The 72,089-nt window shown below is 38.4% G+C and overlaps 1 non-coding gene and 4 pseudogenes across 1 annotated transcript; 4 read left to right on the forward strand and 1 right to left on the reverse strand.

Annotated features, from left to right (window-relative positions):
• The first annotated feature begins 7,977 nt into the window (after positions 1-7,977).
• Positions 7,978-8,566, forward strand: LOC110259057 (brain acid soluble protein 1-like; annotated as a pseudogene).
• Positions 8,567-35,750: 27,184 nt separating this feature from the next.
• LOC110259056 (Y-box-binding protein 1 pseudogene) lies at positions 35,751-37,000 on the reverse strand (annotated as a pseudogene).
• Positions 37,001-44,484: 7,484 nt separating this feature from the next.
• LOC146398924 (olfactory receptor 10AG1-like) lies at positions 44,485-45,432 on the forward strand (annotated as a pseudogene).
• A 4,525-nt stretch (positions 45,433-49,957) lies between these two features.
• On the forward strand, positions 49,958-50,064 carry LOC146398925 (U6 spliceosomal RNA). Its single transcript, XR_014818465.1, has one exon. It is a non-coding gene; the product is annotated as a U6 spliceosomal RNA (small nuclear RNA).
• A 15,425-nt stretch (positions 50,065-65,489) lies between these two features.
• LOC146398926 (olfactory receptor 4A47-like) lies at positions 65,490-66,210 on the forward strand (annotated as a pseudogene).
• The last annotated feature ends 5,879 nt before the right edge of the window (positions 66,211-72,089 follow it).

Below are 72,089 nucleotides of genomic sequence, written 5' to 3' on the forward strand. Positions count from 1 at the left end.
CCTCATGGAAAGGCCCCACCTGGATTCAAATCTGCCTTTGGCTGTGGGGAAGCTGCAGATACCAGGGCTTGCCAGGGGAGGACCAGTGCCTGGGGATAAAATTACATTTTTTTCAAGGTTGCACTAGTGCTTGCAAAGAGTTTCTTCCAGGCCAACTTCAAGATCTCCCTTGTGGTGCAGGTGGCCATCCCCACACCCTGTCCCCAGTGGGTCCTGGGCTGCCTCTTGTGAACCCTCAGCAACATCAGGCCTTCCTATGTGTTGCCCCTGCCACCCTGAACCCAGGACACCATGACACCCTTTGTGTCAGTCCTTTACATTTATTAATCACCTACTATGTGCTCAGTGCCATGCTGGGTGCCTAACAATCTCTAAATGAACCAGCCCTTCCAAACCCACTCATAGTAGAAACAGAGATTTTATTCTAAAAGAGCCTGTTCCTCTTAAAGTCCTTCAGGGTCTTTGGGCAGAGGGCAGGCCCTTCTTGTTTTAGCATAGCCCACCTGGCAGACAGGAAGGCCACCACACCAGAAGGCTGACCAAGGTGCGGGCATGGCTCTCAGTGCCTATACCCCCGTGAAGAGTACTGAGAGTCAGGGATGTGTGCCCCCCTGGGCTCTGCTGAAATCAGGCACCTGAGCAGCACTTCCACTGGCCAGGGCTTGTCTTTTCCCTCACTTCATTTTACAAGTGCTCTCCCCAATATGTGAGTGTGCAGATATGCAGAGATGCAGTCTCTCAGGTGATTTTATTTTAAAATATATTTATTTATTTAGTGGTATATAAGAGTTCCTTGGCCCGAGATTGAATTCAAGCCACAGCTGCCAAAACTCAGAATCATTTAACCCACTGTGCCAGGCAGGAAGAACTTGCACCTCCCTTGGGACAAGTCACTGCAGTAGATTCTTAGCCCACTGCACCCTACAGAAACTCCTTTCATGTGTCTTTTTGTTTTGGTTTTGCTTTCATTTATTTATGGCCATACCTGTGGCATATGGAAGTTACCAGGCTGAGCCACATCTGTTACCAGACTGAGCCACATCTGTGACCTATACCAGAGTTCACAGCAAGGCTGGATCCTTAACCCACTGAGCAAGGCCAGAGATCAAACCCGCATCATCATGGATACTAATTGGGTTCTGAACCCCCTGAGCCACAATGGGAACTCCCTTCTTTTATGTGGTTTTAAAGCCACAGCCGCTTCTTTTCCCTTTGCAGGCTCTACACAGTGCCTTCTCTCACCTCCTTATGCAGCAGCACCTGGGCCAAAAAGCATGTTACCTTTCCCAAGAGACCTCTGAGCCTGGGTGGGTCCATGAAATTCCACACTACTCTGTCTGTGGGCACACCATCAGGCAATAGCCACAATGCAAAGTCTTGAGCCTCTCCTCCAACTGTTCCATCACCACCCCCTTGACTGGGCAGCTCCCTGCTGCTTCCCCATGCCTGGAGCTTGGGGTCAGACTCATGCAGTGCCAGGTACCAGGAGTGTGCTAGTGGGTGCCAGCTGCCTGATCCATGTGGCCATCTGTATGGCCCCATTCCTGCCACTACAGGAAAGCTGTGCCAGCTGCACTATGCATCCTCTCAGATAGATGCTGCTTTCTGTGGGGTGACCTGACTCCCAGGAGAGGATGTTCTAGGTCAGACTCTGTATCATTTTAATTTTATGAGATGCTGGCAGACTGCTTTCCAACCATCCATCCTGACATCTCTTGAAACCTCAGGATACATACTTTTGCCTCTGATGGATTCTACTTTTCCTATCAAATCTATGACCTACTTTCCTAACCCCAGGTGAGTAAGATTTTCTCCTATATTTTATTATTATTATTTATTTTCTTTGTAAGGCTGCACATAGAGCATGTGGACGTTCCCAGGCTAGGGGTTGAATAAGTGCTGCAGCTGCCTTCCTAAACCACAAACACAGCAACACCAGGTCTGAGCTGTGTCTCATGGCAACACCAGATCCTTAACCCACTGAGGGAGGTGAGGGATCATACTGGGTCCTCATGGATATTAGTTAGACTCATTACTGCTGAGCCACAATGGGAAATCCCTCTCCTGTGTCTTAATCTATACATTTTATATTTTGTGTTTAGACCTATGAACAAATTTGAGTTAATCTCTGCATAAGTTATGAGGTTTAGATCAAGATTTCCCCCCCTTTTTGTTTGCATATGAACATGCTGTTGCTCCCACACTATTTGTTGAAAAGACTGCTTTCTCTGAACTGATTTTGTACATTGTCCACATGCATGAGAGTCTATTTTGGGCTCTTACCTGTTCTATCTGTGTGTCTGTCCTTCACCAAAGCCACACTGTCTTCATTACTGCAACTTCAGAGTAATTTTTAAGTTGGGTAATGTGACTCTTACACTTTATTCTCCTTTCAAAATGTTTAAGCTTGCCCATCTTTACATGTAAATTTGAGAATCAGCTTGTATACATCTACAAAAGTCTTGCTGGGATTTTGATTAGAACTGCAATCAATCTATAGATCAACTTAAGGAGAATGATATCTTTACTATACTGAGTCTTTCTATCTATGAATATCATATGTCTCTACATTTGTCTCTCTTAAAATTTTCTCCATTCAGAATTTTGGAGTTTTCAACTCCATGTGAGTGTTTTCTGTAGATCTATACATAGTATTTGATTTTTAAGAGCTATTATAAATATTATTTTTAAAATTTATCATTTCTAATTTTAATCTTTATACTGCAATCTTGCATGCTGAGGCCTAACCAAACTTGTGTAATAGTTCTACAATTTTTCTTAGAGATTCTTTGGAATTGTCCATACAGATAATCATGTCATCTTTGAATAAAGAGAGTTATATTTTACCTTTTCATGTGTATGCATTTTTATTTCTTCTTCACTGGGGTGGCTAGGACTTCCAGTATCATGTTGAATAAGGTTTGTAAGAGTAGATTTATTTGTTTTGTTACTCATTTGGGGTGGGGGGCTGTATCTAGTTTTTGCTGTTTTCTGTGATGTAAGTTGTAGTTTTTGGTAGATGACCCTTATTATTGCCAAAACTCAGCCTCTGTCAACCAGTGCTCAATAGAAATGCAGAGACATGGTTTTGGCTGAAGAAGAAAACAATAGCTTTTATTGCTTTGCCAGGCAAAGGAGGCAACAGCTGGTTAATGCCCTAAAGACTGCACCCACTTTGGGAGAATTGTGGGGAGTTTTATAGTAAAAAGCAAAAACAAGACAAAACAGACTATCAGATAGAAATCATGATTGGAAAAACATGCATTCTTCTTTATTAGGGGAATATTTGTCATCAAAGCTGGTGTTAGGAGATCTCAGCATGATCCGGATGGTTGTCTTCTGGGTTATTGCCTAGAATAACAGTACTTGAGAAGTGGGTGTATTGATCACAGATTAGAAAAAAAAACTAGGATATATCCTGAAAAAAACCTCATGTGCTAATCATATTTAACCCATAGGCAGTTGTGATCAGGGAGCCTAATCTTTAGCTTATGGGCAATTGTGTTTAGGGTGCAATGAAGCCTGTAAGAAGGACAGTGAAAGACTCTATGCTGTTCAGTTTTAAGTATTCCTTTGTAAAATAACCATAAGGAATATCACTTTTCTCTTAGGTTTATAAGATACCTATGTCATTCTGTGTATCCCTTGAGAGGGAACAAGGATCCTGCCCCAAGGCCTTACTGTTTTTTCACTGATCCTCCTTTGTTTTTGCATCTCCTTCCTTCCCTAATCAGAAACTGTTTGAATCTGCCTCTGGGAACTCAGGGAAGGCCATGGAGGCTGAATGAGGCCCATTTCCTAAACACAAGAAATGTGGGGAGTTATGGTGGCGCAGTGGTTAACGAATCCGACTAGGAACCATGAGGTTGCGGGTTCAGTCCCTGCCCTTGCTCAGTGGGTTAACGATCTGGCGTTGCTGTGGTGTAGGTTGCAGAAGCGGCTCGGATCTGGCGTTGCTGTGGCTCTGGTGTAGGCCGGTGGCTACAGCTCCGATTAGACCCCTAGCCTGGGAACCTCCATATGCCGCGGGAGCGGCCCAAGAAATAGCAACAACAACAACAACAACAAAAATACAAAAAAAAAAAAAAAGAAATGTGGGACACAGAAAATCTTTTGTGCCAGGAGCCCCAAAAGGCCTTGCGCAGTTACAATGATTGGCAGTGACTGTTTCAGTTGTTGGGATAACTAGAATTCCCTTATATTCTCTGGAATGTTTCCCCTCATCAGCTGTTCTTCTCTCTCTGATATTTTACTTTTTGTGTTTTCATGGTCAGAAAAACCTGCAAGCACCAGTATGCAGCTGGGAGAGGCAGATAGAGAATCATGCAAACAGGCATGGTGCAGAGTGAGGTTAGTGCTCTGTGGTTTCAAACTCCCACTCTGGCTGGCTGTTTAGAAAAGGGTGAGAGTCAGGAAAAGCTTGAGAATCTCCACACATTAACAGCAGCTGGGCATCAGTTCCTGCATTGGCCTCTAGGTGGCAGTAGACCAAGCCCTTGATTTCAAACAAAACCAAATCCAGATTCTGCAAGGGCCCTACTGTCCCTAAAAGAGACTCCCCACGTGGAATAAAGTTAGTGCAGGAGCACTCATGGAGCCACAGCACCTAAGTGGAACATGGCAATTCCTCTCCCCATCTTCCCCATGTCTAGACACCTAGTACAGATAAGCATGCTTTCCATCTTGAAACTCTGTTCCCCAGTGACTTCCATGAGGCCATCTCGGTTTTCATGCTGAAGAAGCATCTACTCTTGATGCTTGTTTTCTTCATAAGAAATAAGTAACATGTGGAGTTCCCATCGTGGTTCAGTGGTTAAAAAATCTGACCAGGAACCATGGGGTTGTGGGTTTGATCCCTGGCCTTGCTCAGTGGGTTAAGGATCTAGTGTTGCCATGAGCTGTGGTATAGGTCACAGATGTGGCTTGGATCACATGTTGCTGTGGCTTTGGTGTAAGATGGCAGCTACAGCTCTGATTAGACCCCTAGCCTGAGAACCTCCATATGCCATGGGTGTGGCCTTAGAAAAGACAAAAAAATAAAAGAAAAAAGAAAGAAGTAACATTCCTAAATGAGAACCCATGTCCATGTTAACACAGAGTCTACTATTCTTCCAGAATACCACAATGTTGAGGCTCTAGTCAAATCATAGTCACTGTAGCCTCTGAGTTAGGTCTCATGCAACAAAGAATTAGAACACAAGAAGGAAAGGGTGAACAGGAAGCATATATGCAGGAGGAGAAGACAAGGAAGCACCCTGCACCAATGCTTTGTCCCATGTTACAGACTGTAATGGACCAGGTGGTCTTCAAAAGATTGATTTTAATGACATTAGATCCTCCAAACAGGTCTACAAGTGTCTTCATTTTTCAGATGAGGATATGGAGTAGGAAGTGTTAGGTCACCTAACCAAGAGGTAAGGTTGACAGACTTGGGGACTGATAAAGAAGAATGATGTGGCCATGAGATGGCAGGTGTCCAACTGAGCTTGACTAGGGTACACTCTGCCAGGTTGTTGATAAGGGATGTCCCTCCCAATATGAGACTTCCAGAAGCTACAGCAGAGGTAGCACCATCCAAGGTGATAAGAGCAGGAGAGTTGCTGGGTTAAAGGGAAATGGCAGGGGGCTTGTGGTCCCAGGTAACATCACTCAGCAGCATGGCAGGAGCCTCTGCATCAGAGATCACCAATGGGAGCTGTGGCTTGAGGTCTTTGACAGCCAGGTGCTTGTCTTATCTGTGGCTAGCAGGTGCTGTGTGCAGTGGAGTAGGATAAACAGATAGGTTCTAAACAGTTGGAAAATCTGCTGATGGGCTTGGAGCTAATGGGTCCTGGTCTGCTCTGCAGAGGTAAAAATATGGGGCTAGTATACAGAAGGCTTCCTTGACTCACTGATGTAACCAAGCTCATCCAACCAGTGAAAGAGAGGCTGGAGCTTAAGCCCCCATGCTCAATGGCCAGGTGGCATGGACTCTCCCTGACCAAATGGGCATTGGGTTCTTTTGGCCCTGGCATATGTGTGTTCCCCCTCCTCACACAGCAACCTCCTGATTTCTGATTGGTATTCCAGATCCCAAGCAGGAATGAGGCTGTAAAGGCTATGCTCAGGAAGACTATGCCTGGAAGTAACCTTCCCAAGACTTAGTCTTAATCAGCCTTTTTTCTTCTATCTCAAGTTTGCCATGGTTGCTCCAACAACAGTTTAGGGAATGGTACAGAGCACACTAGAAGTGGGTTCTAATTTTGTGTTCTAGCTGCCACACTCTCTGTCTCCCATCTGTGGAAGTGTCTGTCCCATAATTTCCTGGTGGTGAGCCTGAGGTCCTAAGAGTAAGTCAACATTGAACACTCTATTCCACCCACATCATACAGGAACATGTCCTGGAAATGTGAGGGTTTAGGGCCTGGCCCAATCCCTTGGACCACTTTTGATGTTTTTCACCATATACTGCAGCTCGATTTTTATTCCTATAAATTGTGGCCACTGGACATTGGTCCTTCCAGGGTTATTCATATGGGTCCCTTCTAGAATAATCCATTTGAATAGAGAAGGAGGTGAGTCTGTCTCTGGAGGGGAAGCCAGGTGTGAGCTTGGAGGGGAGGAGGAAAAGAGATGGAATTACTCTGAGGGATATCTTGTTCCCACCTTTGCTGTGAATATGAAAACCCTCTCACTACCCCCTGGACTCAATCTCTTATGGACACTCAGGTGAAATGACAGGAAGTGTGTGGCAGGGAGAGATGTAGAGAGGAGAGAGTTACTTGATTAGCCATACACTAGATCACTGTCCTGTACATATTTTTCATTGTAGATATTCAGTTGTATTTGATCTCTTTATTTTTTTAATAATTTATGTATATATGTTTATCTTATTTACTTTTTAGAGCAGCACCTGTGGCATAGAAGTTCCCAGGCTAGGAGTTGAATCAGAACTGCAGCTGCCAGCCTGCACCAGGGCCACAGCAGTGCCAGATCCAAGCCACAGCTGTGAACTATACCACAGCTTAAGGCAATGCTGGGGAAAGTATTTTTTATGAAATTATTCACAAAATTAAGGAAGAATGTACAAAATAGTCATGTAGTAGAGGAAATGTTGTAAGTTGGATATAAACCACATTATGTAAATATTATCTTCATATCATGTTTAATATTAACATGACTTCCATAAATTTGTTGGTACTGGACTATTTTTTTACGGTATATATGTGTATTCGGGGGAGGGTAGGTGATATTTTTATTGTGCAATTGGTCTTACTTAACCTTCATCATCTTAAAAAAAAGATTGATGCTAAAAGAGAAAAATAAAATTGTGATGGGTGGAGAGGGGAAGGGGTGGTAGAGCACCTACATCAATGCTTTGTGTTTCCTGGGTATCACTGCCTAGATACATCCATGGTTCATTCGATGTCAAGGGCAGTCCTGTAAATGAAAAAAAAAAATCATTCTAAGCACAAAGATAAAGTCCAGACCAAAGTATATAAAAATCTTCCTGAGCTTGTATATCTGAGAGTAGTAATATCTGAGTGATTTTCTACCTATATTTGGTCTGTATTTCCTATGCCATATAGATGGCATATCAGAGATGATATCATTTGAATCCTACATACTCTTAGCCCAAACACAGAGTAATAACATTTTACAGTTCATTGTATAATGCCATCATCACCAGATAAGAAAACTACAGGGAAGCAGATCATATATATATATGCAAATATTTAAGACATTAAATAAATTCATTGATATACAAAAAAGATAATACATCTTATCCAAGAGGTATTTAATCAAAAAAGTGGAAGCTTGGGTAGTAGCAGTGATAGTGGCAAATGGCAGAGCTCCAACTCTCTACTTGCTGCAGGCTCTGCCTTTGAGTCTGACAGAGGTCCTCAGCCAGCAGCCAGGCACCCAGCTGGGCAATGCCATTGATCCAGGCCTCTTGGTGGCCCCTTGCTCACCCAGGGGCAGCATGGGTACCCAGACCCAAACTCCAAGATGGGAGGCAAGCTGAGCAAGAAGAAGAAGGGGTGGAGTGTGAAGGATGAGAAGGCCAAGGACAAAGACAAGAAGGCCGAAGGAACTGGGACAGAAGAGGAGGGAACCCTGAAGGGAATGAGACCCAGGTGGCTGTGGAACCACCAGAGGTGAAGGAGGGCAAGGAAGATGCCTCTAGGCAGCCAAGGAAGATGCACCAAAGGCAGAGCTGGAGAAGAAGGAGGGATTGGAGGGGAAGCAGGAGCCCCCAAGTGATGCTGAGCATGAGCAAGTTTGGGCAATGAAGCCCCCAAGGCTTTGGAGACTGAGATGACTGTGAAGCCCATGGTCCCCACCAAGGGTGACAAGAACTAGGAGACAGGGTAACTGGCAAAGACTGAGGTTCCCAAAGGTCCTTATAAGGAAGAAAAGTGATGGGGCCCCAGCTTTGGACTCAAAACCCAGCAGCCCTGAGGCTGCCCCATCCTCCAAGGAGTTCCCAGCAGCCACGGAATCACCCAGTTCTATGCCGAAGGTCCAGGCCACCACAGCCCCTGCAGCCCCCTCAGATGAGGTCAAATCTGAAACCCCAAGCTAATTTGGTTCAAACCATAGAAGTCAAAGTAACAAGGACAGTCTCCGGAGAAAAAAAAAATACAGCTTATCAATGACCTGTCTCTCTCTCTCTCTCTCTCTCTCTTTCTCTCTTTGTCTCTCTCCTCTCCTACACTAACTGGTTTCAAATTGGAAATAATGATACGTATTGCCAGGGAAAAAGAATGTGGTCCCATTGAGTAAGAGAGGAGGTGGGGAGAATCCAAATAGTATTTTTGTGGGGGAATATCTAATATGCTTTCAGTCACCTCTACCAATCAGGCCAGGACTGAAATGTCTGAAAGCACTGTACCTCTTTTGTACCTGAACTGCAAGGGGGAATTGGGAATGATGCATTTTGATTCTGCTGGCAGGTCCCATGCTAAGGCTATCAGATCTCTATGAAGGCAGTATTTTCTGAGTTTTCTTTTTAATTTACAGCATTTCTTATTTTGATATATATATATATATATATATATATGTATGTATGTATATATGTATGTTATGGATGAATACCATCTTTCAGACAGCCCCCTTAGCCTGTCCACATGTATCTCCATAGCAAGACTTCATGCTTCCTCCTCAGGTATTTTTGGGAAGAACAAACATTCTCTCATCCTACTCAGCTCCCCTAGATTTCTCAGGACATGTTAATACATGTCTGGGTTTGGGTGCACCTGTAGTTCTGTTCATTGGTCAGTGGAAATGGGAAAAAAAAAAGCCTGCATTCATTGAAGTTCCAGTTTCTCTTTCATTCTATGTCACAGACACCAGCATATCACTCATTGGAAAATGGAAAAAAAAATAAGAAAACATCAGCAAAATATGTAAAATGGATGCACTGAAATTGTATGTAATTGTATAAATGGTGTAACAATAATAAAATTAAGCAACTAAAAAATGAACAAAATGAAATTTTGGTATAACATTTTTATTTTATCAATATAATTCACCATATTAATAAAGTAGAAATACCAGTCATCTCAACAGAGGTGGAGAATAGTTAATGATTTTAAGCCAATATTTATTATAAAAATGCTCAGCAAACTAGGGATAGAAGGTTAAAATGAAGAATTAACTGACTTGTTTATCAATAGCATGGAACTTGGAAGCCCTGGAATTTTAGCTAGAAAGAGGAAAGCTTTTTTCCTTTGAAAAATTTGAATGAATTCCTTCAGAGACTGAGGAATAAAGATAAAAATTAGGATCAAATTTCAATTCCTTTTTTAGCTGGCTTTTCTTAATTGAAGCAAATTCTCATGATATAAAATTAACTATTGTAAAAGAAAAAAAAAAGTTCAGTAGATTTAAACCATACTGTGAAAGCACACCTGTACTTACCTCCAAAATATTTCCATCACCTCTAAAAAATGTTGTACCTATTAAGGAATTTTTCACTTTCTTCTGCCCCCAAGTCCTGATAATGACTAGTCTTCTTTGTTTTTACATATAATGTTTACCCATTTTGTATACTTCATATAAAATGAATCATAAAGTATGGAATTTTTGTGCTTGGCATCTTTCATTTAGCATAATGTTTTCAAAGTACATCCACATTATACCATATACTAGTACTTTGTTTTTACAGTTGAGTAAGATTTCACTATACATACCACATTTAATGTAGCCATTGATATTTTGATGGACATTTAGACCAATAAACTTTTTGGCTATTGTGAATAGTGCTGCTATGAACATTGAGCTGTGTGTATTTATTTGAGTATCTGCTGTCAATTCTAGTTGGTATATACCTAGGAGTGGAATTTCTGGGTACCTGGAGTTAGATACTCTTTGAGGTTTGCAGGCACAATATCTAATACTGCACTCACTTCAGATATAAATTTCAAGTCTGAAGAATTCACAAAACCCAATTCTCTAATTTGTTAAAAGGGTTCAAGCAGCTTACCAAAAACTACACTAGCAATTATAGTTTAGCATGGGATAGGCATACACATCAGTATCCTACCCAAAGCAAGAGATACATAGGACAAAGTCTATGAGAGTTTCAAGACTCTTTCTTTTGACCCCTCTATGCTTAGAAACATAGGAACATATATATATGTACTCTCATAAGAAAATAGAAAAATAAACTTGGATTAATAAAGCTATCTCTAGAATATCACCATATAGATGGTTTTCCCTTACATACTTATATGTCTTATGTCCAGATGAAACCAAGATATGTAGTCTTGTCCATTTTTCTTAAGACTTAATGAATGGAGTTGATTATGCAAATGCCCTAAGGCTTTAGGAAAATAATATACAAGCTAGATACCCCATGGGACACTGTTAGCATCTAATTACTGGAACTGCAGTCTTCAACACAATACATCAGTGATATCCTCTAGTCTCCACAGCCCTGAATTCTTATTGGCATATATTTGTGATGCAGTTTGATGCCAGGATTTAGTATTCAGGTTTGATATTAACTTTGGTATCTCTGGGTTTTCTTTATATGTTGGAAAATTATAACATACTTTGGGGGTATATTTTAAAAGGTTTCATATTTTTATATTCATTTTCTAATATTTCATTGTTAGTATACATAAATGCAACAGATTTCTTAAGGCTAATCTTATATTGTCCTACTTTGCTGAATTCCTTGATTAGAAACTGTTTTGTGTGGAGTCCTTAGGATTTTCTATATATAGTTTCATGTCATCTGCATAGAATGACAATCTTACCTCTTCTCTTCCAATTCATGTACTTTTATTTCTTTTGTTTGCCTGATTGCTGTGGCTAAGAGTTCCAATACTATGTTGAATAAAAGTGGTGAGAGTGGGCATTCTTGTCTTTTTCCTGATTTTAGCAGGAAGGCATTCAGCTTTTCTCCATTGAGTATTATGTTGGTATTATATTGGATGTGTGTTTTTCATAAATGGCTTTTATTATGTTGAGATATGTTCCCTCTATACCCACTTTGGTGAGAGTTTTTAATCATGAGTGGATGTTGGTTTTGTCAAATGCATTTTCTGCATCTATTGAGATGATTGTGACCTTTCTTTTGACTTTTCTTTTGTTAATGTGGTGTATAACATTGCTTGATTTGTGTATGTTAAACCATCATTGAGAACTTGGGATGAGTCACAATTGGTCGTCGTGTATGAGCTTTTTGATGTGTTTTTGGATTTGGTTGGCTTGATTTTGTTGAGAATTTTTGTGCCTATGTTTATCAAGTATATTGGCCTATACTTTTATTTTTTTGTAGTATATTTTTCTGTTTTTGGCAGTAGGGTGTTGGTGGCTTCAGAGATAGTCTTAGGGCTTATTCCTTTCTCTGCAACATTTTGGAAAAGTTCAAGAAGGATGGGTATAAGTTCTTTTTGTATGTTTGGTAGAATTTGTCAGTGAAGTCATCCTTGACTTTTGTTTGTAGGGAGTGATTTCATTACATATTCAATTTCATTTCTGGTGATGGGTCTGTTTAAATGATCTATGTCTTCATGATTCAGGTTTGGTGGGCTGAATGTCTCTAGAAAGGTGCCCAGTTCTTCTGGTTTTTCAAATCTGTTGGCGTAATTATTCATAGTAATTTTGGTCATTTTAAATGATATAGGTTGTCTACTATTTAAATTAATCATCTGATTTATACCTTTTGCAGATATATTGTTTATGATGAATTACCAAATAGCCCCTGAATTTTAGTAGCATATCATGATGTATTTTCCCACATAACAGTGCTAGGTGGTTGGTTAAGTTGGAAAGACTGAGCCCCCTGACAAGGTCATTCAGGAACACACGGTTGTCTATTACCTCTCTATTCAACCACAGGACTTCATCCACATCTCTACCAATTGATGTAAAGAAATTCCTGTGCCAGGATTTTATCAGCCAGTCTAGAGTGTCACACATCAGTCCTTTCATTTTCTATTGGCAAACACAGGGTCATATGCTGCAAGTGATGCCAGATAATGGAGCCAAGCAGTGTGCTCCCAAGAAGGGCACAATGGATTTTTATAGACACTGTTTTCTGCAGAAAAAAAAAAGAGTAACTCATATGTATTGTTTTGCACATCTTTGTTAATATCTTTGTTGAGTTTACCATATGCCAAGCACTGTGCTAGTAGCTGGATGGAGAACTGATTGAGCAGCATCATGGCCAAGGAGAAGCTTCTAATCTAAAGAAAGAGACTAAAGATTAAGTGTCTGCCCTCCTAAGAGAAAAGGATAAAGTACAAATGCTCTAGAAGTTCAGCTAATAACCCTACATTTGTAAGTTACCTTGAGCTCATAGCAACTTAACTTCATTTTCAGACATAATCAAGATATGGTTGATGGAGGAAGTTGACAACAGGAACTCTAGAAATAGGCCGTTCATGTAGAAGATACAATAAAGAACACTGGGCAGCCATTAATATACTATATTTTGAAATACTAAAGGACAGGGGTAATTATTCATACCAAATAAGAAGTGAATCAGAATGTAGGACTCACTTCTGAAGTTTGGAATAACTTCAGATCTAAATTTAAATGGTAGTGTACAAATATGCTGATTAATAATTTTCCAATTTTCAATAAAACAAAGGGTCTTTTAGTCAGAAAGAAGCTATAAATACTCTTTGATAGTGATAAGCTATTTTCTTCAAACCAGATATATAAAGCTGTGATATAGATCAGTTATCATAATACCTCCCCACCCCAATCCTGTGTGGCAGTGACTTCCTAGATTCTGTCTTGGAAAGCAGGGCCTGACTCAGGTGCTTAATAAATACTCCCTGAAATATTGCACTTGGAAAGAGACTTATTTTCTCATAGTGCAAAATGACAATAGAAGGAATTCCACTAAAAGTCACCCCAAATATATTGACTCTTACAGACTTGGGAAGATAGCTGAAGTCAGCAATAGCTGACAACCTGGGAGTCCTGCAGCACTCATGTATTTCTCTTTGAGCCACCAGAGGGAACTGTGTGGCTGTTTATGACAATGGCATTGTCCCACATCCCAAGTTTTTTTTAAGTTGGCCTTCTTCAAATCATGTTTTATAATCTTATAGTATTGCCTTAAGAAACAGTTGTTTAATTTTATTCACCTAGTTTATTTGAAATCCAATGAAAATCTCCTACAATAAATAAATAGAGGGTAAGCCACTGATAGAAAAGTATTCCTTCTGTACACTGGAGTTTGGCACTTGCCATCAGCATCTATGTGGATTAAATCATGAGCCATTGCAGCTGCTGACCTGCAAAACCCCCTGAGTGGAGCTCAGGTTGGAGATCAGGAGTGAGGCTTTCTGTGCTCTGGGAGAACTGCCGAACAGGTCTATAGATATTTTTATATTTTTAGGAGAGGGTTTATGAGTCCAGTCCTTGCATCTCCTCCTGTCTAGAAAAACCAGTCAGAATGGCCATCATTAATAAATTCACAAATAACAAGTGCTGGAGGGGCTGTGGAGAAAAGGGAACCTTCCTGCACTGTTGGTGGGAATGTAAACTGGTACAGCAACTATGGAGAACAGTTTGGAGATACTTTAGAAATCTATACATAGAACTCCCATATGACCCCACAATCCCACTCTTGGGCATCTATCGGGACAAAACTCTCCTTAAAAGAGACACGTGCACCCGCATGTTCATTGCAGCACTATTCACAATAACCAAAACATGGAAACAACCCAAATGTCCATCTAAAGATGATTGGATTCGGAAGAGGTGGTATATATACACAATGGAATACTACTCAGTCATAAAAAAGAATGACATAATAACATTGCAGCAACATGGATGGAACTAGAGAATCTCATCCTGAGTGAAATGAGCCAGAAAGACAAAGGCAAATACCATATGATATCACTTATAACTGGAATCTAATATCCAGCACAAATGAACATCTCCTCAGAAAAGAAAATCATGGACATGGAGAAAAGACTTGTGGCTGCCTGATGGGAGGGGGAGGGAGTGGGAGGGATTGGGAGCTTGCGCTTATCAGACACAACTTAGAATAGATTTCCAAGGAGATCCTGCTGAATAGCATTGAGAACCATGTCTAGATAATCATGTTGCATCAGAAGAAAGGGCGGGGGGAAAACTGTAATTGTAATGTATACATGTAAGGATAACCTGACACCCTTGCTGTACAGTGGGAAAATAAAAAACAAACAAACAAACAAAAAAAACACTAAAATCCTTCCTGATGATGTCTGCTCCTCATGACCAGTAGTAACTTTTGTGAGACCAGTAGCAAATTTGTGAAATTGTGTACACGGTTGCATGACCCTCCCCCCTTCACCTCGATCACATACACACTAATATTATTTCCCCTGCTTCTTTGGAGCTTTATTTCAGAGCTATCTGAAAGATGTCCCAGCCAGTTAAAAAAAAAAAAAAAAGCAAAGGATGTGCCAGTCATCAGTGCCTGCAGCCACCTCCAAGGGTGAGCAGGTGAACCCTGAGGGATCTCAGAAAGGAAACAAAGAATATCTGCCATCTAGCAGCCATCAGACTGCAGCCACTCCTAACAGTTTCTCTGTGAAATCACAAGATTCTGGCCTCAGATAACTAAGGTGCATGGTCAAAGGAATGATTTCAGGGAGCCCAGTTTTGCATCTTCCCAAAGAAAAGTTCTCAATTCCTTGAGATATCTGGTTTTCTGATAATAATAGTAAGTTTTTATTCCTATTCCCTGCCCTAGGTTGCAAAAAAAAAAAAAAAAATCCTACATATCCTAACTCCCTCCTCACCTCCTCTGAGCAGTTTTCTCAGGGTTACTGGAGAGGCTTGCTGCCTTCCAGGCTTAAGTCCTCAGTTTGCCCCAAATAAAACAATTCTCCACTTTTAGATTGTACATTAGTTTTGTTTGAAGTCAACAACCAGACTCTCTCAGAAGGTCGGCAGGAAAGGGCTGTCCATCCAGCAGCCCTCACAGTCAGTCAAAGGATCTCTGGGACACCCTCCCATCACACACTGAGGCCTGCAGGGTCTCTGACCCCCCACCCCTGCATCTGAAAAGGAGACTGAGTCACACTCAGTGTGTCTGTAGCTGCTTTTGCCACATACTTCCAAGCAGAGGTTTGCTTGGATCAATTATATATCTTGAATACATGAGAAAAATCCTCATTAGGAAGTTCCCATTGTGGCTCAGTGGTAACCAGCCCAACTAGTGTCCATGAGTATGCATTTGGATCCCTGAACTGGCTCAATGGGTTAAAGGATACAGCATTGCCCTGAGCTGTGGTGTAGGTCACAGATGCCCCTCACATTTGGCTTTCTGTGGCACTGGTTCCCATTCAATCCCTAGCCAGGGAATTTCCATATGCTGCAGGTGTGGTCCTAAAAGAGGTAGGGGGAGTGAGGGGAAAGAAAGAAAGAAAGAAAGAAAGAAAGAAAGAAAGAAAGAAAGAAAGAAAGAAAGAAAGAAAGAAAGAAAGAAAGAAAGAAAGAAAGAAAGAAAGAAGGAAGGAAGGAAGGAAGGAAGGAAGGAAGGAAGGAAGGAAGGAAGGAAGGAAGGAAGGAAGGAAAGAAAGAAAGAAGGAAAGAAAGAAAGAAGGAAAGAGAAAGCACCATTAGATGTTGGTGGGAGGTACTACTGAGCCTGAAGCCCAGCCCATAGTGGCTATGAGCACCCCTCACCCACCTGCTCCCCTGCAGCCTGGAGGTGCCTACTGCCCCAGAGTCACTGTTCCCTGCAATCCTCAACAGGGGCCTCTCTATTCACGTCTCTCCTCAGAGCCTGAAGAAGCAGGGGCTGCAGGCAGCACTTTGGAATCTTCTGTGGCTGTTGGGGTATCCTCAATGGTTGGTTGGTTAGCACCCACAAGGGGTGCCCCGCTTGTCCCTGACCAAGGCTGGCAGTGCCATGTGGCACTGCTCACAGGAGTTTGACTTAAGTGGGGAGCCAGCACAGAGCCTCAGTCTGGGTAGTGAGGCCAGCCCCTCCACTGCCCTCTCCGCTCTGATTGCTCTCTTCCAGACAGTGCTGGCTGAGGTTTGGCTGCATGTGACTAGAGAACCTGTGCACCTTGCCAGGGACTCATGGAGCAGCCCCTCAGGACTGAGTAGCAGCAGGCCTGGAGAGGGGTGGTGGTCAGACCGGCCCCACCACCCCCATATCTGAATGCCACTCTCCTGCCTGGTGGTTAGAAGCCTGCAGGCTCAGCCTGAAAGGTGGCACAAGGCCCAGGGTGGCTCATGCAGACAGCTGGGGATGAAGACCTGGCTTGGAGACTCAAAGAGGTGGGTAAGGCTGGCACTTGCTGGCAGCAGAATTCAGTGCTGGCAGCCTCAGCAGCCATGTCTGGTGGGTGGGAGGCTGCTTAGTGCGCTGCAGAAGCTCCCAGAAGCTCTCTGACCAAGTGGCAGGCCTGCCCCTCTTCCATGCCACTCACCAAAACCTCCCTGGCCTATGTCCCTGCCACCGCTCCTCTCCTAACCACCTGCCAACCCCCTCTCTGGGGGAATGGAGTGAGGGCAGAGAGAGGATTTGCTGGTGGCCATGGTGGGTGCTGCCTCAGCCCAAGATTGCCTGGAGAGCTTTCACTGGGGCAGGGGTGGAATGGTTGCAATGGAAGGACAGCCTAGCCCTGGGGGGTATTATGCCCTTATGCTGCAGTGACTGCATTGTGTGAAACATGCAGCAGACATGGCTATGACTGGTGCCTCTGTTTCTTAGGTTAATCAGCCTGAGGGCTTGTCAAATGGCTCTTGGTGGGCTCCACCACAGTGTATGTACCCATCTATCTGGTTGTCTCCAAGGGGATGGTCCAGGAACCCTTCCTCCTCTCCAAGCCCAGGTCCTTCCCCCAAACCATTGGTGGCCATAACCCAAGAAAAAACGTGTATGGTTGATATCAAAGAATGTTTTACTGATGTTCTCCTCTAGGAGTTTAATGGTGTCTTGCCTTATATTTAAGTCTTTAAGCCATTTGGAGTTTATTTTTGTGCATGCTGTGAGGGTACCATCTAGGTTCATTGATTTAGCTGCAGCTCTCCAGTTTTCCCAGCACCACTTGCTGAAGAGACTTTCTCTTTCCCATTTTATATTCTTGCCTCCTTTGTCAAAGATTAATTGACCTAGGTGTCTGGATTTTTTTCTGGGTTCTCTATTCAGTTCCATTGGTCTGTGTGTCTGTTTTTGTACCAGTACTACATTGGCTTGATTACTGTGGCTTTGTAATATTGTCTGAAGATTGGGAGACTAATGCCTCCTGCCTGGTTTTTGTTCCTCAGGATTGTTTTGGCAATTCCCGGTCTTTTGTAGTTCCATCTAAATTTTTGGATTGTTTGTTCTAGTTCTGTGAAAAATGTCTTGAGTAACTTGGCAAGGATTGAATCAAATCTGTAGATTGCTTTGGGTAGTAGGGCTATTTTAACAATATTCATTCTTCCAATCCAGGAGCATGGAATACCTTTCCATTTCTTTGAATTCTCTTTAATTTCCTTGATTAACATTTTTTAGATCTCTCAGCATGTAAGTCTTTCACCTCCTTGGTCAGGTTTATTGCTAGGTATTTGGGGGGTACAACTTTAAAAGGTAACCTATTCGAATACATTTTATATTTCTTTTGCTTGTTTAATTACTTTGGCTAGGATTTCCCATACTATATTGAATAAAAGTGATGAGAGTGTGCATGTGTGTCTTGTTAACATGTTTTAGTGGGAAGGCATTCAGCTTTTGTCTACTGAGCAGAAATCAGGCCAGGAATGACCTACCATATGACCCAGCAATTCCATTCTTGGGCATGTATCTGGACAAAACTTTCCTTGAAAAAGACGCATGCACCTATGTGTTCATTGCAGCTCTATTCACAATAACCAAGTCATGGAAACAACAAAAATGTCCATCAACAGAGGAATGGATTAAGAAGGTGTGGTATAAATACAAAATGGAATACTACTGAGCCAGAAAAAAGAACAAAATAGCACCATTTGCAGCCACATGGATGGAAATAGAGACTCATACTAAGTGAAGTATGTCAGAAAGAGAAAGACAAATACCATGTGGCATCAATTATATCTGAAATATAATACATGGCACAAATGAAACTTTCCACAGAAAAGAAAATCATGGATTTGGAAAACATACTTGTGGTTGTCAAGGGGGAGAGGGAGGTAGTGGGATGGACTGGGGATCTGAGGTTAAGAGATGCAAACTATTGCCTTTGGAATGGATAATCAATGAGATCCTGCTGTATAGTGCTGGGAACTATGTCTCATCACTTCTGGTGGAGCATAATGGAGAATAACATGAGAAAAGGAAGGTATATATGTATGCATCACTGGGTCACTTTTCTGTACAGTACAAAATTGACAAAACACTGTAAACCAAGTATAATAGAAAAAATATAAATCATTTTTAAAAATGGTGTTTAGGTCAAAGCCACAAAACCAATGACTTTTTGAAAATTGTTTTTTAACCTACAAAAACAGCAATTTATATGATTCAACATGGTATAGCTGCAACATTTTTGAAGCCTCCTTTCCTTTGTGATACTGATCTATAATAAAAAAATATATACATTTAGCCTCCCCTTCCAAACACATAATTCTTAAAACAAATGGAATTTTCCTATATGATAAGAACATGAAGGTGAAAACAGACTGTCTTTTATTATCCATAAATGCACCTTCCAACTATGTGTGAGTTTATGCTAGAAGGTGATTATGGTAAGCCCTTTGGGATTCTGGTCAGGTATCAGGGAATCAACCACACACTATCAGAAGGTGGAGGAGGAGGAGACAATCTTGTGGGTTAAGCCTGTAACCTTTAGGGCTCTGTCAATTCTAATTAGTTTCAGAGTTGTGTCAGATCACAGAACACCTGTCTGGTTGTCTTCCAAGAACTGGAGAATTGCTCAGTGTGGAAAAAAACACATGTCTGGATTACAGAATATTTTGGTGGGTGATGGATAAAGGAAGCCCACTTTTCCTTCAGTTGGTGTAGTTTTTCCATTAACACTTGTGAAGGGCTTGCCCTGAAATTTAAGAGCATATCCTTATTTTTAGAATGTCTTATACCAAAGAAAAAGAAATACAACTTTAAGTTGAATAAAAATTTGTGATGAACCTGAGGAAAAGTTATAAATGCATTAAAGTAGCTGATTATATGAGCAATTTCACTGCTATAAAATACATTTGGTAAAGGATTTGCATGTTATGGGATTTTTTCTTTTGTTTTTTGTTTTTCATTTTTGTTTATTGGCTGCACCCTTGGCATATGGGAATTCCCAGGCCATGGAACAAATCCACACCATGGTTATGACAATGCTGGATCCTTAATCTGCTGGGCCACCAGCAAACTCCTGCAGGTGTATTTTTTTTAGGTTTTTTGTGCTAACATTCTTTCATATTTTTATTCCCTACAGTTAATGAAATAATATTTTCTAAACAGAAACCTATTTTAACAGAAAAGCAAACTTGTTCTTTTTCTCCATATATTCCATTACAATATGACAAATAATACTTTTCAAAACTTGTTATTCTATGAACATTACTCTAAAGTTCTTATTTTTTAGAAACTCATACCTACTGACTCACTTTTATAAGTTGCTCTTGGTAGCTGATGACCCTTTTCTTTTTATTATAAGAACATTTGAGTACAGCTGACCCTTAAACTATTTGGGCCATTTACACACAGTTTTTTCAAGAGTAAACCCTATGCAGTAAGTATGACACAATTCAAGGAGGAGCCAAGGATATAGATGACCAACTGTCAGTGACAGTGGGTTTTCCACTGTGCAGAGGGTTGGTGCTCCTAATGCCTGCAACTATTCAAGGTCAATGGTATAGACAAAAGATCAGTAGCATAATGAACCCCACACCTGACACTCAGCTTCAACAATCAGCCCTATGCTGACCTGACTGCATCAACACTACAGTGCCCTCTTCCCATCTCCACCCCATGTTATCCTGAGGAGAGTGTAAACAGATTGGCTCACCTGTAAATGTTTCAGAGGTATAATGGGATTTTTTTTTTAATCTAGGCTCTTCCCCTTTCTTACTTTTCTGCTAAATATACTCCTACTGTACATTCCATCAGCTGTGTTATGCAGCCTAGCCAAGGAGCTTCAGCTACCTTGCAACTGAAGTTTACTTCTGGTCTTGGAATGACCAAGCTCTTTTCAGCCTAAATAAAGGACTTTTGTGTTTCCTGTCCCTCTATATGAAAAATGATGCCAAAAATGTACTATAATTAATAAATTCCCAATTCCTACAATTAATACATTCATTTTTGGAGCTCCCATTGTGGCTCAGTGGGTTAAGGACCTGGCTAGTATTCATGAGGATGTAGGTTTTATTCCTGGCCTCATGCAGTGGGTTAAGGACCTGACATTGCCACAAGCTGCAATGTAGGTCAGGATGTGGCTCATATCTGGCATTGCCATGGTTGTGGTGTAGGCCTGCAGCTGCAGCTATGATTCCACCCCTAGACTGGGAACTTCCATATGCTGCAGATGCAGCCCTAAAAAGAAAAATAAAAAAATAAAAATTCACTTTTTGTTTGACCTGCCCCTTCTTTTCATGTTTCCATAAAGGCAGCTAATAGTGTCTGGTGCAACATAGGAACACCAGAAAGATCAAATCAAGAAATGAATAAATCCATTGAATATCTTACTGAAAATTTACTTAACTCTTGATAATTATATAGTCCATTAAATCCTAAGCAAGTCACAATCAGAAAGTTCTGGCAGTTACTCATGGAGTCCCACGGAATCAGGTTTGCCATTGTCATTCTCACTTGGTTGCAGAAGTGGAACAAATGAAACAGCAAGGATATTTTTACTTTCCCAAGTGTTTAATCCAGTTTACATAATTTGTATTAACAATTTAGAGGGAAAAAAGTAATAGAATAGCTTAATCCTGGAAATATGATCACATTACAGTTACAGTTTTGTTTTAACAGAATAATTGCCAGTGATCACCACATAATCATTTGTATTTAAATGCTACCAAACTACTTTTATTTAAATATTGACTATAGAATAGTATAGAAAGAATCATAAATACTTGCACTTCAGGAAATTTCAATGAACATGGAATGACTCTGCAGGTTATATTTGTGCTCTGTTGTTTCTAGGGGTATTATTCCCATCCATACCTACCACTGGCTCCCTAAAAGACATGTCACACAGGTGCAGTTGTTTGGTTAAAGTGTTATATTAGCAAAAACATGTTTTAATGACTGTACAAATGAATCAACTTCATGATCTTCCATGGTGGTAATGAAACATAGATTCTAATTCTACTCCCAGATTGATATTTCATAAATACATGTAATTAGTCACAAAGTGATAAGACGTTTTGCTCACTCAGCAAACTCCTCTGTTCTTAGAAAAAAATATCTCAGTACATAGTTTGATCAAGTTGAATTATATCTTTAATTTATGTTATATAAACCAACACATCGTTGTATTGTATGTAGTATAACAGCATATAACAAATATTCATTAAAATGTCAACTTGAAAACATTTTAAATATTTAAAAATGTATCTTTAAAGGAAAACAAAAAAGACTATTAATGTGGGAATCTCGATTCTGGAAGCATCCAAAGTAACAACATTTTCCCAAGAATGTATTTTGGTGAATGTTTTATATGTCTTTTTAATAACTGACAAACCACTTGCTACCAAACACAGTATATGGTGATGGTGAAATCCTCTGAGCTGAAAATCACATGCCATGAATCAGAAGACCCTCAAACATACAAACTAAAATATGACCACATGATGTACCATCCCCTAGGACAATGTCTTCCTCTTACAAACCACTAGGGGCTTTAAACATTTCAGACTCAGGTTAATATGAACATAAAAGATATTTTTAGGTGTACATTTGTAAAGTTTTAAAGTACAAGAACCACCTAGTTTCTGAATAAATTAATATTTCATACATTTGTCATATCTAATCATTCCAAACCAAAGATGGAAAATAGATGGAAAATACTTTCAAATGAGTCTGCATTGTACTAAAAGAAGATTTAAAAATTTGTAATGGAGTTAATTAGTCCAAACCAAACCCCAAACAGGATTTCCTTTTTATATGTTCCAGAGTTAAAACATGCCTGATAGAGCAGCTGGCAGATTGCCACATTCAGTGGACCCTCTGGTGAGGATGCTGAGGGGGTGCTGCAGGGCAAGCATCAGGCAGTCTCAGCTCAGTTGAGTGGAGAGACCAGGCTCTTTGACCCCTAGTAAGGGCCTTTCCTGTAAACAGTTAGGGTCACTACAGTGTTTTCCTGTGCAGGTAGACATGCAGAGAGTGCTTCTGCTGTGAAAATTACAATGCACCTTTCACTGATGGGACATTTTCCATCTTGCACTAAATGTGTTTGTCTCCCATGCCTTTAGGTAAGAGGACAAAGCAAGCTACCTGATCTTCGCTAAGCATGACTAGGATGTCTCCAACTTTTATTAATATTTTCATGTAGTTTTCATGGTCTTTATGAACTCCACCTCCACAATAATTTCAACCATACTCATGACTATATGGTGCTAATTAGAGGCAAAAACCAACCACAAATGGAGGCTCTCAAAACTCAAATCCTTCTGGAAAGACAAAAACAAAAAATTAATTCATTTTAACAAAGGATTAGATCTAAGTAATTAACATAATCCAGTTCTTTGAACTAATGAAGTTGCCAAAATCAATTATGAGTAAAACATCATTATAAAATCTGATTTAACTATCTTATTTATGAAGTTTAACATTGATCAGATGATTAATTATAAAGATGTAGTGTACAAGATACATTTTGTGAAAACATTAACCTATTTTTTTGCTACACCACAATCTTACTTAAGGCTAAAAAAGTGAATATAGTGAAAAGCTATCACAATACCAATCTTGTGATGCCCCACAAATGACATGTGACAAGAATGAGAATTACAAGGGTCATACAGAAGAGAAAAGGCCTCACACTCCAGGGCCATTTCCAAAAGAGGCTGAGGGCCCATGGCTATGGGAAGGGCTCAAGCAGTCTCAGTTTCTGTTGGGCATCCTGCTGCAGTTAAGAGCAGCATGGCTTGTAAGGAAGATGCTAGTGCTCTGACCATATTCTTTTGCAACCACTAAGATTAGGGAGATTTTCCTAAAAAACTCTCATGGAGCTATGTTACAGGATTGGAACAGAGAGCAGAATGAAGTGGTTTTGGCCCTTATGATCTCCCTATGCAACAGAAGAAGAAAGATAGTTTCAAAGCAAAGGCATTTTATCCAGGTCTCCTGTTATTTGTTACAGTGTTGGTTTATTTTCAAGACTCATGCTTTTACAAACTATCCTATTTAGAATTCTACCTTATTCCTTTAATTGTGACAGAGCTGAAAAGTCTCTAACACACACAATTAAAAGCCCAATGCACTAAAAAAATTATGGTAATCTTTTTAAATTAATTCATGGAATTCCTTTTCACTTTTAAGTTATTGGAAGTTAATATAACAATATTATATAGAAAAATCAGGCTATCATTTGAAGAAATAATTCACATGAAAATTTCAGCATGCAGTGAAGAATGACTCGAGTCATAATCATTCTATTATGTAAAGTGTTATCCTGTCCTTTGGTAATTAGTAGACTTATTACTCAATATGTTTCCATTAATGTTCACTAAAACACAGACACATCTCCTCCATGACCATGCCCCCAAGCATGGGCCCTGCCGCCGTGCCCAGCATGTCCAACTTGGGCCTCAACATAAACAACCTCACTGGCTCCTCACTTAACTTGGCCATGTCACCAGGCGCCTGCTCTTATGGCACACCCATCTTGCTGTACAGCATCTACCAGGACATGTGCAAATCGAGCCTAGACAGCCTGCCTCTCAAAGCCAAACAGCACTCATCATTCATTTGGCTACAGGCAGCATGCAGGGACCAGCCTCAGGCCTAAAGTTATGCCAGTACAATAGCTGACCACTCAGATGGGCCATGAGGGCCAGTGGTGGGCAGGGTGCCTGGCAGCAGCAGGGGGTACAACTGAGGACCTGGTGCCTCCATGGCCCCCTGCTCCCCACATCTGGCTTAGTTTCATATTTGCTTTCCTGGACCCCACTCAGCCCTCCAAAATGAGATAAAACAAAGCAAAAAGATGTAGGAGAAAAGTGCCAGGGGGGAAGAAAATGGATGAGTTGCAATTTCTCTTGGGATGGTGCAGTTGATACTTGTTTGCTCCCTCTGGCACAGCGGAAGGGACGGGGCATGGGAGGCACAGATGGTGACCTGCGGCTCAAAAGTAGCACTCCCATAGCCCTTGTTCCAGCTGAACTGGACCCAGACTGAGTGGCTGCGCCTGAAACTGGAGTGCCATGGAGCTGGAGCAAGCCTCGCCTCTGGCCAGGTGCAAACCTAAATGCCCCCTCTGACCTGGGTGTGGCTGAGCATACCTTATTTGATCTGGATCCAGGTTGGAGTGGGCATTGGGCCTGGGATCAAGGTACCCAGCCAAGGGCCTGGGAATCGCCATAGAGCCGCACTAATGGCCCCAGGTGCTCCTGGAAGAGCCCTAACCCAGAGTCCTATTTTAAGGCCATGGAGCTGCAGCTGGCAGTGCAGAGGAGGATGGAGAGTGTGGAGGGTTTTTCTCTGAGCCTCCAGCCCCTGAGCTTCACTGCAGGGCCAGTCCCTCTGCTTGGTTCCTGGGCTATGAGTTGGCCTCCTGTCCCAGCAAGAGCCCCTGGCTCACCACCCCCTGTGCAAGAGTCCAGCCTAGAGAGCTCAGGGTGTGGCCAGGGCCTTACCCCCACCCACATTGCACACCCATTCTCTGGTCCCGCATCCCTGTTTACAGCGTCCCTGTGTGTCATCCTGACTGTATGGAATTATAAATCTGTCTATATTGACTAGTTCATGTATGTCTATTAAAACCATAGTACAAGCATGCTTAAAAAAAAAAACAAGAAATTATATGGTGTCTGTATCTATTTGTGTGTTTGTATACCTGCGTGTTGTAGATGTTTGTTATTCCCAGAGTTAATTTGTAAAAGCTTTATCAAATTGGATTATAGGAAATTAAGCATTTATATAAATACTCAGCAATATAAAAGAAACTGGCCAGAATGAATTTTTGGATTACATAATCTGGCAAATATTCAGTATTGAATTAATATCAGGTATTAAAGATGTTATCTCTTTGGTTTAATTATTACAGGCATTTTTTTAGTTATCAACATTATATATAATACTTTTATAGCACCTAGGTTTATTAGAAAGCAAGTAAGATCTTATTGTTTGTTAGCAAGAAAAATAACTTGGTATTATGAATCTTTTAATTAAATAAAGTAGAGGTAAATGAATTAAAAGCTTTTAGGTTAAACTCTATAATTATATTTTGGAAATATCTGCCTAAATAGTCTTTCCAGATGTTGGTAACTTGAGTTTTGCTAGATTAAGTCAAAAGATGAAAAATCATTAAAAATCTAAGTCATTTCCAAGTAAGATACTGGAATATTAATTACTGAACATAGAGTTCCATTTACAGTGAAGCTAAAAATATTTAGGATTATTAATATATATGTTTTGTGCCCATTAAGACATTTTCCATTTTTTTTAAGAAAAACACATGGTTTCTAGAAACTATAAATAGTATTTTTAAGTTTGCTAAATCTATGGAATGCTAATATAAAAGATAGGTCATAATTTCTTACACCTTAGTTTTTGATAGAGATTTGGTTTTGAGGCCTCCTCCTGAATGAATTACAATTATTTTTTCTTATTCTAAGACCAACGTCACCAGGACAGGAAGAGAAAAAAAAATGACAGCTAAGTAGAAAGTTAACTCAAGATGCTGGACCAGGATCGTATACTAATTACTTTGACAACTCATGCTTTTGCTCATGAGTCAAATTGTATTTCTTCCTTGGTCTCAATCATTTGAAAAGGTTTCTAAAAATCAATCCAGTTGTTAGGTTTGTGGCCAACTACCTATGTCCAGCACTCTTAGGATGCCTTGGTGAATTTCTCTTTTCCAGGGGTTTTAGATGGCCATCAGAATGGGTGCAAAAATGTAGGTACACCAAGTAACCTAAAGATTGGCTAGTTTGAATAATTTGGTGTGATCATCATAAGGATGATGCCTAGTTGTCTAATATCCTTCCTTGGGGTGATTTAGGGAAGAGGGAATATTGGCTATGTGTCTGTATTTTCAAGGAGACAGTTGGGAATGTTGTCTATGGATTTGTTGGGTTTTACATCCAAGGTACACTTGAAGGGTGTTGTTTTCTATCTCTAGGAATTAGCTAGACCCTTGTGCGGTGTCTCTCCAGATCAAGGCCCTAAATGCCAGAGAATAAAAAAAAAAAGAAATAAATAAATTATGTAGCCAATACTGGAGTTCCCATCATGACACAGCAGAAACAATTCACAATTTGACTAGGTACCATGAGGTTGCAGGTTTGATCTCCAGCCTTGCTCAGTGGTTTAAGGATCTGGTGTTATAGGTCACAGACACAGCTTGTATCTGGTGTTGCTGGGGCTGTAGTGTAGCCCACAGCTCCAATTAGACCCCTAGCATAGGAACTTCCATATGCTGCAGGTGAGACCCTAGAAAAGACAGACAAAATAAATAAATAAATAATAAATGAAAAATAAAAAAATTTTGCAACATTTTAACCTTTGAGATATATAGTTGATTTATAATAGTATATGAGTTTCAGGTGTACAACTTAGTGATTCAATAATTTTATAGATTATATTCCATTTAAAGTTATTATAAAATACTGGTATATTCCCTGTGCTATACAGTATATCCTTATAGCTTATTTATTTTATATATTGCAGTTTGTACCTCTTGATCCTCTACCCCATCTAGCTCCTCCTCTCTTCCCTCTCCCCAATGGTAACCACTAGGTTGTTCTTTATAACTGTGAGTATGTTTCTGTTTTGTTATATTCATGACTGTTTTATTTTTTCAATTCCATGCATCAATGATATCATACAGCATTTGTCTTTCTCTGCATAACTTACTTCACCAATCATAATATGTTCCAAGTCCACCAGAATTTTTGAAAATGTCATTCTTTTTTGTGGATGACTGGTATTCCATTGTATATACATATCACGTCTTTATCCATTCATCCGTTGATGGACATTTAGGTTGTTTCCATATCTTGGCTATAGTACATAATGTTCCTATGAAGATTGGGGTGCATTTATCCTTCCTAATATGTTTTAATTTTCTTTAGATATATACCCAGCAATGAAGTTGCTGGATTATACATTATTTCCTTTTTTAATTTTTTGAGGAACCTTCATACTGCTTTCCATAGCGGCTTTACAAACTTAAACACTTCTACTAACAGTGTACAAATGTTTCTTTTTCATCCTAACCAACATTTTTTATTTGTGGTCTTTTTGGTGATAGCCATTCTGACAAATGTGAAGAGATATCTCATATTGTGTTTTGGATTTGCATTTCTTTGGTAATTAGTGAAGTTGAGCTTTGCTAATCACAATTTTTAAGAAATTAATCACAAATTTTTAAAAAATTTGGGCTCTGTCTTTTTCCTAATGAGCTGGCTAAAAGCTTATTATGTTTTTTCAGAAAATATTGTTTTTTTTATTTTGGGGGGTCTGTATTTCATTAATTTACTCTTTATTATTATTTGTTTCTCTCTTATCTGACTTTGGGCTTGTTTTTTTCACATTTCTTTATATGGTAGGTAAGATTCAGATTTTTCTTGTTTCTTGGGTTAGTCCTGTATTGCTATAAACTTCCCTCTTAGAACTGCTTTTGCTGTGTCCCAAATATTTTGGAATGTTGTGTTTTAATTTTTAACTTTTCCTGAGGTATTTTCAGACCCCCCCATTGTTTATTCATTGACACATTGGTTTTTTTAGCAGCATGTTGCTTACTTTTCATCTGTTTTTCCCATTTTTCTTCCTGCAATTGACCTCTATTTTCATATCATTGGGGTCAGAAAAAAAAAAAAACTTGATATAATATCTATCCTCTTAAATTTGTTGGCATTTGTTTTGTGTCTTAGGATGTGATCCATCCTGGAGAATTGTCTGTGTGCACTTGAAAAGAATGTGCTTTCTTGTTTTTAGATGGAATATCCTGTAGATATTTGTTAAGATCAACTTGTCTAAAGTGTCATTTAAGACAACTGTTTCCTTATTGGTTTTGTCTTGATAAATGAACACATTGATGTAAGTGCCCCTCCCCCCATCCCTCCTGCTGTGACTGCCCCTTGGGGCTCACACTTTCTGGGTCTTCCCCCAACTGCCCTTCTCGCTGCTGCTCAGGATGGGTTCACACCCCTCAGAGGGCCACGTGGGGACCATTTTTGGCTACTTTCACACTGTCCTTCCAGACTCACTTCATGGACCTGCCTCCCACCCCCTCCCACCACAACACACTGCGTTGTGGCTACAGGTTGAATTACTGACTTCTGATTGTTTAGTGTGACTATCACAAACCCTATACCTGTGTTATGTGCTATTCCTTTGATAGAAATACCCCTCCCTCTCTTTGGATAAATGCTGAGCATCCTTCAAATATCGGCTACAAATGAAATCCTAGACAACTCTTTAACAGGATCTCATTCTTCTACTTGCAAAATACACACAAAAATGTAAACTTACCTATGCAATGCACAATATTTAATTTCCCTTTTATACTCAAGACTATGTTACAACCTGAAATTATCTAAAATACAGCCAAAATATAATTCATTGGCTTTTAAATAATTAGATAGTTGGACCACACGATTTAATCATCCCATCAAATGCAGAGTAAGCATTCTTTAAAAAGAAGAACAGACTACCATATTAATCTAAACATTTTCATTCTTTCATTTAAAAATTTATTTTATAATAATTTAAGCCAGTCTTATAATTTTCAGAATAAATGTACACAGAGAATTTAAATTAAAAGAATTCAAATTTTTAAACTTCTTTTATCAAATCTGTTAAATCAACTTAAAATATGCTTATAGTTTAAAATGACTGCTTACAGAACTATTGACTAGGAAAACACCGTTACAAGCAAACAAATTACAATTAAAACCACTTCTCATATTGGTGATGTTTTTATATACTCTCATGCCAGCAAAATGAATTAGAAAGAATTTAGTGCCTGATTCTAAAATTAAATGTGTAACTCTGGTCAAGTGACCTTATAATAGTGGTTAGCACAATTCATTCCAAATACTATTTATGGAGCACCAGTTGTGTGTAAATACAAAAGGCAACAGGAAACACTTATGCCTACATCTAGTTGCATAGACACACATCAACAATCTCACTAATTAAAGGTGAATTTACAACTATGATCATTGTTCCTAAGGAAAGGAATATGAGTCTATAAATAAGACTGAGTATCCCAGGAAACTACAGCCTGAGGAGTTAGAGAAAGGCTCTTGGAGAAATGATAAGCTGATCTGAAAGGTGAGTCAGGACAATCAGAGCCATGCTACCCAGGATGGTAGCCACAGGCTACAGGTGGGTATGAGCCTTGACAATGTGGCTAGTCCAAACAGAGATGTGCTGAAAGGACAAAAATCACACAAGATCTCAAAGACTTAGTATAAAAATGTAAAATATCTCAGTATTTCATTTAAGTATGTGTGTGTGTGTATGTGGGTATTTCAGTAGCCACATAAATCAGAATATTAAACAACTGAATTTATACTTCTATAAATTGGAGGTTCAAATGCTTTCCTTAATATCATCTTTTCTTTGGAACACACTCCTGGCTTTTCTGCTATCTCTTTGAATACTTCTGAATTTTAATTTTATCTCCATCTCCAATTATAGTCCTCAAAAAACAATAACTACCTGAAAAACATAAAAAAACAATTGTTTCATCAACTTTTCCACCTTCCAACTTTGAATGTGAACCTAAATTTGACAAATTAAATATGCTAATTGCAAAAAATCTTAGGACTAGAAAGGAAATTGCCCAGAAAATTACAGAAAAAAATATGCACAGGGCACTCTATACCAATATAATGGTTCTTGTTTCACTAAATTGAATACTACAAATAGATGTAGGCTCATGTTACAAAATAGAATTTTTCCCCCAAAGTGCTATAAAATAGCAAAACTTAAACAGTTAAAAAAATTTTCCTTTAAAGAATAGACCAACTGTCATCTAATGGAAAAATATTTTGGGGAGGCTTTTTTCAAGATCTTAAATAAGCCACACTTATGCTAAGAAACAATGTTTTTTAATGGATATCTGAACAAGCATGTTGCTTGCACTTATGGAATATTACAAAGAATCAGAGAAAAATCAGACCTCTAAGTTTAAAAATAATTTTTACTAATGCAAATGGAATATTTATTTCTAACAAATGCTTATGGGGTTTTACACTTTCATTTAAACAAATCAAATTAATTTTACCAGAATACTCAGATTTGAAAGTTTAATTGAAACAAAAACCAAACAGGAGGCATAACTCTCCCAGACTGCAAGAAATACTACAAAGTCAGTCATCAAAACAGTGTGGTACTGGTATCAAAACAGACAGACAGACCAATGGAACAGAATAGAGAACCCAGAAATAAACCCTGACACCTATGGTCAATTAATCTTTGACAAGGGAGGCAAGAACATAAAATGGGAAAAAGAAAGTTTATTCAGCAAGCATTGCTGGGAAACCTGGACAGATGCATGCAAAGCAATGAAACTAGAACACACCCTCACACCATGCACAAAAATAAATTCAAAATGGCTGAAAGACTTAAATATATGACAGGACACCATCAAACTCCTAGAATAAAACATAGGCAAAACACTCTCTGACATCAACCTCATGAGTATTTTCTCAGATCAGTCTCCCAAAGCAATAGAAATTAGAGCAAAAATAAACCCATGGGACCTCATCAACCTGAAAAGCTTTTGCACAGCAAAGGAAACCCAAAAGAAAACAAAAAGACAACTTACAGATTGGGAGAAAACAGTTTCAAATGATGCAACCAACAAGGGCTTAATCTCTAGAATATATAAACAACTTATACAACCCAACAGCAAAAAAGCCAATCAATCAATGAAAAAATGGGCAAAAGACCTGAATAGACATTTCTCCAAGGAAAATATACAGATGGCCAGCAAACACATGAAAAAATGCTCCACATCTCTTATTATAAGAGAAATGCAAATCAAAACTACCATGAGATACCACCTCACACCAGTCAGAATGGCCATCATTCATAAATTCACAAATAACAAGTGCTGGAGGGGCTGTGGAGGAAAGGGAACCCTCCTGCACTGTTGGTGGGAATGTAAACTGGTACAGCAACTATGGAGAACAGTTTGGAGATACCTTAGAAATCTATACATAGAACTTCCATATGACCCCACAATCCCACTCTTGGGCATCTATCCAGACAAATCTCTACTTAAAAGAGACACGTGCACCCGCATGTTCATTGCAGCACTATTCACAATAGCCGGGACATGGAAACAACCCAAATGTCCATCGACAGATGATTGGATTCAGAAGAGGTGGTATATATACACAATGGAATACTACTCAGCCATAAAAAAGAATGACATCATGCCATTTGCAGCAACATGGATGGAACTAGAGAATCTCATCCTGAGTGAAATTAGCCAGAAAGACAAAGACAAATACCATATGATATCACTTATAACTGCAATCTAACATCCAGAACAAATGAACATCTCCTCAGAAAAGAAAATCATGGACATGGAGAAAAGACTTGTGGCTGCCTGATGGGAGGGGGAGGGAGTGGGAGGGATCAGGAGCTTGGACTTATCAGACACAACTTAGAATAGATATACAAGGAGATCCTGCTGAATAGTATTGAGAACTTTGTCTAGATACTCATGTTGCAACAGAACAAAGGGTGGGGGAAAAATGTAATTGTAATGTATACATGTGAGGATAACTTGACCCCCTTGCTGTACAGAGGGAAAATTAAATTTAAAAAAAAGAAATTAATACAACATTCCAAAGGACTGGACTATTTCTAGATATAAAACGGTAATGCATCAAGGACGTAATCAGGGAGGAAAGTGTAAAATTTTCAAATATGGATACTAAAATATTTTGAGCACAGTAGAGAACTCCTATATCAAACACATTATAAAACAAATTGTAACACTACCAATTTTCTAGTTATAAGAACATGTCCACCAGAGACTGAGTTCCACTGGAGACTATTTATTATACTTGTAGCTATGGCTTCACATCTTGCATTAATGATACATGAATCCTTCATTATAATAAAAAAAACCTCACAAACTGCCTGTACTTATACCACTATTTTAAAAATATACAAGTGGTTTATGGGTTTTCTTTTCTAACAAAGAACTCAAAGATGGACTTTAATGTTTCTGACTTAGGCAGAGTTGAGGATCTTACTTAGACTTTTTGTACTGAAATTATAGTCTATTTTTATAATAGCATTTCATGTAAATAAATTCATACCAATTCTACTGCTGATGATATTTTTTTCAAAAAGTTTGTGTTAAAATTTTTCAGGCAAATGTTTATGAATATGCTCAACATGTATGAAGAACTAAATGACTGATTTGAGATGTGGATGGTGACTACCATGTGATCAGAGTAACTTATGACTGCTATTAATTCTTCCAGTATAAAGAATAAAATGAAGAAAATATTTTCTTCCTTCAGCTTCAACTGCATTCTGAAAGCTGCACCTTTCCAAAGTTTCCACAAACCTCTATAAGCAAAGGACATATTTTATACCACACAAGAAGGCTCCTGAACACCACTCGCCCATCCAGGCCTCTACCCTGACCTCCAAACACACCCCAGTGTGGTTGTTTGTTTGTTTGTTTGTTTTGCTTTTTTTTGGCTTCACCCATGGCTTACAGAATTTCATGCTCCAGCAACTGAACAAATGCCATAGCAGTGACCCAAGCCATAGCAGTGACAATCCCACATCTTAACCCACTGGAGCACAAGGGAACTCTGATGTCCTGTCTTAATTTGTCTCCAATGTTCTGACAGGTGAGTGTTTTTGAAAAACAAAGCAGAACAAAGAAAACAAATAATTGAAAAACAAATTAGAAATTAATAATCTAAAACTGAGTCACTAATTTACTCTAACAGGATTTGAGGCAAGCTGTGAATAGAAATTAATAATAAGTATTTGTTTTTTTTTTTTTTGGTTTTTAATAGGCCACACCCACAGCATATGGAATTTCCCAGGCTAGGGATCAAATCTGAGCTACAGTTGCCAGCCTACTCCACAGCCACAGCAATGCAGGATCTCAGCTGCATCTGTGACCTATATCACAGCTCACTAGCTCACAGCAACCTCAGATCCTCAGCCCACTGAGCAAGGCCAGGGATCAAACCTCATGGATACTAGTCAGATTTATTTCCACTGTGCCACAGTGGGACTCCCAGTACTTTTTTAAATTTCCACATGCCTTGTGAATATTAAATAGTAATTACATGATAAAGGCTTTGAAATGTAGGAAATAGGATTATTAAGCAATTTCTATCCAATTTCTAATTTCCTCCTCAATATTATAGTAGCATAAAGTATTTCCTTAATATAAAAATATTGAGGATCCTCCCTTTGAATTTGGAATTTTTTTCAGTTTTTCCAGGAATACCATTCATGAATGGCTTTATTACAATTTCAAAAGCTATATTTGTCTGGAAAACTGACAGATATTATATATTAAAACTGTGTTGGGTTAATATATTATCCCTAAATATTTTAATAACCCAGAAAATGTGAAAGAATTGGGTTACAAAGAAAAAGTGCACAAACCCAACAGTTTCTGACCACAAATCCTATTTTGATTCCTCTACATGCTTCAATCTCTGATGGACAGATTCTACTTCTGTTAAATGATTTTATATTTAATTTCCAAAAAAATGTTTTAATGAAATTAATATGTTCCACAACAAAGAAAACATTATTTGCCACATCAATCACCAAGGCTGTCAGCATTTTATTTTCTGAAATGATATTTAAGCAATATGAGAATCAGAGACCAGATGAAATGTAAGCCACAGAAAGAAGAGAGAGGATGGGGAATGGGGATGGGGGTGAGGAAGGGAGGAAAGGAAGGGGGAAGGAAGTGGGATAAAGGCCACAAGCTAAGAATTCTTCAGCAAATTTTTGTACTAAAATATTTAACTCTGAGTTCCCATTGTGGCTCAGTGGTATGGAACCTGACTAGTATCCATGAGGACATGGGATCTATCCCAGTCCTTCCTCAGTGGGTTAAGGATCCAGCACTGTTATGGCCATGGTGTAGGCCAGTAGCTACAGCTCCAATTCGACCCTTAGCCTGGGAAATTCCATATGCTCCAGGTGGAGCCCTAAAAATAAAAGCTAAATAAATAAAAATATTCACTTTAGTGATTAGTAAAATGTGGTCTCCTGTTGTTTAAATAAACTAAATTCATCCCTAACATGGGAGATGAGATTAATACTATAATTTGATCCTATATATGTATCCTTTCATTGTACCTAGAGAACAAATAAAATTAATATACACTACTTCAAAATTAATACTACTCACAGTCCTCTTTTCCAGAAGCCCTTCAAGGTGAACAGTAAAGGAGGACTTGATTCTTTTGTTCTTTTAATTGAGGCTTTTTGCTGCAGTTGAGTTCTTTACTCAGGGACACAGTTTTATTTAAGTAATGAACTTAGGGCTCTAAATTCCCTTGGATAGGGAAAAAGACACTTAGTTATATGTGTAATCAGATTTTGTAGTATTTTTTGAATCAGAAAAGTTTTATTACCATGAATTTTTTTAAATACCTTAAATTGCTAGATTCCTTTTCAAGATAGTGTTACTTTGGAAATAATTCATTTCATTGATGGTCATGGGCAAAACTTAATTTTTTTATTTTTTGACAATTATTTAAGACCTTTATTAACAGGTGTTTTCAATTTATTGACTTTTTTTGAAAAAATCAAGCTACAAATTTTTATTACAAATAAAAAATCAGGTTCTTAAAAATCTCAACTTGACCAGACATAAAACAATTTTAAAACTTTCAAAGGTGTCTTTAGAAAAACCAGACCTAAAAAAAAAAAAAAAAAAAAAAAAAAAAAAGCAAACAGACACATAAACATGTTTGCCATTACCAAAAAGACATCTTTAGGTAAAAATAATAAAAACCCCATGCTGCATAGATAATACATATAGTTCTAGTTATCTTGTCAGCAGGCAAAAAGCCAGCACTTAGTGTCTTTGGCTCCAATCTTTTGTTCATTTCTTATTGCTAGAATTTCATATTTATTTCTTCTTGTTTGATAGCTAAACCAGATGATGGTAGAGACAGTAAGTTAGCATTTACTCAGCTTCAGCCTTGAGAGAAGATGAATACTCAGCTGGTGGTTCCTCTGCTCTTGTCTCTTTGCCATCTCATGATTTAGGGTTCCTGGGCATCTGTACCTGTAATTGAAGTTGCGGTGGTAAGGACATTGAAGTGACTGCTGACCCTGGGTCTCATTTCCTTGATTTTCCTTAAATTATTTTTTTCAATTGTTATTTCCCCAAAACACTTTTTTTTCTACTGTACAATGTGGTGACCCAGTTACACATATATGTATATGTTCTACATTATCATTCTCCATCATAAGTGACTAGACATAGTTCCCAGTGCTACACAGAAGGATCTCATTGCTAATCCATTCCAAAGGCAATAGTTTGCATCTATTAACCCCAAACTCCCAATCCACCCCACTCCTTCCCCCTCCCCCTTGGAAACCACAAGTCTATTCTCCAAGTCCACTTACCTTCTTTGTTGACATCATCTCTGGGTTGTCTTTGGTGTGGAGAACCCTTGTGGAATCATGGTCTATATCCCTGATGCATATTCTGTCCCACTCTCTCCCTTGATCTCCTGCACCCTGGTTGTCAGCACCCTCCATCACTTCTCCTTGCACAGGAGGGTTGGAATACTGTGGTCTCTGCCCATCTGGTTGCTGCATGTAGTAAGGTGGAAACCTTTGCCTGCGGTAGGCCTGGTAGAGCCAGTAGGGCCAGCACTGTTGGTCCTGGCCTTGAGGAGCACTGTCTGATCCCCCATTATTTCCCCCACTCTCCCTATTCTGTCAATTCTGCTTGAAATTGCATGGAGGACACCTGTGATGTGGATAGCATCTGTAATGGCTATGGTTTGCTGCATATTTGCTCCCTTTCACTGGAACTCAACCAGGACCTGTATGTTTTCTGCCTCTGCACCCTTTTCTCCTTCAACAACATCAAACTCCACAGTCTCTCCATCTCCTACACTGCCATGGCACTTCCTGGGGTTAATCTTTATGGCAGTCTGGTACACAAATACATTTTCCTTGGTGTAATTCCTGTTGATGAAACCATATATGTTTGTTATATTGAACCTTCATTTTGATGACATTCTTGTCCCCATCAGCAGACACCACTGATGTGAGGCCACCCAGGCCTGGCCACCTCTCCCTGAGGGTGGGGGCGGCCTGGGGTGGGAAGGGAGCAGCAGGCAGCTGCTGGGTCTCAGCTTCACTGCTCAACATTGCTGTGATGGTGACTGGGGCTGGCTGCAGTAGCTTCAGCTCCTCCATGGTGTGATGGTAACTAGGCCAGTGGCATCAGTGGGGCTACTCTGGGCTCTCTGGGATCTGCTCTCCACTCCTGCTACCTATGGTATTCAAAACTTATTTTTAAAATGACCAATTACTGCCTTCTCCAGTAAGTATTATTGTATTAGGTTTTTTTCAAAACTGCCTCAATAATATTTTTTGTTACATTCTAACAATACATTTCAAAGTCTTGTAATCATTTATCTCACTCATTTTTCTGACAGAAAAATGTAGATGTTGTCTGAAATAGAGTTTAACTTATTAAGTATAATACATTATTCTGTTAATATAGTGTAAATATTTGGACTTTCTGAAGTTTGATATTAAAGATGTAATTTTCTAAAAAAAAATCTAAAATGTAAATCACACTTTTGATGAAAAATTCATGCTTACCTTCACAGACTGGAATGAAATTATTTCTTTCATTGACATAGATTTTGTATGTTTTTCTCTTGACATTCTGTTTTAAACTATTTGAATTTAAGAGTTGCCAATAACTTTCTAAAACATTTTTTCCTTCAAAACAAGTAGTGCCCCTTAAATATTTTTTTTTTTTCTGTCTTATGGGGATTAGTCCTCTTCCATGTCACTTTTTAACTGAACTAACTCATTATAATTGACATTCAAATATTTTGGAAAGTAACCCAAAAATATTTCTGGCCATAACATGCCTTTGTAGTGACCTCTTACTCTACATTCTTTCACTTTGTCTTTCTTGCGCTTTATTTATTTGTTTTTGCAGACTCCAATAATCAAATGTCTTTAGTTACATATTCTGTAGTGTTTTAATTAGTGCACAGACTATGACTTGTAGGTATTCTCTTGACATTTACAATTTAGACACTCCCCTGACCTTTATACTGGTTCCTAATCTGTTTCTTATACATAAAATTCTCTTGTGCCGAAATTCAGAATGGACCATAAGTGGAAGAATGTATAAAATCAGAGTGTTTGTGGAAGTAAATATCACTACTGAGATTTCAGGGAACTGTGAAGTATAAGTGAAGGATGGTAGATGATTAAATGGACAAATAATTAGTCTGTAAAGAAAAAAGCAGAAGTGTAGCTCTTTTTCTAAATATGTAAAATTTCAAACATATACAAAAGTAGACAGAAGAATATGGTTAAATCCCTTGGAATATAGTAAAAGTATATAATGAACTTCATTTAACTAATATTATCATCACATCAACATTACAGGATTAATATTGAATTAATTTTTGTAAAAGGTTTGAGGTTTATATAGAGGTTCAGTTTTTCACAATTTTTTTGGATTGTTTTGCGTGTCCAATTTTTCAACACCACTTTTGAGACGCTATATTATTTCAGCCAAATGGTTTTGAAACTTTGTCAAAAAGCATTCATGTTTGTGTGGGGCAATTTTTAAACTGTCTTAAATTCCATTGGTATAGTGGCTACCCCTCCACCAACACTATATTGTTTTCATTGTTCTAGACAATAGAATATGCAATACATACATATATATGTATATGTGTGTGTTCTGTTATAAAATTCAATGTAAAACTATACCAAGTCAATTGAGGCAAATACACTAATGGCCCAGATCCTTCAGGAATGAAGTTTTGCATCACACACCAAACACAGCCATGACCAGCAGAAGTTCTTTCTGGGGGCAAAGGGAATAAGGATTAGATGTTGGAAGAAGAGCATTATCAATACTAGATATTTCTAATAAGAACTTGCAGAAAACAAGGACTGTAATCTATAACTGTTATGGGTATTTCTTCTTCATTTGATTATAAATATATCAAAATATCAAGAACCAGAGAGAACATTACCCCATGACTTTGTATCTCTTTTGGCAAAATGATAATGATTCTTTGGCTGCATGTTGAATATTGATATCATGTTAAGTGGATTTATGTCTTTGTTTTTGCTACTATTTGGAGATCAGTCAGCTAAGGAGATGAATATGGTTATCAAGTTGACAAAGGATGTTCTCTGGCAGCTAGTTTTATGTCAATATGTCCAGGATATAGTGCCCAGCTATCAAATGATAATCTAGGATGTGTTTTGAGATATTCTGTATAAGTTATTAACACCTAAAATTAATAAGGTTTTGTTTGTTTGTTTTGGGCTGCATTCATGGGATATGGAGATTCCCAGGCTAGGGGTCTAATTGGAACTACAGCTGCCAGCCTATACCACAGCTAGAGCAATGCCAGATCCGAGCCATGTCTGTGATCTACATCACAGCTCACAGCAATGCTGGATCCTTAGCCCAGTGAGCAAGACCAGAGATCAAACCCTCAACCTCACGGTTCCTAGTTGGAGTCATCCACTGCACCACGATGGGAATTCCTCAATAAGTTTTAAATAAAGGAGATCACCCTATATAATGTAGTCCTCAACAATCAGCTGAAGCTCTTACAAGCAAAACTGAGGTCTCCCTGAGGAAGAAATTATGCCTCAAGGCAGCTTCTTCTTGACAGTGTCAAAATCAACAGTGAGAAAAGAACCAACCTATTTAGCAAATGGACCAAACACTTAAAAATTTTTTTTACTTAAAGGGATATAAAGAGGTCAAATAATTGCATAAAAGATGCTCACCAATATTAGCCATTATTAGAATACAAATTAAAACCACAATAATGCTGTCCTACACATATATATTTAGTGGCTAGAATTAAAATAAAATAAATCACAAAATAATATAACTCAAAATTTGTACATAAAGAGATAACCCTTTATTAGTGATAGCTGTCAAAGTATGGGCATAACATTTCTAATATAAGTAGCACCATGTCTCTACCCATTCTTTTTTATACAAGTATGAATCTATTCCTGCTTCCTATGGTTAAATCTAATATTCCTCTCCATTGTATTATGTGAGTGTTTGTGTGAGTTTGTTTGTAGATGTTACAGAAAAATTATTCTATCACTGCATACTCACTAAGATGAGAAGAGCCACAATTAACCTGAGGATACCTGTGGTTGGGAACTCAATAAAGGAACTACTTGGAATTTTAAGTTGTGACAACTGAGGAGAGTTGAGGATAGACATAGGCGGTCTTATCTGGTCATGTGGCAGTGCAGTGAGAAATATTCCCAAGCTCTCTTCCAGCTTGGTGTGATCTCGTAACTAAAGTTGAGGTGAGGGACTGAAATCCTACATTCCATTTTTAGTCTGTACATCTACAAAAGAAGGGAGTGCTTCCCTTTATCCATGGCCCCCATTCTTAGTCTGGGAGGTTATGAGGACTGCCAGACTAGTGTGGATGTGGAGATGGAAGATTTGCATTTGAGATGGCATAACTGCTCCCACAGCCCTAGATTCCCTACTTCTGAATTTATAATGACTGAAAAATAAGCTTCTACTTCATTTAAGACACTGCACAATTGAATCATTTTAGAACATCTTAGTCTGTGCTGTAGGTAATATATAATCATAAATTTCTGATTTTGCAAGGCTTCTATATCTTAATAAACACAAAATCCACTAAAAGAGGTAGAGAATTTAGAGATGGAGTTATATGGATGATATGTTGTTGTATTGAGTTATATGGATGATATGTTGTTGTATTAAACTTCTTGAGTGGCATGCAGAAAAGTTTAGTTCAGTTAGGAAGTGGCTTGGGAAGGAGCTAATCTCCAAGGTAAAGAATAGTTCCTATTTAAAGAGCATATTTGTTATGATGATAGAACATATTATAGACACTGGTTAACCTCTGTTTCAAATAAATGCAAATTACCTAATTGTCAAAAAAAAATCTCATTTTCTCTCTTGTAGCTCAATCCATAAGGGTAAGCATTATCTTGATTGTCAATGCAAACAGTTGAGCATGAATCATTTTTGTCCAATAAAAACAATATAATTTTACATACATCTGTATATATTTTGCATCTACCAAAGAACACTTATTTTGGAGAATTTAAAAGAGAAATCCTTTGATGTAATTGTTATTTAATTTCAAACTCTGATTCAGACAGATTTTGACAGTATGATTCTCAGCATTATATTACCAAATGAGAAATTACAAATTATTTTGTAATATGATGGACCAATATACCAACAATTACTGCCCTCTTCTTCATATTTATCATCATCTTAGGTGCTAATATTTATTAACTGATGACTATATGGTAACCATATATTTAATATTTATATATATATATTAAATCTGGGTGTATCTCATCAAAGTTTAATTGTATATAACTAAGAATAAGATACTGGATTAACTTTATTAAAATGGGTTTGCATTATTATAATACCAAGGGAATAAATTTTTGTTTAAAATTTTTAGGTGGTAAATGAATCTGAAAATTCTAAATAAATAATAGGTGGTTTTCACTTTTATCTTTGGAGATGTCTCCTAAAGAAAAACATCTTCTGCACTGCATTAAAAACATATAGGTTATTACTTATCTTTGATTTGATTTGATGAAATTGCTCTAAATAGCAATAAATGCATTGTGATACAGCTCTTATACCAAAAAAAAAATCATTATTAAAGTGGAAAGACCAGGAGATCCTGTCATGGCTCAGTGGTTAAGAAATTCAACTAGGAACCATGAGGTTGTGGGTTCAATTCCTGGCCTCACTCAGTGGGTTAATGATCTGGCATTGCCATGAACTGTGGTGTAGGTCACAGACATGGTTCAGGTCCTGCATTGCTGTGGCCCTGGCATAGGCTGGCAGCTGCAGCTCTGATTAGAACACTAGACTGGGAATCTCCACATTCCACAGGTGTGGCCCCAGAAAAAGACAAAAAATAAAAATAAAAACCAAAAAACAAAACAAAACAAAAACAGGAAAGACCAGAAAAATAAGCACAAATTATTTGGGTAAAAACAAAAGTGGGTGCATTTACCTGAATTATTTCATGTTTTTCTTTCTGAGTTTTAAAAATAGAAGAAGTAAATGTTCCCAAAAGTCAGAAACCAGCAAATATGTTGCAGGACTTGTGGAAATCTTTGTATCTGAGATTGAATTTTGAAGGTAAGTACATATAGGTAGGTTTTGAAAATTTATTTCTTAATTTGCAAAGGGTTTTACACTAATAATTGCATGTAATGGTCATAAAATATTGTTCCACTTGACAAATAATGAGTTGTAGTTAAAAGTGTTTTCAGTAAATGTGGACACTATATTCTTGGATGCAAGTTCGGTTGTTCTTAGTTTCTCTGGCTATTTTATGTACCTGATTTTCAGTATGATTTTCAAGTGCACTACCCTGCTTGAAGAGCGAGGAAACATTTAGAGGGAGGACAAAAAAAATGAGAGAAGACCTTACATAAAGAGTAGATAGACAAAAGGAATAAAGCAGGTGACAGTCTCTGAAGACAATGGTTAGCCCATCAAATGTAGGTGCATTATGCATGCTGGTCCAAAAAGATTGATGATTTATTCAACAATTGTAATCAATGTCCATGCAGTACACTTTACATTTAATTGAATAAGTGAATAAAACATGACTAAAGGTATCAGGATGAGATAAACTAACAAAAACAAAAAGTTATGGTCATGTAGTCTCAGACACATGAAATTTTTATTTAGTAATACCACCTATCAGCCATTAGGTTCTGACCATTTAAAAGACAGTTTCAGCATTTCCTACAATCACATTTTCTTTGAGAAAACTGTGGTCTAATTAATCAAGGTTTACATAACTCTTGTAGCTTAATGTGGAATCTGAAATATTGTAAATGGTGAAAGAAATTACTATTTAACTTTCCTTTTATAACTCACAGAAAATCCTCAGTATTCACGTTTCATTTTTACTTTTATTAGTTTTTTTTGTCTTTTTGTATTTTTAGGGCTTCACCCATGGCATATGGAGCTTCCAGGCTAGGGGTCCAATCAGAGCTACAGCTGCTGGCCTATGCCAGAGCCACAACAATGCCAGATCCAATCCATGTCTGCAACCTACACCACAGCTCAGGGCAACACCAGATCCTTAACCCACTGAGCAAGACCAGGGAATGAACCCACAACCTCATGGTTCCTAGTTGGATTTGTCTCTGATGCACCACATTGGGAAGTCCAGGATTCACAAGTTTTAGATGAGCCATTGCTTCTGCCCCATATGTGTTGATATTTTCATAGCTGAAATCTGGACAATTGTCTTCATCTAACAGCTGTAGAACATGGATATGGGTGTCTCTTCTTTGTAACAACTTAGTCTCTGTGAACTTTTAAATCAGTTAACACTATGAAAATTATGTATAACAAACTGAAAACAAGAAATAATTTGCTACTTCCACCAGAGGGAGTGAAAAGAGTATAATTTCTATCCCCCACCCCAAAACACCCTCACACACACACCACAGAAGGTATGCTTGAAGAGTACCAAGGGAATGAGGAGGTCAGTCTGAATTCTGTGTAGGAACCCTCACTTACACCTTAAGGACTATTGCAAAGAAGCAATCAAGTTGATTCACTTTTAATTTATTCAAGCATTTAGTAAATATATTTTTGTGGAAAAAATATGCTACACATTGCAGAAAAAGATGTATAGAATATCAAAAGAGGCATATAATCTACATAGAACAAAAAGAAAAGTACAACATAAAGCTGGGCAATCTCAACCTAAGATATTCACATGCCTCAACTAACACACATATGTGTGCAAAAAAGAAAAAAAATGAATGGATTAAATGTATTTAGCATAATAATAGCAATTATTGAGGAAGCAAGTAATTTGGGAAGTTCTCAGAGATGAGTTGTGGCTGATGTCTCTTTCATAGCATAAGCATGAAAAAGTGAACATTCTAGTTAGAACTGATATCCTGAACAAAAAAAAAAATGCTAGGTGCTCCAGCCTCTGACCTCATGAGTGTCCCTTGATTGGAAGACCACCTTAGAGTTTCTTTCCTCTTGACTGAAAAACCTGAATAAAAGTGATGAGTGTTGATTTGATAGACCTTATATTGGAAAACACAGTTATAAAATTTAAATATCATCCCAAGTATTGAGTGGTCAGCTCACTGATTTTGTTTATAATAGAATAGATTAAATAGAAAGTCATAACTGAACAGGACATTGCAATAACTTTAAAAAATTAAATATATTTATCCCTGAAGTTATCTTACATGGCTTACAAAATATTTACTTATGCAATAAAATTAATTTTGAATTGATGATCATGTCAAATAGAATTGAGAAGTGAGAAAAAAATGTCAACTGGAAGAAAAAAATCACTGATATAGTTGAACATCAATTCAAATTTTTCATTTTAAGTATTTAGATGGGTAGCAAAATTATAATTGTATCTTTAGAAACAAAGAAATATGATAATCTCTAATAGAAAGTGGAACCTAGAGGGGTTTTTTCCTTAAAACACATTTAATAATAATGAAAAAAATACTTCACACTTTTAGACCTCTTATGAGTTATAGGTTTTGCTTTTATAGGAAAGCAGATAAACTGGAAGGAATATAATCCTGTTTTACATAAGAAAACAAGAGCCAATGAAAGTGGATTAACAGTACAGCAAATTAAATCATTCCCATAGATGAAATATAAAGAGATGGAAGCAGAAGACAATGTGTCCACAGTGATACAATTTGTACTCCTGCAATTTTCTGATCTTCCAAACCTCCAAGGGTTACTCTTTGTAGGGTTCTCCATCATTTACATCATTATCTTAATTGAAAATATCCTCATAATAATAACTAGGCTTGACACTACACTCCAGAAACCATGTATTTTTTTCTGACAAGATTTTCCTCTTTGGAAATCTGCTATGTGTCTGTCACACTCCCAAGGATTCTAGTCAACATTTGAACCCAGGATAGAAGCATTACTATGCTGGCCCGTGCCACTCAAATGTGCTTCTTCCTTATACTGGGAGCCACTGAATGTTTCCTCCTGGTTGTGATGGCCTATGACCACTTTGTGGCCATCTGTAACCCTCTGCACTATCCTGTAGTCATGAACCACAAGATGTGCATCCAACTGGCTGTTGGCTCCTGGATCAGTGGAATCCTGGTGCAGGTAGGGCAAATGTGCCAGATATTCTTTTTCCATTTCTGTCATTCTAACCAAATTAATCACCTCTTCTGTGATATTTCCCCCATTCGGAAGCTAGCCTGTGGAGACACTTCTGTGCATGCGCTGTCTGTCTATGTAGTGGCTCTGTTGTTTGGTGCTGTCCCTTTTGTGTTGATTCTTGGCTCTTATAGCAAAATTATTTCCACTATTCTGAGGTTTCCCACAGCCAGAGGTCAAGCCAGAGACTTCTCTACATGTTCTTCTCACCTGCTGGTTGTTCTCATTTTTTGGATCTGCTACAATTACCTACTTCAGGCCCAAATCCAGTCATTCTGCAGGAATTGATAAACTGCTCTCTCTGTTTTATACCATCATGACTCTAATATTTAATCCTATGATATACTGTCTTGGGAACAAGGATGTGATTGCAGCACTCAGAAAATTATTACTTAGAAAATAATGTGATTAGTTTATTCATTGGTAATTTAGCTGTTTGCCACACAGTATCAGAGAAGTATTTTATATCTTTACACTCTCTGTTTAAGAAGCTCATCACTATATACATTTGTTTTAATGTATTTTAAGATACCTAAAAAAATATATTTTGGTGTCTTTTTAGGGCCCCACCCATGGCATATGGAAGTTCTCAGGCCAGGGGTGGAATCAGAGTTGCAGTTGCCAACCAATGCCACAACCACAGCAATGTCAGATCTGAGCCACACCTGAAACCTACCCCACAGCTCATGGCAACACCATGAGAAATGCCAGGGATCCATCCACATCCTCATGGATACTAGTCAGTTTCTTAACTCACTGAGCCACAGCAGGAAATCCTTGATACACTGTTAAATGCTAATCCACAATTTACTGTCTTTAATTAGGCAAATTATCTTTAATTCTCTAGGCCTAAATAATAACCCTGTCTTATGAATAAACATCAAATTGCATCACATTTTTTCATTAAAAACCATAATTGAATCTGTTAAGATTTTTGGATTAAATTATTGAAAATATACAATATTATTTACCCAAATTACTGCCTATTTCTTCACCCTTGTATATGTTTTGCATTCTTTGATTCTATGACATGGAAAGTATCCAAAAGAAGTTTAGTAATGAATGTTTGAAGGAGGGACCAAATGAGTGAATGGGCAGATTAATATTGCTATCCCCTATCTCAGGACCCTGACAAAATATAGAGCTTTCAGAGAACAAAAAAATTGGGAGCATATTTATTAAACCCAGTGTATACTCCTGTAGAATTACTCTAATTGCAATACCAAGAGAAAACTTTCAGGCCCTTAGTTCTGTTACTAAGTGCATGTTATACCAGAATTTTCTACTGGTCTCAACCCATTTACTTGGCAGATATCTCCATAATCTACTTAGTAATTTTGGCCCCATATTAATTTACTTTGAATTATTTTGCTTTTTCATCACTGTACCCAAAACAATCCTATGCCAATTTGCAAATTTCAACTTATCTATTAATTTAAAAATATAGAAATATGATAGAAATTTTATTTTAAATTATCCAATCCATCCAATTGTACTGCATTAATGTGCTTGCCTCTCTTCCATGACTTAACTCTTTTTATAGAGTTTAAAATAGTTAAGCCTTTGAACTGACCTTATAAAGAAAATGAGCTCCTGTCAGTTAGAGTCATCCTCCCAATTTCATTCTCAAGAACTGTCATCATCTCCAGAACTTGAGAATGACTTTTTCCTGCAGCCAGCAAGGAAACAACATCTTCAATGTTAGAACCTCAAGGAACTGAACCTTACCAATAATGTAATTGAACAAGAATAACTGGATCCCCACTAAAGCACACAAGAAGAAATACAGCCTTGTCAACACTGATTTTTGTCAGTGAGACATATTTTGGACCTGTGACCTAAGGTGCTATAAGTTAATAAGTGTGTTCTGGTTTAAGTCACTCAATTTGTGGTAATTTATTAAAACAGAAGAGAAAACTAATACAGAGATTCACATAAAAAGATGTAGAAGATGTTGTAGACATGCTGAGGATATACAAGTGTAAATCTTTTATCTCCAAACAAATTTAACTGTACATGACATCCATCATCACTAAATAATCCAAGAACCACGGTGGGTCTCCTCAGAGTATGGTACAATATTCTTGATTCCTGTGTCAGAGAGAGTAAGAGGCTGAAAAGTCCTAAGAGCCACAAGTTTGGGACCTTTTCTGACAATCCTAAAAAAAGTAACTTTCTTAAGAGGTGAAATCATCTATCTCCACACAATTTACTCTCTGCTTCATGAGTTGGCATACTATGGATCATTGGTCAAATCCAGAGTGTGGCCTGTTTTCATAAGACTCATAAGCAAATAATGGTTTTCTTTCATGTTAAATGGTTGTAAACAAAAGTAAAATCTGAAACAAAGAAAAAAATTAACTGCGTAGTTTGGATATTTGAAATATTCCATTTCTCAGCCTTCTTTCCAGCTGGTGTGAGGAGATGGCTCAAGTTTGGTTAAAGAGATGCATGTGGATGTTCAAGAAGTGTTTGCCCTTCCTTTCATTCTTGGAAGGATGCAGATGTTATAACTTGAAAAGCAAGAAGATATAAGAAACCTGGCCCTGTGATGTTATTACTTTAATTTTTTTGTCTTTTGCCATTTCTTTGGCCACTCCCATGGCATATGGAGGTTCCCAGGCTAGTGGTCGAATCAGAGCTACAGCTGCCAGCCAACACCAGAGCCACAGCAACATGGGATCCAAGCTGTGCCTGGCCACTCCCATGGCATATGGAGATTCCCAAGCTAGGGGTCGAATCGGAGCTACAGATGCCAGCTCTACACCAGAGCTCACAGCAATGTCGGATCCTTAACCCACTGAGCAAGGCCAAGGATTGAACCCACAACCTCATGGTTCCTACTTGGATTCACTAACCACTGAGCCACAACAGGAACTCCCTGATATTATTACTTTAAGAGCACAGTAGTATTCTTATCAACCAGAAATGTTGCTGTGTCAAGTAAATAAATGTTTTATGGTAAAGGCTTGAATGTGATTTTAAAAGATGAAATAGTTACAGTGTTAATATTTTACAATATTTGGTTGTGGATATTTCATTTTTAGTGTCTTTTCTGCTGAGGCAGAAGTTCTTTTGTAGGAAGAAATGTTTCTCAGCAATGCAGGTTTTGATTTTTTTTTTGTCTTTTTACCATTTCTTGGGCCACTCTCGTGGCATATGGAGGTTCCCAGGCTAGGGGTGGAATCGGAGCTGTAGCCACCAGCCTACGCCAGAGCCACAGCAATGCAGGATCCGAGCCGCATCTGTGACCTACACCACAGCTCACAGCAATGCCGGATCATTAACCCACTGAACAAGGGCAGGGATCGAACCCACACCCTTCTGGTTCCTAGTCAGATTCGTTAACCACTGCGCCATGACGGGAACTCCAGGTTTTGATATTTTAATGAGGGTAGTATGACTGACCACTTTGGGTGTTCCAAAGGTGTTTTTTGTTTGTTTGTTTGTTTGTTTGTTTGTTTTGCTGTGCATATATTTGGACTCATAACTATAGACAGCTGTGAGTACAGACACATTTCATTAGGACTTTGCAGGAGTTTAATATACTCTGTGTAACAATGGGAGAATAATAAGCAATGTCTTAGAATGACCTACTGAAATTTCAAAGAAAAGACTTTCTGTTTCTGTAGTTGTGGCTTTCATAATTATGATATTCTACAGCCAGATATTAGAGAGTAGTCTTCACACAAATATCTTACATTTAAACAATGTTGCATTATGTTATCAACTTTGGTGCTGTTCCTATATGATTTTTACATCATAAAGCATTGTTAAACCTGCAGGTTTTGCATATTTTCTTTACAAGTTGGCTTACAAAGAATATGACCCCTTTTGCCATCATTTAAAATAGTATCTCAAAGTTGGGAAAACTGTTCCAAGAGGTTATGATTAATAATATCTGTATCAGTACAATATCTGTCTGTGTATCAAAATTTAATTTGAACCTTCATGCAATCACAATAATAAACTCCTCTAAATTTTGTAATTAAGACAAAGTTTGCTAATTATTTATAAATGTCCTTGTAAAGAAGAATGAGTTGTTCTCCCATCTTGATGTGTTTTAATTTTTTTGAAACACAGCACAATTTTACAGCATTGTGAAAATATTCTAATATATGTTGCATAAAAAATGGCGTGTATTTTGCTCTAAAATTATTGAACATTTTCTATGTGTCCCTCTCTATAGTCTGTTTTGACTGAGAGCATGAGAGTGTCTGATCAAACAAATGACTCTGGGCAGCAACAAAGACCTCCTGTCATATCTAACTCTGATTATTTCTAAACATGCAGGCTGACCTTGGAAATGGAATTGTCAAGGGAAATTGGTTGGTAAATGATGATGAAATGCATGCTTTAGACTGGATCAGGGGAATGGCCAAGCATAATATCATAATGATGCTTTTGTTAATTGAGAGTATTTTAAAAGTATTTTTAACTAGCATATAGTACATTGTAAATTTACATGTAAATTAAAATGTACTTTTAAAGTTCCCTGAGAACTTTAACAAATGCATATAGCTGTGTAACCAAAAGCACAATCAAGACACAGAATAGTTCTATTGTTATGCAGTCCAAACTCATTCTGCTCAACACACAGCAGGCCAATAATTTGGGGGATGTGATGTTGGGGCCAGGTATAGTGACTGTATAGGGGAAGTCAGCAGACCAAGAAAATAATGAATTAGTATCTTAGAAGTCTATTTAACTCAAGTCAGAATTCAGGCTTTTTTTATATTAAATGAATGATGTGGAGATCATTGTTGCAAATTTCTTGGTGTCTCAACATTTTTTTCTTGCAGCTGTCCACTTACGTCATGTCATGATGTTCCTATAAACCTCCAACAAGACAAATGTTATTCTGTGCTCTGCAAGTTTTTATCTATATATGATTGGAAAACTGTTATACTCTTAAAATTCAGAGCCTTGTGCTCGCTTTGGCAGCACATATACTAAAATTGTAAAGATACAGAGAAGATTAGCATGGCCCCTGTGCAAGGATGGTACGCAAATTTGTGAAGCGTTCCATATTTTTGAGTCATCAAAACCATAAAATGTGGACAAGGGATGTTAGGAAATAAATAGACCCTTTTTGTTTGTTTGTTTGTATGTTTCTCTTCTTAATTTTAATATAATAATGAAGTATTTGAACTTACAGGACCATCAGGATAAAACACACAATTATACATTTATAGGAAGGGGTTAGAATACTTAAAAAACAGGGCAACCACAAGCCAAAACCAAATATTGCATTTGCAAAATATGAAAAAAAATACACTCAAGCAGATAACAACAGGAGACCATCCAATCAAAAAAAAAAAAAAAAAGAAAGAAAGGAAGAATGGAGAACCATAGAATCAACTGGAACACGAGGTTCCAAATGGCAATAAATAATCATCTATCAATTATCACCTTAAATGTCAATGGACTGAATGCCCCAATCAAAAGACATAGAGTGGCTGAGTGGATAAAAAGGCAAAAACCTTCAATATGCTGCCTACAAGAAGCTCACCTTAGGACAAAAGATACATATAGATTGAAAGTGAAAGGGTGGGGAAAAATATTTCACGCCAATAGACATGACAGAAAAGCAGGAGTTGCAATGCTCATATCAGACAAAATAGACTTTAAAACAAAAGACATAAAGACAAAGAAGGACACTACTTAATGATTAAGGGATCCATCCAAGGAGAGGATGTTACTATCATCAACATATATGCCCCAAATATAGGAGCACCCAGATACATACAACAAATATTAACAGACATAAAGGGAGATATTGATGAGAATACAATCATAGTAGGAGACCTAAATACCCCCCTCACATCAATGGACAGATCCTCTAGACAGAAAACCAATAAAGCAACAGAGATCCTAAAGGAAACAATAGAAAAGTTAGACTTAATTGATATCTTCAGGACACTACATCCAAAAAAAGCAGAATACACATTCTTCTCAAATGCTCATGGAACATTCTCAAGAATCGACCACATATTGGGACACAAAGCGAATCTCAATACATTTAGGAGCATAGAAATTATCTCAAGTATCTTCTCTGACCACAATGCCATGAAATTAGAAACCAGCCATGGGAAAAGGAAAGAGAAAAAACCTACTCCATGGAGACTAAACAACATGCTACTAAAAAACCAATGGGTCAATGAGGAAATCAAGAAGGAAATTAAAAACTACCTTGAAACAAATGATAATGAAGACACCACCTATCAAAATCTATGGGATGCTGCGAAAACAGTGCTCAGAGGGAAATTCATAGCAATACAGGCCTTTCTCAAAAAAGAAGAAAGATCCCAAATTGACAACATAACCCGCCACATAAATGAATTAGAAAAAGAAGAACAAAAAAGTCCTAAAGGCAGCAGAAGGAAGGAAATTATAAAGATCAAAGAAGAAATCAATAAAATAGAGACTCAAAAAACAATAGAGAAAATGAATAAAACCAAGAGCTGGTTCTTTGAAAAGGTGAACAAAATTGACAAACCCCTGGCCAGACTCACTAAAAAGAGGAGAGAAAGAACCCAAATAACCAAAATTATAAATGAAAAAGGAGAAATCACAACAGATACAGCAGAAATACAAAAAACCATAAGAGAATACTATGAACAACCATACAGCAACGTTTGACAATCTGGAAGAAATGGACAATTTTCTAGAATCCTACAGCCTGCCAAAACTGAATCAAGCAGAAACAGACCAACTGAACAGACCCATCACTAGAAATGAAATGGAAGAGGTCATAAAATCACTCCCTACAAATAAACGTCCAGGACCAGATGGCTTCACAGGTGAATTTTATCAAACATATAAAGAGGAATTGGTGCCCATCCTCCTTAAACGCTTTCAAAAGGTTGAAGAAGAAGGAATACTCCCAAAGACATTCTATGAGGCCACCATCACCCTCATTCCAAAACCAGACAGAGATACCACCAAAAAAGAAAACTATCGCCCAATATCATTGATGAATATAGATGCAAAAATTCTCAACAATATCTTAGCCAACCGAATCCAACAACATACCAAAAAAATTATACACCATGACCAGGTTGGGTTCATCCCAGGTTCACAAGGATGGTTCAACATACGCAAATCAATCAGCATCATACACCACATTAACAAAAAAAAAGTCAAAAATCATATGATCATCTCAATAGATGCAGAAAAAGCATTTGACAAAGTCCAACATCCATTCATGATCAAGACCCTCACCAAAGTGGGTATAGAGGGAACATTCCTGAATATAATCAAAGCCATTTATGATAAACCCACAGCAAATATAATCCTCAATGGGGAAAAACTGAAAGCCTTCTCCCTCAAATCTGGAACAAGACAGGGATGCCCACTCTCCCCACTGCTCTTCAACATAGTTTTGGAAGTGCTAGCCACAGCAATTAGACAAACCAAAGAAATAAAAGGCATCCATATAGGAAGAGAAGAGATAAAACTGTCACTGTATGCAGATGACATGAAACTATACAGAGAAAACCCTAAGGACTCAACCCCCAAACTCCTTGAACTGATTAATAAATTCACCAAAGTAGCAGGATATAATATTAACATTCAGAAGTCAGTTGCATTTCTATATACCAGCAATGAAACATTAGAAAAGGAATACAAAAATACGATACCTTTTAAAATTGCACCTCACAAAATCAAATACCTTGGAATACACCTGACCAAGGAGGTAAAGGACCTATATGCCGAGAACTATAAAACTTTAATCAAAGAAATCAAAGAAGATGTAAAGTAATGGAAAGATATTCCATGCTTCTGGTTTGGAAAAATCAGTATTGTAAAAATGGCCATACTACCCAAAGCAATCTACAGATTCAATGCAATCCCTATCAAATTACCCATGACATTTTTAACAGAACTAGAACAAACTATCCAAACATGTGTATGGAACAACAAAAGACCCAGAATCACCAAAGCAATCCTGAGAAACAAAAACCAAACAGGAAGCATAACTCTCCCAGACTGCAAGAAATACTACAAAGCCACAGTCATCAAAACGGTGTGGTACTGGTATCAAAACAGACAGACAGACCAATGGAACAGAATAGAGAACCCAGAAATAAACCCTGACACCTATGGTCAATTAATCTTTGACAAGGGAGGCAAGAACATAAAACGGGAAAAAGAAAGTCTATTCAGCAAGCATTGCTGGGAAACCTGGACAGATGCATGCAAAGCAATGAAACTAGAACACACCCTCACACCATGCACAAAAATAAATTCAAAATGGCTGAAAGACTTAAATATATGACAGGACACCATCAAACTCCTAGAATAAAACATAGGCAAAACACTCTCTGACATCAACCTCATGAGTATTTTCTCAGATCAGTCTCCCAAAGCAATAGAAATTAGAGCAAAAATAAACCCATGGGACCTCATCAACCTGAAAAGCTTTTGCACAGCAAAGGAAACCCAAAAGAAAACAAAAAGACAACTTACAGATTGGGAGAAAACAGTTTCAAATGATGCAACCAACAAGGGCTTAATCTCTAGAATATATAAACAACTTATACAACCCAACAGCAAAAAAGCCAATCAATCAATGAAAAAATGGGCAAAAGACCTGAATAGACATTTCTCCAAGGAAAATATACAGATGGCCAGCAAACACATGAAAAAATGCTCCACATCTCTTATTATAAGAGAAATGCAAATCAAAACTACCATGAGATACCACCTCACACCAGTCAGAATGGCCATCATTCATAAATTCACAAATAACAAGTGCTGGAGGGGCTGTGGAGGAAAGGGAACCCTCCTGCACTGTTGGTGGGAATGTAAACTGGTACAGCAACTATGGAGAACAGTTTGGAGATACCTTTGAAATCTATACATAGAACTTCCATATGACCTCACAATCCCACTCTTGGGCATCTATCCAGACAAAACTCTACTTAAAAGAGACACGTGCACCCGCATGTTCATTGCAGCACTATTCACAATAGCCGGGACATGGAAACAACCCAAATGTCCATCGACAGAGGATTGGATTCAGAAGAGGTGGTATATATACACAATGGAATACTACTCAGCCATAAAAAAGAATGACATCATGTCATTTGCAGCAACATGGATGGAACTAGAGAATCTCATCCTGAGTGAAATGAGCCAGAAAGACAAAGACAAATACCATATGATATCACTTATAACTGGAATCTAATATCCAGCACAAATGAACATCTCCTCAGAAAAGAAAATCATGGACATGGAGAAAAGACTTGTGGCTGCCTGATGGGAGGGGGAGGGAGTGGGAGGGATGGGGAGCTTGGACTTATCAGACACAACTTAGAATAGATATACAAGGAGATCCTGCTGAATAGCATTGAGAACTTTGTCTAGATACTCATGTTGCAACAGAAAAAAGGGTGGGGGAAAAAATGTAATTGTAATGTATACATGTAAGGATAACCTGACCCCCTTGCTGTACAGTGGGAAAATAAAAAAATTATGTATAAAAAAAGAATGTATGATTGGATCACTTTAACGTACACCAGAAATTAACAGAACATTGTAAATTAATTATAATAAAAATAATAAAAATCTTTAAAAAAAAACAAAAAAAAATTCAGATCCTCGAGAAATGGCTAACTTGTACATTTCAGGCTGTAGGCAACATTTTTTATTTTTTATTTTATATTGGCTGTACATTATTGTATTAATTTCAAGTGTATAGCAAAATGATTCAGTTATACACATTATACATATATATTCATTATTTTTCATTATTTTTCATTATTTTTGTTCCTATATGTTATTACAGAATATTAAGTAGAGTTCCCTGTGCTATATAGTAAGTCCTTGTTGATGATCTATTTGATATATGGCAGTGTGTATATATTAATCCCAAACTCCTAATTTGTGCCTCCCCACCTTTCCCCTTCAGCAACCATATTTGTTTTCAAAGTCTATGATTCTGTTTCTGTTTTGTAAATAAGTTCATTTGTATCATTTTTGTAGATTCCACATGTAAGTAATATCATATGATATTTGTCTTTCTCTCCAACATTCCTAACCTGAAGCAAAAGCAATAAAATGCAAATGTTAAATTAAGAGATCTACTCTATGGAAGCGGATTTGTTCTGTATTACAATACTCAATTTTCAATGTCCATTCCACAATCTTGTGGAGGAATATAGGTGATGGCCACTCTGGCTATTTGTTGAATGGGGTTGATGAGTGGGTGATTTGAAATGGAATGTATTGGTCCTGGACAGTGAATATTCCTTAGACTCTTTATTGCAATCTTCTTTCCTTCTTCACCAACAACTACTTGAACCTGAGGAAAACCCTTAGTACTTTATTGAATTGGGTTTTTGGTTCCACTTCCCAACACATTCCCATTATTTTTACCTTTCTGGCTCTGCCATGTTTACACTGTATTCTCGCATTATTCATTTTTATGAAATTAAACAAAAGAGATCACCCTTTTCCAGCTATAATGGAACTACAATCTCAATCCTTATATATATATATATATTTTTTTTTTTTTGTCTTTTTGTCTTTTTGTTGTTGTTGTTGTTGTTGTTGTTGCTATTTCTTGGGCCGCTTCCGCGGCATATGGAGGTTCCCAGGCTAGGGGTTGAATCGGAGCTGTAGCCACCGGCCTACGCCAGAGCCACAGCAGCGTGGGATCCTAGCCGCGTCTGCAACCTACACCACAGCTCACAGCAATGCCGGATCGTTAACCCACTGAGCAAGGGCAGGGACCGAACCCGCAACCTCATGGTTCCTAGTCAGATTCGTTAACCACTGCGCCACCACGGGAACTCCTCAATCCTTATATATTTTAAAGAGGGACCTTAAGTCTTCTAAGGATTCACAAACCCATTGCTTCCCATTCCTCTCAGGAGTTGGGCTGTATTTTGATGACAGTGGTGCTGCTTTAATCTGAGTGTGAGGAGCCTGCTAACATTTACCCAGCTAACTTGACAGATGAGTGCATGGTAATAATACCACATCAGGTCCAGCCCACCTTGCAGTCAGTTGGTGTTCAAACCTTTGTTCTCTCCAGGTTTTAATGAGGACTCAGTCTCCAGGACAGGTGGGATGTAAGGCAGCTTCAGTTGGGTAGGCAGACATGTGGGAGGCAAACTCATGAACAGAGGTCAGTAGACTGCCCAGAGTTTTAACATAATTGGCAACAGCTAGGTATTTCCAAGCATCTATAATATTCCTGCCCTAGACAAACATCTGGAATGACTTACCATACAATATTTCAAATGAGCTTAATTTAAGCTGCTTCTGGGAAACATTTTGATCCAGAGCAGGCAACTGCCCAAAATTTATCCCAGGTTAAGTTAGTCTCTTCATCTATTTCAGTAATGTTTCTTTTAATTATATGATTCATTTTCTCCATTTTTCCTGTTGATTGTGGTCTCCAGGATGAAGATTAATTTACAAATTAATCCAAATAATTTGCAATATTGTTAGGTTATACTTAAGACAATAGCAGGCCCATTATCACTTTGAAAGGTACTCAAGACCAAAATATTCCCATTATCAAATCTGGGAATAATTCCCCCAAGGAGGGCTTGAACCTCTTTTAAGGCTTTTTCTGTATGGGTATGTTATGACTCCACTCATCCTGAAAAAGTATTCACAAACAATAACCAGTATCTGAAATCTCCTGTACCTTGAGGCATTTGAGTAAAGCCCTTTCTCTAGTCCTCAGTGAAGCAGGTTCCTCTGTGTTGGATCCTCATCAGGGTTGGGGGTTGGGTGGGTATTCTTTTAGCACAGATCATACAATTCAGGGTGACTCACTGGATTTTCATAGCTTAGGACCATTATACATTTTTGAATCCATTGTAAGGTAGTATCTCTCTATTGTGAATGTGCTGCACACTGTGTCCAAGGCAACCTCAGGGATCAAAACAATTCATTGTGTACTGCATTTCCAGTGCAGTGTGATCCAAGTGAAACTCCAATCTTTGTCCCTCTCTGTCCTTTTCTGAATGGACAGGCTGATATTTTGACAAGTCAATCTGGGTGAGAAGTGATCCTCTTGCCTCAGCATCCTGTTTATTTTTATTTCTTTTTATTTTTATGTGTTTTTAGGGCTGCACCTGCAGCATGTGAAGGTTCCCAGACTAGGGGTCAAATCTGACCTGTAGCTGCTTGTCTACACCACAGCCATAGCAATGTGGGTTATGAGATGCATCTGTGACCTACACCACAGCTCAGGGCAATGCTGGATCCTTAGGCCACTAAGGGAGGCCAGGGATTGAACCTGTATCTTCATGGATACTAGTTAGATTCATTTCTGATGAGCCATGGGGGGACTCTCCAGGATACTGTTTTAGATTAGGTGTCCCTGTTACTCTTTCTGATGGAATTTGAATTATGCATGTGTTTTTGACCTTCCCTGGGATGCTTCCAGTCCACACATCTTGCATTACCTTTTTATAGACCTTGGAGTGGGAGGAAGAATTCTGTCTCCTTTTCTGTGGTTTCCATGAGCATAATCTGTAGGCTTAATGAGTGCTTTTGTGGGTCACTGAGGTCAAGCTTATCTGGCAAAAAAAGCAACTTGAGCATCTAATTCAAAGCCAATCTCAACCCAAAAAAAATGTTGGACATTCTGGCATACAAAAGACACTGTACTTCACAATAGCCAGTATATGCAAACAACCTAAATGTCCATTGACAGACAAATGCATCAAGAAGATGTGGTCCATATATACAATGGGATACTACTCAGCCACATAAAAGAATGAATACCATTTGCAGCAACATGGATGCAACTCAAGATTTGCATACTAACAGAAGTGAGTCAGAAAAAAGAGGGACAAATAACATATTACATCATTTATATGTGGTGTCTAAAATATGGCACAAATGAACCTACCTTCAAAAGAGAAACAAACTCACAAACATAAAGAAGAGACTTCTGGTTGTCAATGGGAAGGGGGGAAGGAGTGGGATGGAAGGGAAATTTGGAGTTAGTAGATGCAAACTATTACATTTAGAATGGATAAGTGATGAGGTCCTACTGGATAGCACAGGGTACTCTACCCAGTCGCTTGGGATAGACTATGATGGGAAAAAATAATGTGGGTCACTTTCTTCTATAGCAGAAATTGGCACAACATTGTAAATCAACTATACTTTAATATAAAATACTGGAGTTCCCATTGTGGTGCAGTGGTTAACAAATCCGACTAGGAACCATGAGGTTGTCAGTTTGACCCATGGCCTTGCTCAGTGGGTTAAGGATCCAGTGTTGCTGTGAGCTGTGGTGTAGGTTGCAGACATGGCTCAGATCCTGCATTGCTGTGGCTCTGGCATAGGCCAGTGGCTACAACTCCGATTCCACCCATAGCCTGGGAAACTCCATATGCCATGGGAGCAGCCCAAGAAATGGCAAAAAGACTATATATATATATATATATATATAACACATAGTAAAATATATATTAATGTAAGTTGCATATCAATAAATAGAAAAAAATAAGCATTAAAAAGAGAAACTGTGTTTCAGAGTTAGTTCCCCATTTGGCATTTTAAAAGTTATAACAAAGAAAAAATTAGTACATGTCAGAAACTTCTGTGACTGGCATGGATTGAGATGATTTCTGTGCCACCTTGGTGTTTACCATGGACTATGTTGCATCTGTATCTATCAGAAAATTAATCAAATATTCCCTCAATATCAAAGTTCCTGGGGGCACCTAAAAGGAAATTGGAATTAGGTGTCTCAAGTCCCAGGGAGCCCTTGTGCCTCATCATTCCTCATCAAAGTGGTCCTTTATCTATAACATAGAAGATGCTCCTATCTTTCTTTTATTGTTTTCCTTCTTATCTCTTTAACCTAGAGCAATCTTTTTATGCATTGCCCTTCCTCCTTACAGTAAGCACCTTGTTCCCTCCCCCATGGCCACTTACCTCTTTGGGTATTATTTAACTTCCAAGAATCCTGGCTTGCTTCCAGAAAAGGGGCATTCCATTTTTCATCTTCTTTATTCTGTCATTGTTCCCTGCTGTTGAACACTTTAAAAGCAACATCTACCAATTTAGAAGAGATTTTCTTCTTCTTCAGAATGAGAAAAATAATGTTGGATAGCATAATTAGATATTGTGATTACACTAAAGATCTCTAGAAACACTGAAAAAATAGAAAATTCTTCATGATCGATTGAAATTTACTTAATAACTGGATGATTATATAGTTGTCTTCAAAGCCATCTGCTGTCTGAAAGGGGTAAAATCCCTAGGTTCTGTGAGAAATGGGAAGCACTTTTAGGTTCATTCATTCTCTAGCAGTGCCAAGATGAAAGAGCATTTGCTGGGAATGTCTGTTTTCTTAAGGGTGGTTCATGGTGAGCATTGTAGGTATTTGGGTGAAAGCAGCATATATTTTTTCTGATGACTTTGTATATCACATTAGTTGCAATTTCCAAACAAAAGATCCCTACTATTAACACTCTTGACCTTGTCACTTTCTGCCAAATTCCTTATTTTTTATTTTTATTACTCAGTGAATTTTATTACATTTATAGATGTACAATGATCATCACAAATCAGTGTTACAGCATTTCCATCCTAACCCTCCAGCCCATCCCCCCACCCACCAACTTGTCTCATTTGGAAACCATAAGTGTTTCAAAGTCTGTGAATCAGTATCTGTTCTGCAAAGAAGTTAATTTTGTCCCTTTTTAAATGTTATCAATATATTATTCCCCAAGTTTTCAACATTCAATTTTAACATCTTTTTGTTTCTTTATATTTTGTATTTTAAAAATTTGAATCAACTACAGTTCATTTTGATGCAAGGAGTTAAGAACTGGTTATATTTTAATTGTTTTTCTAGATTGATATTTTATAGATGCATGGTTATTTTTCCCCATTGCCTTGATATGCCAACTTTATGTTTTAATGCATGGCATATGTTTGGAGCCAGTTAAGACCTCTGTCATCTTCCATGTATCTCTTTATTCATGTGCCATTTAACAAAGTTTATAATTACATTTGAATTAAAATACACTTTGCTGGAGTTCCCATCATGGCTCAATGGTTAACGAATCCAACTAGGAACCATGAGGTTGTGGGTTTGATCCCTGGCCTTGCTCAGTTGGTTAAGGATCTGGCATTTCTGTGAGCTGTGGTATAGAAATTGCAGATGTGCTCAGTTCCCATGTTGCTGTGGCTCTGGTATAGGCCAGTAGCTACAGCTCTGATTTGACCCCTAGCCTGGGATCCTCCATATGCCACGGGAGTGGCCCAAGAAATGGCAAAAAGATAAATAAATAAATAAATAAAATACAATTTGCTATCTCATAAGCCTAGGACTCCTTTACTATTGGGTATTAGATCTATTAGTTTTTTTCATATCCATGTTTTGAAATTAAATTTCAATAGGCTAGTATTGTAAAATCTGCATTTAGTTGGTATTTTGCATAAGATTGATTGAGGAAGAATTTGTATGTTTAGAGAACTGCAAATTCTTATCCACACACTTGGTAGGTTTCTGATGGCATGCTGAGCTGTCCCAGACTATGGTGTTGGCCTGCCCATGGGTGGGGTGAGGGACCAAGGGATCCTGGATCTGGTGCCCACCCAGGGTGGGTAAAAGTGGTCATGAGTGGCTGGGGCCTGAGGACTTCCTCCAGTAGCCAAGCTGTTGCTCAGTGGGTTTGAGTTCTTGCCCTGCTAGCTGCCTGGTCTAGGGTTTCCTAGGGATGGTGCACGCATACTGGTGGGCAGGGCTGGGTTCTATCACTACAAAGCTGGAAGGAGGTTTCCAAAATGGAGCTTTACAGCACAAAGTCATCCTAGGATAGCTCCCGCAAAGGGCTGATGCCTGCATCAACATCCCCAGAGTGAGTCTCAGTTGCTCCCTGCTTCTCTGGGAGGCTCTGTAATATTAGCGTGTGATTCTAACCCAAGCCTTTTTCAACTGACTGCTTTGCCCACTTCCCATAGCCATCTAATGGCTCCTTCAAGAGTCAGTAACTCTGGTCTTCAAAGGCAATTTATTTTGGGTCTTCATCTTACAGGTGCAGGATTGCTTGGCTAGGTATCTCACAGTGGGGCTCAGACTCCTCCCATTTTGTGAAGAATCCCTGCAATTTTTATTATCCTCCTGTTTGTGTTTCCCCCACTTGGGGGTAGGAGTCTTGACTCTATTATCACCAGCTCCTTGTTTTGTTGTAGTCCCTTCTTTATATTTGTGTTGTAGTTTTGTAATAGTAGTGTTACAAATTGTGTTGAACTTTTTTGCCAGTCTTTGGTCATTCACAACAGTAATTGCTCTGTATATAGTTGTAAGTTTGGTCTCTTCATGGGAGGAAGGGACTTTCTACTCTGCCATGTTGTTCGCTCCTTGCTATATTTCTGCCTCTAGGCCGAAACCATACTGCTGAGATTCCATACTTTTACAGTATATTTCAGTTTCATGAATGGCAATCCCCACATTTGTTTTTCTTTTTCAATATGGATTGTCTATTTGGATTCCCTTGAGATTTAATATGAATTTTAGTATGGATTTTTCTATTTCTGCAAAAAACCTCTTTTTTGAATTTTGATAGGATTTGATTGAATATGTAGATCATCTTAGATAATGTTGACATCTTAATATTATTGGGTGTTCCAGAGAGTTTCCATTTTTGCTCAGTGGGTTATGAACCAGCATGAGGATACCAGCAGTTTCCCTGGCCTAGATCAGTTGGTTAAGGATCTGGTGTGAGCTGTGGTGTAAGTCACAGACATGGCTTGGAACCTGTATTGCTGTGGCTATGGTGTAGGCTGGCAGTTGCACCTCCAATTGGACCCCTAACAAAAGGACTCTCATATACTGCAGCTGTGACTCTAAAAAAATAATAAAAAATTTTAAAAAATAAAATAAAATAATTAAGTATTCCAGCTCATGAAGGTCTTTTTATTTAAGTATGGCTTCTGTAACATCTTTCAGTGATATGTTGTAGTTTTCCTGTAGAAGACTATTGCCTCTTGCTTTAGTTTACTCTTAATTATTTTGTTTTTAAAATATTTTTATTAATGTAGTTGATTTACAATGTTGTGATTATTATTTTTGGTACTGTTATAGTGGAATATTTTTCTTAATTTCCTCTTTGTATTGTTCATTGATGGCATAGACATTCATCATTCTTTAATGATGAAAGTATCTCCAAAATTGGGTACAGAAGTAATTACCTGAATATAATAAAGCTCATACATAATGGCTCCACAGTTCACATTAATCTCTATTTTGAAATGGTGAAATATTTCCTATTAAAAAATCGGGAACAAAACAAGAGTGCACACTTTTACTACTTTTTCTGTTAACACATTACTAAAAGAAATTCCTTTGAACTTTTAGAATTTACTCATATAGATATCATCTCTAAAGTGAGATAATTTTATTTAACTCATAAAATTTTACTTCATTTTACTGTCTGTAACAGTGCTTTTAATAGTAGCCATTTCCTATCTTTTGTATCAGCCTAATCATCACATTTTAAGAAAGGTCTTCTCTGATTACATTATCCAGAGTAGAAGTCTTCCTCTAATTTCTATAACAGAACTCTACTTGTTATCTTATAAGCAGTGAATAAGTATACAACTACCTAATTAAAATTTTTTCTTTACTGTTTTACTATAAGAATGTGAGATCCATGCAAAAAGGAACTTTTATATGATTCCCTTCCCCTCCCCCATCTATCCTCCCATTTATTAATTGCTATGTTCTCACTCATAACACAGTTTCTGCCACTGAACATGTACCAAAATTTTTTAAAAATAATAATTAATAGATTAAGATATTAGTTATTACTTATAAATTGCTGATAAAATTTTGCCTATCTAACCAAACATGAAGGCAGGATAAATTTAGTATCAAATAAAAGGAAAGAAACACTTGCTGTGGCAGGTTGGGAAATGTCTTATTAATTCATTTAACTGGAACAAAATGACTAGTCTGGTATTTTATTCTTGACTGACAATGATTTCACCATGGTTCAAAAGCATTTTTTTCTCTGCATTACTTCTTTCTCACCCTAATTATGTGATTTAACCTAGTAGTGTTTTTACATGTATGTGTGCTTTTAAAATTTTCTGGAAAATCTCAGTGAATTTATTAAGCATGACTCAGTCTTGCACACATTTCCAGTACTACCTCAATGATAAATATGATTAGAAGTTGTAAAATGTCCAGTGACCTTTGCCAATATCAGGAAAAAGATGATATCCTTTTAAGAACTGATATAAAACTTTCAGGAGGTCTTTTGTTAGGTTTAAAGTAAAGCATGTAGAAAAGAATAGCAAAAGAATTTCTCTCAAAATATCAAGTCAACTCTGCTGCCTCCATCAACATGATAGAGTGAGAAGGACTGCACAATTGAATGGTATTTTTCTGTTTTGAAGTTAGTAAGATGATAAGTTACTAGAGACATATTTTCTTGGGAAATGACTGGTTGCTATCTTACTATGTAAACATGATTTACTTGTCTTTTGGATAAATAATCCATTAACATGCTAAGTTTTTTGTACTTTTTTGTGTGTGTGTGCCCCATGAAATTTCTTTTTTTGTGGATAATTATATTTTATTTTTTTAATTTTTATTTCCCCAATACAATTTTTTTCTACTGTACAACATGGTGACCCAGTTACACATACATGTATACATTCTATTTTCTCCCATCATCATGCTCCATCATAAGGGACTAGACATAGTTCTCAGTGCTACACAGCAGGATCTCATTGCTAATCCATTCCAAAAGTAATGGTTTGCACTCATTTACCTAATTTCTTTTAAATAAGATATGGTACAAGTAAAAACCATCTTCTGAGTAATCAGAAAAATCCATGAAGTAAATGAACAGACATGCAAATAAATTACACTATTTACTTAAGTAATAATGCAGCCTTTTTCCCTCTGTTGTCAAACTGGATAGAAGAATTCCATATCCCTATGAGCAAGGTAAAAACTCATTCAGATTGTGAACAAGCCTCCACAGGTAAGACTAAGAGTAAGTAGTGGAAATCATGCTTCTGATGTGTGACTTTCTTTATTTGGTAAGAAATTAAATTACTTTAAATTGTCAAATTTAGATTCAGTTTTAGTGTTACCACTTAGAAATGTATGACCTTGGGAAAATTAATGAGATGTTCTATGCATTAAGTTTCTTCAACTATGAAATAGGGATTAGAAATTCTCATTACTATAAATTTAAAGGTGAGTTTGTAGTTGGATCCATGGTAGGAATTTTAAGTGTAGTGCTTCTTTAAATAACATGCTTTAAAGAGAATCATCTGGGCTGCTCCAGGAGAACTCAATGTTAGAGGCCAGAATTGAAGTGAAGAGACATGGCAGGAAGCTATTGGGGTGGGCAGGAGGGAAATGCAACTAGGAGTATGATCAAATTTTTGATGTATTTTGAAAGAAAAGACAAGGAGATGTGATAAACTTATCATTAAGTACTAAGAGAACAAAAACTTGGTTAATTGTTTTGTGTTTGCATGTTTTTTTTTTTTTTTTTTTTGTCTGAGCAATTTCATGGAAAGTGGTACCAATAGTTAAATGGGGAACTCCATTTTTATTTTGGAAATTTTTAAATTTATTTTTATACACACTAAATTGATATACTATTATAGATGTCCAAGTTGGAGATGTTGCCTCTACAAGGTTGAAAATAAGTGGAAAGATAGAGGCTGAGGCATAAAACGAAAGGGATTCAGCATTTATTCATTGGGAAAAGGAGGAATATATATCCAACACAAGACCCTAGGAAAGAATTCTCAGTGTGGTTTCAGACAATTCAGGACATATTGTTCTATTCAGAGTTTGATCTACTCACATAGGATGTGTAAATTATCTTATATGGGTCTTCAGTAACACGTATTTTTGATTTCATAAGTGGTGAATTTTTCATGGAATTCCATTCTCATCTTCTCTTGTTCTCCATTTTTCCTTTAAAACTCAATTACATCCTGGCTTCCTCTGGGAAGCCTTCTTAGTTTCCAGTTTGATGGATATATCCTTACATTGTGACTTTAGCATTTTATGAATATCCTTATAGCCACACTTACCATACCAGTCTAGAATGTTCTGATCTCTTGTCTTTTATCATATTACTGAGGACAGGGAACTATTCCTTATTCAACTTATTAATCACAATGTCTTTGATATTTTGGATACATATACTTCATACACATTCTTATAATTTAATTGATAAGTAAAAGATGAAACTTACAACACTTTAAAAATGGCCCCCATTGTTTTGTAGGTAAACTACTTATATGAAGTCAGTTCCTGTACAGACTAGATGGAACCAAAGAACTTCATCCTCCTGGGCCTAATGCAGAATGCAAAGGAGCAGAAAATCCTTTTTGTTATAATCTTGCTCTTCTACACTTTTGACCATTGTGGTCAACCTACACTTTGTTATGACTGTAACTGTAAGTCCCTGAACTCACCAATATAATTTTTTTCTTGCTAGTTTATCATTTATGGATGTAGCATATTATTCTTCTGTTAGCTCTAGATTGATTTCACACTTCTTTTTTTTTGTGGAAAATACTGTATACTTACAATCCTGGATGACCCAGCTCTTTACTGAGCACCTTTTGGTGGGTCCAAGATCATCCTTCTGTTGATGGTAGCCTATGAATGCTATGTGACTATCTGTAAGCCCTTGTATTATTTGGTTATCATGAGGCAAAGGGTGTGTGTTGTGATACTGATGGTGTCCTAGGTTGGAGGTTTTCTGCACTCAGAAATTCAACTGAGCACTATTTATTGGCTTCTCTTCTGTGGCCCCAATGTCATTGATGAGTTTATGTGTGACATTTTCCCCTTATTGAAACTCACCTGCACTGATACCTATGTCACTGGCATCTTAGTGGTGGTCAATGAGGGGCTGATCTGTTCTATTTCATTTTTGCTCTTGCTTATCTACTATGTAGTCATCTTGCACTCTCTAAAGTACCTGAATCAGATAGGGAAGAGGAAATTCCTCCAGACCTGTGGTTCCCACATCACTGTGGTTGTCTGTTTATTTGTTCCCTCTATTTTCATGTATGCAAGACCTGCTAAGATGTTCTCCATTGGCAAATCATTGAGTGTGTTTGTACAGTCATATCCCCTATCCTGAACCCTTTATTCTATAGTCTAAGAAATTCTGAGTTGACTAGTGCTATGAAGGAGCTTTAGAGAAAAAAAAAGTCCTATGATATAATGCAACCAATAATTGCTTTATCTTGCATGAAAAAAGTAATTTTGCATTTTGCCCAATCTTCTTGGAATTTAAAGGTCTTCACCAATATGATGCAAAACTTCCTTTTCTCTAAAGTATTTATGATGATTATAATTAAATTATGAAGCATATGTTTGTGCTATTTTAACAGTTTCCCTCACATAAGGAAAGCACTTCTATAAGCACTATAATACCTAGTTTAACACTTTACCTAGAAAAATTATATGCATTTCCATTAGGGAATCAATAAATAGTATGTGATGCCTTAGTCAATAAATTTTTACTAATTTTCACTTTATGCATTTATTTTTTATATTTTTTCCTTCTTAGTTTTATTTTTCTCTTCATTCTTTTTATTTACTTTTACATTTACTTTTCATTCTTTTTATTGTACTAGTTTAAATATTTAATATTATATATTCTCTTCTCTTATTTGTATTACCTATGACATTTTAGTGTGTTTTATGCTTTAAAATAAAACAATGAAAATATAATGAATAACAGTAAATACTTAAAATAGAATCCATGCAAAATGGAATATGTAGAATAAATATTTTCCCTCTCCAAAACCAGATTGTCCCATTGTTCCAGATGCAGTCAGTGTGATTCTAAAATTTTTCAAGTAATAATACTTACAAAAATAATGTTTACAAAACAATATTTACAAAAATAATGTTTATAAAAATAAGCTGCATATATGTTCACATATGTGTTTTTACTTATGTCTTTGTGTGTATATTTTGAATTTTACTTCTTGGCCTCCTGAAGTTCTTTATATATCAGTCTATATAGTCCTAGCTCATTATGTTTCCTTATATTGCTTAACTATTATAAGATACACTAAAATTGAGGTATACAGATTTTTTTCTTGTTTTTTTTTTCCCAAATCTTTTACTGTGACAGGTAATTCTGCAGTTAAATCTGTATGAAATTTGGTGTAATTCTGCAGTTAAATCTGTATGAAATTTTCTAAGAATGAGTACTATAAATGAAACTGTTGAGTAAATTCGTATATGTATTTAAAATGATGGAGTTTATGTTGTGGCTCATCAGGTTAAGAACCAGACATGGTGTCTGTGAGAATGAAGGCTCCATCCATGGCCTTGCTCAGTGAGTTAAGGATCTGGCATTGCTGCAAGGTGTGTAATGGGTTGCAGATGTGGTTTATATCTGGTGTTGTAGATGCTGTGGCACAGGCATGAAGCTGCATATCTGATTCAACCCCTAGCCCCCAAACTTCCACATGCTGCAGGTGCAGCCATAAAATGTTGATGTTCTTATTTATTGCCCTCTGTGTCCTTGAACCAGACTCATTACTCCCCTCATTCTGGAAAAAAAAATTTTTTACCACATTGCCAACAACCAGTGCTTTATAAACATTGTTGGTACATGACAGTCTGGTAAAAGAAATTTTGCTTCATTTTTATACTTTAATTATACACAAATAAAACTGACTTTGATAATTTATTTACATTTTAAAAATGATTTCTACTCCTTTTCATGAATTGTCTATTAATAAATTTTATGTGTTTTGATTGCTGGACTTTTTCCATAAGGATTTTATTTATTTATTATTTTACAGCTGCACTCACAGCATATAAAAGTTCCTAGGCTATGTGTCAAATTGGACCTGCAGCTGCTGGCCTATAGCAATGCTGGATCCAAGCTATGTCTGTGACCTACACCACAGCTCATGATAATGCTGGATCGTTAACCCACTAAGTCAGGTCAGGGATCAAACCAACATGGTCAGGGATTCTATTCAGTTTCCTTAACACTGAGCCACAGTGGGAACTACTCTGTATTGATTTTTTTATTATTTAATAATATACTAAGGAAGTTATTCCATTTATCATGCCTGTGGAATTATTATTTTATTCTAGCTCATTATTTGATTTTGTTGTTTCTATACTGTGCACAATATTTTTGGTCATGTAAAAATATTATGTAATTAAATCTATCAATATTTTATGCTTTTTATGTCTTGCTTAGAAAAAATTTCCACATTTCTTGTTTCCTTCTCCTTTTTCAGTCACACTTGTGGTATAGGGACATTCCTGGCACAGGGATCAATACTGAGCTGCATCTGCTATCTAAGCCATAGCTGCTACAATGCCAGATCCTTAACACACTCTGCCACGGCTGGGAATCAAACTGACAACAGAGACAATCTGAATCATTAACCACCTGTGCCACAGCATGAACATCCAGAATTTCCCTATTTCAATGTTACCAAAATATTATACCTCATTTTTTGAACAATTAAAATTTTAAGTATTTTTTGTTTTATATTTAAATTTTTGAACCATCTACACTTTAATGTAAGGGGTTAAGTAGGGATTGAAATGTAATCATTTTTGAAGATGGTCATTTTTATAGATGTGTAATTATTTTTCCTCATGACTTGATATCCCAAATTTGTATTCTAAAATATAGTATGTGTTTGGATAAAAATCATGCCTCTATTTTTTTGGTGTTTTGTTTTGTTTTACTCTTGTACTATTTAGCATGAAATGAAATTGCATTTGATTTAAACTACACATTGAGACATTCCCATTGTGGCTCAGCAACAATGAACCTGACTAGTATCCATGAGTACAGAGGTTCGATCCCTGGCCTAGCTCAGTGGGTTAAGGTTCCGGCAAGGTTCTGAGCTGTGGTGTATGTTTAAGGCATGGCTTGAATTCCATGCTGCTGTGGCTATGCCATAGGCTGCCAGTTTCAGATCCTATTAAACCTCTAGAATGGAAACTTCCACAGCTATATCCCTAAAAAAATTAAATTAAATTAAAATATGCATTGATATCTCATAAGTCTTAGTCTCCTTTATTACTACACATTATCAGAACTCTGTTTATTCTTGCATATTTATATGTTAAAGGTATTTTTCAATAAGCTAGTCTGGTACATCCTACACTTAGTATTTTTAATAACATTTGATTGAGAAAAATACTACCTATTAAGAGAATTGAGAATTCTTATCCACAAAGGGAGAAGCTATATCTGCTTAACAAAACTTCCTTTACATTCACATAGACCTGGTATATTTCATTGAGAATTAAACTGTTTGAGTGTTTTGGGTGCTATTTGATATAGTATCCTGTCATCTGTTACATTTTCAATTTGTCTGATGATTCAATGTAAGAATTCGATGTTTCACAATTTTACATAAGAAAAAATCTTCAGAGGACACAATACATCCTTTTTAGTGAAAGTTCTGTAAGTACTGCCAAAAACATATAGTACTATAATCATTATATTAATCACTATGAAAACAATTTTTTCACCAAAAGTATCACTCCATGCCCCTTTCTATCACCTCCTTCTTGTAACTAGGAAAACATTTGTATTGGAAAACACTGAGTCATTAAAATTGTGACAGTATTGTCATTTGCTCTACAGATTTATTGAATTATACATGAGAAATAAAAAATTGTATATATTTGGAGGGCCTTCTGTGTTGCGATTGGTTATAAAGCAACTGGAGTGAATTGGGTTGAAGTAGAGGAACAGTCTGCCTCACATGATCGAGTTGTCCTTTACACCAACTTCACACAAAAGAACACGCCATTTACAAAGACCACCATGATGAGAAGATTAAAACTTTCATAGGAGAAAGCTAAACTGATATATTTGGTATAGTTCCTGCTGCGCCAGCGCAGGGAAGCCACGAGGGTTCGCATCTTCTGGGCCTCCTCTTCATCCACTCGGGGGTTCCTCGGTCTCTGGCCCTCGGTGTCCCTTTTCAGCCTTTTGGCTGCAGGAGGCCCGCGGCCTGTGTCCGCCTCCTCTTCAGGGGCGCGCATCAGCTCCTGCGGGCGGTCCGCGGGCCGCTCACCGCCGCGGGCCGCCCGGGGGCCCGAGGGCCCGGCTGCCGTCTCTGCCGCCAGACCTGGGTCGCCCCCTTGGTCCCAGCTCGACGCGCTGGCCTTGTCCATGCCTGCCAGCCCGCAAGATCGGGCGGGGCCGGGGATCCCTGGCCTGGGCGCGTCTGACCAGCCACAAAGGTCAGAAGAGGGAGATGCTCAAGTCTGGCTGCTGGCTTCCCGCGCGCGCACACGCACGCCCCCACAGCCGCCGTGCACGCCCCCCACAGGACGCGCTGTCCCTCCCCACACGGTGCGCCTCGCAGTGGCCAAGAACGCGGCCCCCGGAGGGTAGACTTCTCCAGCCAGGGGAGAAGAGGAACCCCCTCGGCCCAAACGCTGCACCTCCAACCCAACCCAACCAACCCACACACTGCTGGAGAGTCCCGACCTTCTAGGGGAGAAAGCTCTGGCACTTGGGCCTCCTCCTCTTCAGGGTCAGCCACGGAGAAGCGCCCTCAGGCGCGGTGCTGTGCGACGCGGTGCTGCCGCCTTATATAGGGCGCCGGGGCCCCGGCCCCACCCACCCGGGGCGTCACCTGACCGCCTCAGCCCACAAGGGGTGGGCTCCTCCCACACACTCGGGGAGGGGGCGGGGAGGGGTGGGGAGACGTGGGGAGGCGGGGCGGGGCCGGAGCCCCCAGGCCAAGCTCGGTGGCTCTAGGTAGAGCGTTCCCCCAACTTTCCCCGGTGGCGGGGGTGGGGTGTGCTCGAGGGGCGGCCCGGTGGGGGGCTGCCCGGGCAGGGCAGATCCAGAGGGGCCCCCCGAGAAGGCAGAGCGCCAAAGCTGCCTCAGAAACCATGGCGGCGGCCAGCCGGCCAAAGATCCCGCTGGTGCCGGTCCACAGCTCCTCTCCTCCTCGGGTGCTCTCAGGACGTCCGGGCCTGGGGAGGGGCCCCCAGAAAGCCGGCAGCCTCGCTCCCCGTGGGCAGTGGGGCTGGCTGCCCGAGGACCTGGGGCCTCAGGCATGTGCCAGCCAGCACATCCTTCCCCCCCCCCACCACCCAGGAGATCCGTAGGCGGGCCATTGCCTGAAGGCAATGCTTGGCAATGCCTGGCCCCCCTTCTCTTTCTCCGCCGGCTCCCTGCAAGACCCTTGTGGCTTGACCGAAGGCAACCTGGAAGGGCCACGTCTCCCAGGGCTCCTGCTCTCAGGCCGTCCCACCCCACCGTCCACCCACCGGAATCACCCCACACCGCTGCGGAGGCGGGAACGTCCAAGATCAGAGAGGGAGCCAATCCCCTCCTCACCTCCTCAGGAATACCTCGCCACCTCTTGACCCATTCCAGGTCCCACTGGGAGCCTTGCCTTGGATCTTGTGGATCTGTTCCTCCCCCATCCCCTCCCCATGTCTTTCTAAACCACTTTGGTACACCTTTGAACCTTTGTTTTTTTTTTAGGGAGTTTTTTCATTTTGGTTTTTTTTTTTTTTTTTGGTTTTTGGGGTTTTTTTTGGTGTTTTGGGGTTTTGGGTTTTTTTGTTTTGTTTTGTTTTTTGGGTTTTTTTTTTTTTTTTTTTTTTTTTTTGCCATTCCCTGTGGCCACACCCAGGGCATAAGGAGGGTCCCAGGCTCGGGGTGGAATGGGAGCTGTAGCCACCGACCTACGCCAGAGCCCCAGCTCTGCCAGATCCCAGCCGAGTCTGGGACCTACAACACAGCTCGCGGCAACGCCGGGTCCTTAAGCCGCTGAGCGAGCGGGGCAAGGGATCGAACCCGCAACCTCATGCTTCCAAGGCGGAGTCCTTAGCCACTGAGCCATGACGGGAACTCCCATGCAGGTTTTCCAAGTGTATACTGTTTTATCTTTCGGCAGCACCCGGAAGACCGGCGACCTGCCAAGAGCCCCTGTGTCACTGCGTCCTTATCGCCAGGGAAATCAGCTCTATCCATAGGCACATTCCCTTTGAGGCGCCTTAGGCATCAGGGTCGAGCAGAGTAGACTCCGGAGTAGACGTGCCCGGGCCGG

Source organism: Sus scrofa, chromosome 10 (assembly GCF_054392235.1).
Source record: "Sus scrofa isolate SSC_HxYL_T2T_F1_AM1 chromosome 10, Sscrofa_HxYL_maternal_Yorkshire_Landrace_v2.0, whole genome shotgun sequence".
Lineage (NCBI taxonomy): Eukaryota > Metazoa > Chordata > Mammalia > Artiodactyla > Suidae > Sus > Sus scrofa.